This window comes from Phascolarctos cinereus, unplaced genomic scaffold, assembly GCF_003287225.1.
Source record: "Phascolarctos cinereus isolate Bilbo 61053 unplaced genomic scaffold, phaCin_HiC Scaffold_4;HRSCAF=312, whole genome shotgun sequence".
NCBI lineage: Eukaryota > Metazoa > Chordata > Mammalia > Diprotodontia > Phascolarctidae > Phascolarctos > Phascolarctos cinereus.
In genome coordinates, this window is record NW_027555847.1 from 545,107,312 (window position 1) to 545,179,400 (window position 72,089).

Here is a 72,089-nt window from a genome sequence, read left to right on the forward strand (position 1 = left end):
AAATAGCTTCTCATAGGAATTTTGGGAGACCTGAGGGCCTCAGTGCCAATGTCCATACCACTTGGAGAGAGGTGAATAAATAGGTTACTCCTGGGGCAGCTAGGTGGTGCAGTGGATAGAGCACTGGCCCCAAAGTCATGAGCATGTGAGTTCAAATCTGTTGTCAGACCAAACACTTGACACTAGCTATGTGACCCTGGGCAAGTCACCTAACCCCAATTGCCTAAAAAAAAAAAAAGCAGGGGGGAATAGGTTACTCCTTCAGACAAGGACAGAACTGTCATGAGGTGGGATCATTGGATCGCTAGGTCATAGAATTATCGACAGAAAGGAATTTGCACAGATGAGGCAACCAAAGCCAAGAAATGGGAAAGTTTTGGCCAAGGTCACATAGGTAGTGTCAAAAGTAATCTAACAGCCTGGGTATCTTCTGGGGAGTCAGTATTCAAATAGGAGAGGGGAAAATACTCCTTAAGTCTTCCCCAGAAAGGAAAGGGTCTCCCCCAGTCAGAATCATGTCTAATGTCATGAATTTCAGAATAGAGATGTCAATATTAGAAGGGAGAAAAGTAGTATATGTATGAATGCCAGACTCTTGAGTTGGTTTTCTTTGTTTTACCATGGGATCTGCACTTCATTCTTAGAACTTTAAGTCTTACTTCTCTAGCACTTGTACTAGTCAAGTCAAGTCAAAAAATTCAACACGCATTTATTAATATCTAATTTATGCCAGGCACTGTGTTCGTTGCTAGCCATACAAAGGCAAAAATAAAATAACCCCTGCACTTCCGGAGCTTACATTCTACTGGGAGGGAATGAAGTTTTTCTCACTCCCATTTACTAATCCCATCATTTCTTTAAGGCCTAGCTCAACTTCCACTTTTCTTCTGTGTAGTTTCCTACTAAGCTCACCTCTAAAAGTATTTCCTTAATCCAGATCCCTGTAGCTCTCACAATCTGAACTACACCACTTATCACTTGTTCATATGTTACCATGTATTTGTTAGCTGTTTCCTCATGTCTTCACAGTGTCTTCCAGTAGTTTCATAAAGATTCTATGGTCCAGGGCCCTGTCCTCTTCTTTAGTATCCCTAGAAGTACCAAGCACAGTAGTGAAAACATCTGTAGTACTCAATAAATATGATTAATTTGATGTTTAGGAGAGTCTGGGATGCGTGGTCCCTTGTTACATCTACATGACACTCCCTCCACATTTTCACTCAGCATATGTACTTTGAGGTCAAGTTGCTACATAGGGAGCCCCTGTTTATATTAAATTTGCCCTGTTGTTTCTTGATGGGCTCAAATTATTATTCTTCATTTAATCTATGTCATATAATCAGTTCCCAGACTGTGAATTGTACCTAAAGAATGCTACTGACTGAAAGGTGGGGGGGAAGGTTGTAAAATGTTTCCTATTTCATTTACAGAAACTCATTTCCCCTTTGCCAAGGACATCTGAGACCTTCATATTGGGCATCATATACACAAAAACCTGCCCTAAATCCCTCTCTCCAAGTGGTATGGACATTAGTACTGAAGCTCTAAGGTCCCCTAGAATTCCCATGAGAAGCTTGCCATTCATTGTCTAATTAAGAATGAGAACTCATCAATTATATGACAAAATACAATTTGGGGAGCATTTGCTCTGTAGGAGGAGCATAACCTATGATGCCAATGACTCCACCCTAAGAGATACTCTGCAGTAACAAAGTTCGATCTCCTTTAGTTACTCTATTTCAAAGAAAAAGCATTATCTTCCACAATTAGCCTTAGATATATAGATACAAGGAGCAAGGAGTCTATTTATTAAGCTTACAGACCTGCAATAGCTATGTTTGCCAGCTATCCAATTCACTTTAAGTGAGTTTGACAAGGCATCCCCTCTAGCTTTTTTACTGAAATAAATTCTTTCTTGTTGTCTACTCAATTCTTTCTAAAATAGGCTGAATCATAGCAGGTCCCTTGCATGGTGTTGGAAAAGACAAGAGGAGTATAATCTTTGGTGGTTTTTTTAAACTTTTATTGATGCTTTTTGTTTTTACAACAAAGTTCTTTCCCAATATGCCTCTTATATTGAACCTTCCTTGTAGCAAAGAAAAACAGTTAAGTAAAGTCAATTGACACAACTATCTGACAGTGTATACAACATTCCACACTCTTAGTTCCCCACCTCCCTAGAGAGAAGAAGGAAGTGAGTTTCCTTATCTGTTCTTTTGGACCAGGATTGGCCATTACAGTTAATGAGCGTTTGGCTACCTTTCAGAAATACAATTTTTAAAGACAGTATTTTCAAAGAATGAAAATGGAACTGCATGCATATTTATAACATCTAGGCTGCTAGACACATAACATCTGCACTCACAGTAGTCTGCAGCTCATAATGACATTTTGTGCAATACCAATGTTAAGAGGACAGATGTAAATGATATATTTATTTATTTGGGGTACAAGTTCAAAGTCATACTGCTAAAATGAGCAGAAAGGGTTTCATTTTAGAAGAATTATAAATGATTGGAAACACTCTCAATTTGTAATGTTTTGATTTTCATTTCCAATAATTGAATTATCAAAACTCTGGATTGTGAGCAAGGCTTGGTGGAGAGAATACTGGGCTTGGAATCAATAAGCTCTGAATTCAAATTCTGATACTTGCCAGATGTCTGACCCTCGGGGGGAAGGGGGTGTGCAAAGTTCCAACCTCACTGAGTCTCAGGCAAATCCTAGATCTTGTCTACCAAGTCATAGATTCTGGTGCTTCTGTGTTGGTGGAAGGAATTCCTTACCCTGACTAAATCATTAATTCTCTACATACTTGCTCAGGATTTGAGAGTTATTCAGAAATGGTTTTCTCATTTTAGAATTGTCTTTGGTGGTATGCTATAAAGTACATAGCTTAGCCCCATTCAGAGGCCTTCCCTAATTCTGACTCTGTACGTCAAAAACATTAAGTCAACTAACTATAGAATTCAAATTAAAGAGAAAAAAAATCAAACAAATAAAAATGCATGATTATGGAATGAGATAACTCACTGAAAACCAAACCTTCCCAAACCCACCTTGTCTGTCTCAAATCCACTGACACATAACTTAGTCAGATAACAAATACCCTCTTCTTTAAGAGAAAACTCTAAATTGGATTTATAGCTCACAATCCAAGTAAACACGAAAAAGCTGCCAAATCTGCTTTTAAAAATTCCAGTGACTTCATAAGTTTTCATCATATGCACCATTTACCACCGCCACTACTGCTTCCCTCCCCCTAGCCCCCCAAAAAAGGAAAAGTAGTCTACTCTAGGAAATTATTGCAGAAGTAAAAGGAACTAGGCTTTGAGCAGAATATATTTTTCAAAGTGAGGACTTCAAAAAATGAGTTACCAAGCCATAAGCAATACCTGGGATAAATTCAGCACATTGTGAAAAATTAAGAGAAGGAATCACAAAAGAGAAGTTAGAAGGGCAAAAAAATGCTTGAGAGGGGAAATGGTTAAAAGAAAAAGATGGATTTCAAGATAACTTTGGTTGGGCTATAGACAAGAGAATGAAGGGATTCTTCCAATTACGTGATGATGAGGATTGGGACATCAACATGTATAAACTGGGGCTGTGAACATAAGGTTAGTATAGGAAGGAAGCAATGACAACTGAAACAGATGGCCTCAATTTAAAAAGAGAGAGACAAATGACACATTTACAAGTTCTCTGAATAGAAGAATAGCTATAGTATTAATTTTTAATAAATGTAGATGACTTGGTAAATTATAAATGACATAATTTTGCTAAAAATTTAAACGTCCTTCATGTAAAAAGACTTGAACATTAAAGTGTTGTTTTTTTTTCTGATCTGATATTTGAGGTTTTGAAATTACACACTGTTTTTGCAGCACCTTATTTCTGCAGAACATCTAAGGGTCTTCCTGAGAGGTGCGGCAGCCCCTAAAACGTCTTAAGCACACTTTGAATGGCCCTTGCATGTTACCAGTGAAAGGCAGCTTACACAGACCATTCTTACTAGAGTTTCCAATTAGATTCCAGAAGCCAACACTAAAAAAATAGCCTATTCCTAGGGCTAAGCATCACTCCCTGAAGAGAAGTGATAGAAGAATTTGACATCTTAAATTTTCAAGGCAGCAGATAGATAAATTGTCCTGGAGTCAAACAAACCTGACTGGGTTGAAGTACAGTCTATGATACATACTGATTGTATGACCTGGACAGTCCCTTTACCTCTTTTAGTGCACTCCAAGCAATTCTCTAAGACCATAAATTGAACTGCACCTTTCAGTCTTTTTCTTTTAACAGTAAAATTGAACCCTTTCAAGAAGTGTTCTCCTTCTTTTACACAGCTTTTCTGCCATTCAATGGCTATTTGAATCATTACTAATGTCTAAGATGGCAAATCAGTAATACTGAAATAAGTCCCTCCCCACCCTCCACATTAAAAAAAAAATTTCTGGGTTCTACAAGGTAGCCTTAGTGTATATTTTCAGAGGAGACAGGAGGAGATACTGAAGTATTTCTACAACCCTTCCAATCCCCAGTGACCCTGAAAGCAAAGTTACAGTCAATGACTGGAATGCCAATCCTAGATATGAAGTTATTTCTTCTCCTTTCCCCTCTCTCCTATCCCATTCCTCTCTTTCCTCTCCCTTCTTCCCTCTTCCTTCTCCCCTCTCCCCTGTCTCTTATATTCCTTTTAAACCAAGTCTGCCTGAGTTCCAGATATCTGTGTAATGGGTCCCTATGGTGACACACTACATTGCTTCACATCCTGTTACATTAGTTTATGCACCAAATCCTGCAGTCTGGTCATAGAATAGCATCATCTTTGGAACCTCAAGCAATGCCAAGGATTGCCAAAAGTACCTGGGACTTCTTAGTCCCTGAGAGGAGGATGCTGAAGATGCTGAGCATTTGAGGAAAGAAACTTTCTATGGGTTGGTGAGGATTGAGATAACAGAAACACAAGAAGCTAGCTTATCTCACTGGATAGGTCAGGGCTGTGCCTCACAGTAGCATATAGCAAACCAATGGATCTGTATGGATTTCCAGTCCTCTTCTTCTGAAGACTCTGTTGCTTCTCAAGGGACTATATAATTGCTGCCTTATGCCTTAGAAGAAGACTTACTTGAAAGATCTCAGTATTTTCTCTTATATTCATCCCTGAGTTAACTGATTTAATCCTACTCTGAAAGTTTACTTGGCTGCAGAGTTTCAGGGAAATGCATTTGACAGTTTAGATTTGCATACAAAGTACATATTTACAGTTGGAGAGAAATTCGGGCCAGAGCTTCAAAAAAAAAAAAAAGGATCTCGGAGCCAAGCAGGAAGAGTGTGTTATTATAGACTGGGACCTGGAGTCCCGAGTGCTAGCACTGGTCCCTCTACTAACTTATTATGTTCCTTTAAAAAAGTCAGAATCAGAGGTTTTGGGTTTCTTTAGGATATAAGCTTATTGAATATTATGATTATTTCATTCTTTGTACTTAAATCTCCAACCCAGCCAAAGTGCACATGGTAGGTATTTAATAAATACTTGATTGACTGACTGACCTTGGACATGAAACTTTGGCTTTCTGGGCCTCACTGCTCTCATCTATAGAATAAGGGGATTAGAGTATTATGGCTTCTATGTCCCAATTCTAAACTTATGATACTACAATTTAACTTTCTTGATCTCAGTTTCCTTATCTGTAAAACTGGGACAGGGAGTAGATAACTTCTTAATAATTCCTTCTAAAATTATGGTTCTGTATAGCTATATCTGCATTTCTGAACACCTATGCCCTTATGCCCTCAGGCTGCTCTGGTAGCTAAGCCTAAGAAATGTTACTTACATCCTTCTGTTTTCTCATTCCTGTGATTGTTTGCAAACCAGCTGGACTGCAGCCTTTCTCTATCATCCCCTTTATATCCACTAGCTTCTCCTCCCCCAACTCAGATAGATTCCAGACTTCTTCCAGGGCTATAAGAACCTAAGGTAGGTGAGGTAACACAGCTGCATTTCATGATTGGGACCCAGGAGTTTTTCTCTGATTATGTCAAAATACTAAGACAACATTAGAGAGAAATAAAAAAAAACATTTTGAACGCATGCAAAGTAAAAGACCCACCCACCATATTTAATACATCTCAAATGAGTCACTGCCACAGCCACTGTGAGAAATCTGTGTAGGTGGGTTTTGTTTTGTTTTCCTCTCCTTTGCTATGTTATTGCCTCTATCCAATAATTGTCATTGTTTGCTAATAAGCTCAGGGAAACCAGCCTTCACAAAAACAGCCCAGTGGTCCTTCTCTATTGGCTATGCAAAGAACAAAAGTAGCTTAGATACTAAAGGCAACTATTTGGGAACAAATGTATATTTAGCAGCATGGAAGGAGCATTCTGGGAGTCAGAAGTCCTGGTTCTGATACTTGCTTGTGACACTAGGTACATCAGTTAACTACTCCAAATCTCAGTTTTTTCATCTTTAAAAAGGAGATAACAGGGGCAGCTAGGTGGCGCAGTGGATAGAGCACCGGCCCTGAAATCAGGAGGACCTGAGTTCAAATCCGGCCTCAGACCAAACACCTGACACTTATTAGCTGTGTGACCCTAGGCAAGTCATTTAACCCCAATTGCAAAAAAAAAAAAAGGAGATAACAATATTCACACTTCTACCTTACAGGGTTGGTGTGAGACGATTACCTTGTAAGTCTTACAGTACTAGATAACTGTGAGTCATTATTATTGCATATAGATAGATAACATATACAGATCAAGGTGGAGGTATATATTTCTACCTGTATGCTGTATGTAGATGTATACCTCTTTCACCATCCAGAGAGAGTATGCATGAGAAGAAGCCCCCCACATTTCCCCCACTCTCCACTCTGTAACTATTGGGTGGATGACTGGGGAGGGGTGTAATACAAAATAGTGAGAACTGTATCATAAAGTATTGAGAAGAGAATAAAAGTAAGAAGAAGAATGGAAAGGTAGGTGATGAAGGGTTTTAAAAGCCAAATGAGTCTTTATTTGATTCTGCAAATAATCCTGAGCCACTGGAATTTACTAAATATAGGGGAGGGGAGGTTACATGGTCAGACCTGTACATGAGGAAGAGCATTTTGGCAACTGAGTGGAGGATGAACTGGAGTGGGAGAGACATAGAGTGTCCCCGAATGCTTAAATAACTTTAAGCCATTTTAATAGTTCAATATTTAGTTTTAAGCTATAATAGCCTTTAAAGTCTAAAAAGCTATTAGACATTAAAACTGCATTAAGACTTTTGTGACGCTATTAGCACACTCTCTTACTGATTGATGATTCCCTCTGGTTTTATTCTGATATGACATGAATTCTATTCTCTCCCATGCTAACTCTCAACAGTCTTTTTATACCATGTGACACTGTAGAAACTTATAAAAGTTGAGGAAATTCTATAATACCACAAAAAGGCATAGATAAAATATCAAAAACTACTAACACATATGCCTACTTTCCCATCTCTATAAAATGTTCATAGAATAAGCAACACAGATATTTAAAGTCTTCTTGATAAAAGCAGGTAAATGGAACAGGAAGGCTTTTACAAACAGTATTCAGAAATGAACCACATCTTTATAGTCAAACGGTTGACTGAAAAGTGTGGCAAACACAAGATACCTCTGTGCTTATTGTAAATAAATCTGTAAATAATTTTTTTTAAAGAATTTGCTTTTGGAAAAGTATTTGATTTGCAAAGGAAAAAACATTAATTTCAACTCTCTTCTAGCGAAGTGTCTTCTAGGTATATGTTATGCTCATACAGGACTCCTTTAAAAACATAGCAACTAAGATAATTTTGATCCTCAGATCATTAATATCAAATGAAACATAAAACAGGATGAATTATGCTTGCCAAAAAGATTAAACATTGTCAGAGAATGTCCAGCCCAGAATTCAAATGCAAGAGTTCCTATAGATCAAGGGTTCTTAACCTAAGGTCCATGAACTTAAAAATAAAATATTTTAATAACTATATTTCAATTTAATTGAGTTCCTTTGTGATCTTATGTATTTTATTTGGTTTAAAATTATTCTAAGAAGGGGTCCATAGTTTTCATCAGACTTCCAAAGGAGTCCATAACATAAAAAATGGTCAAGAACTTCTCCAAAAACAGTTAGATCCTTCATATACTCCTGTTGACAATTGATGGTGAGCCAATTACACAAAGTTTTGGAATATTGTAAATCCCCCTAAATGATATCAATAATAATGCAGTTTGGTGCAATTATCCACAAGTGAAAAACCAAATGGATAAATAATGTCCATCGTCCAGATTATGATATGCAATCATTTGGACAACTAATAGTTGGTCTATTGATGCAAACATCTTGGAGAGATTCTGCAGAAGGATAATTAATTGAGTTAAGAATAGAATAGAAGAGTGGAATTAATAGTTTTTATAATGACCTGCATGGCCCAGAGATCCCACAAAGGGGCTCCAGCTCTCAGGTCACATGGACCAAGTTCAGTCCCAAGGGAGCCTGGTCCCATGAAAAGGAGTCAGGCTCTTCTTGTACTCTGTGGGATCATTATGCCCCAACCCCAGAGCCTTGGGGAAAATCTCTTAAAGCCTAAGTTTGGTTCAGTACAGTCTTACTGAAAGAGATTAACAGGGTCCTTTCTGGAAAAGTATTTGATACACAAGTAGATAAGGTATAGGACAGCTATTTATTTCCTCCACTTCCCACCAACAATTGTTTAAAACATAAAAGACTTATAAGCTTATATTGACAAATACTTAAAATATGAAGCACTAATTCATTATTCCTGCTTATATACTCTTAAGAGTTTGATAACTTAGAATTTGAAACACTTTGTGGGATTTTGTGGAACAAGCATTTCACAAGTGAAGAAGCCTTCACTTCTGTTCATGCAGCTCAATCAAGGTCCATATCTTCTGGCAAGTCTGAACATGGCTAGGGCTTATGCTCCTGGAGGTGGTCATCTCTTTCGAGAAGTTGTCATGGAAAAGGAAAAGGAAAAGAACCTATTTGTGCAAAAATATTTATAGCAACTCTTTTTATGGTGGCAAAGAATTAGGAAATTGGAGGGATGCCCATCAATTGGGAAATGGCTATACAAGTTGTGGTATATGATTGTGACGGAATATATTGTGCTATAAGAAATGTTAAGGACGATTTTAGAAAAACCCAGAAAGACTTGTATGAACTGATGTACAAAACCAGGAAAGCACTGTACACAGTAACAGCAATGTTGTACAATGATCCACTATGAATGACTTAGCTGTTCTTAGGAATACAGTGATCTAAGACAATTCTGAAGGACTTATGATGAAAAATGCTATCCATTGCCAGAGAAATACTTGATGGAGTCTGAATGCAGCTGGAAGCACACTTTTGTTAAACTTTATTTTTCTTGGAGTTTTTTTGGTCTGTGTTTTCTTTCACAACATGACTAATATGGAAATATGTTTTGCATGACTTCACATGTATAACCTATATCAAATTGCTTGCTGTCTCTGAGAGCAGGAAGGAAAAGGAGAGAGGGAGAGGATTTGGAACTTTAAAAATAAAATGAATGCAAAATGTAATTGGGAATTTAATTGGGAAAAAAATTAAATATTTTTAAAAAGAAGTTGTTACAGAGAGTGCCTTCCACTAGACAACCAGAATCTGGATCTCAGTTCAGAATCTTCTGATCTTCTGAATTCGTAAAGTTGCCCCCAAGGATAGAAATACCCATCTTGGGATCACTGTTTGGTCATCTATGGTCAGAAAAAGGAGCACAAAGCATAAGAGGCAGCCAAGGACTTAATGTCCAAATACAGGCAAGCATGTGTCCTCACTGCCCCGTGCTCATAGGCAACATAGCTACTGGTAGGGAAGGGAGAGAGAATCCGCCTTTTATTCCTGGTTAGAACACTGAAAGCACTCAGAGGCTTCCTACACACTCAACAGACTAGAAGAGAGAATACGAAAGAACAGAGTCACTCCTTTTAAATTGCAGTTCAATTTAAGTAGTGACCAATCTTCTTTGGCACAGCTCCTCCACCACTGGGACCTAGGGACCAAACAAGAACCTCTGTTCAAGGATTCCTTTCAACAAGAGGCTTATATACCATTGGAAATTGCCTGATCATAGGACCACCAAAAGGCCATTAATGTGCCTTCACCTTTCCCCTTTGTTACACATATGCAAAAGTATACACTGCTTTAAATGATCCTAAGATTCTCCTTATAGCAAAGGCCCATCATTTTTACATTCAATATCCTTTAGGTGAAGGCTAACCTTCCATTAGTTCCTGTGCTTGGTTTTAAACTCCAGGAACATCATGGCACTCCCAGGAACTTATCACCTGAAATCTCATTATTGTGCAGACTGATTCAGCTTTGACACTGAATACCTACTTAGCACCCTTAGCTGTCTCTCCCCTTTGATTGGAGGGCTGGAAGGTGGAGCAATAAACTCCACCTAAACTTTCCTTTACAGAGGTCTCAGAACTTTCCAACTAAACACTTCACTTTCGACCAGCTACTCTGCTTGGTTTTGCCTCCACAAACATCATGACCCTGCATTAGATACCCTCTGGTGGCTGCTTCCTTCCTTTCCAGCTTCTTTTTGTGTATTGACTTCTCCCGTTAGATTGTAAGTTCCTTAAAATTGGAATTTTCTTCCTATTATGTCTATTTCCAGAATTTAGCACAATGCTGGCACATAGTAGGGGCTTAATAAAATGGGAAAATATGCTTAATATGAATGCATATGTAGAACCTATATCAGATTGTATGCTGTCTTGGGGGGGTAAGAAGTGAGAAGGGGAGAAAATTTAAAACTAAAAATCTTATGGAAATGAATGTTGAAAACCAAATATAAATAAATTAATTATTAAAAAATAAAATAAAATAAATGGGGCTATTAAGATAATGTCACGGAGCAATATTGTTCTCAAAGAATTAAAGGTACTAGTCACCTAATGGGTGACAGATAAGATATGGTAAGTGTAAGTATGCTACTCATCAACAAAGAACTGAACAGAAAAAAAAAGCCATGTAAAGGATATCACCAGAGATGTATGAACAGAAAAGGACGTGAGCCAGTCATTAGTGAGAGAAAAGGATGTCCATTGGATAGCAGACATGCTCCATTGACACTCACAGTGTCAAAAAATCTAGACAAAAACCCCATAAAGATGGATGAAAGCCCTGGCGATGAGTTATGGGATCCCACTAAGACTAATTACCAGTAAGATATAGACATTTGGTGAATGAATTTCTGTAGATCACAGACAAAGTGTGGCTGTTGATTTGGACTTTACATTCCACTAAACTCTCCTAGGGATAAGGCTACTGCCAGTAAAACAAACAGTAAGACTGTTTTAGGGCAGCTAGATGGTGTAGTAGATAGACCACTGGGTTTAGATCCAGGAAGATTCATCTTCCTGAGTTCAAATCTGGCCTCAAACACATACTAGCTGTGTGACCCTGGGAAAGTCATTTATCCCTATTTGCCTCAGTTTCTTCTTCTGTAATATGATCTGGAGAAGGAAATAGCAAACTACTCCAGTATATTTGCCAAGAAAACCCCAGATAGGATCATAAGAGTCAGACACAACTGTAACAACTGAACATCAACGTCAGCCTCACTCAGTGGTGCTAGGGGAGAGCTGTAGCCAGAGAAGAGGAACAAAGGGCTGGGAGTGCAGCAGTGCTGTGCTATGTTGGCAGTACAGGGCTATGAGGCAGTCCTTTCTTTATCCAAACCCCAGCATTGCTCCAGCTCTATGATGTCCCTGGGTACCAGAAGCTAGACTGTGACTGCATATGTTGTTAAAGTCCCCCAGAGCACCCTTAAGAAGTATAATATCATGCTTTCAACACAGTTGACAAAATCAACTTCACCAGCTGGCTCCAAGCCAAGATGGAATGTGATCTGAGCAATAAGAAACTCTGTCTGTAAAAGGGGTTGACGAAGGGGTCTCTTGCTGTCAGGGAGTCGGATCAGATGTTTGGGAATGAGTCAAGAAGGAGTAACTATGATATCATCCTCATGGCATACAAGGCTGATCATGAGCCCTGGCTATTTGAAATCATTGGCAAAACATTCAGAAGATTCAAGGGCTTGCAAAAGGTGGTGTGACTCAGAAGACCTCCTCCTAGGTAGATACAAATTGATAGAGTGCTGGATCTGGAGTCTGCAAGGCCAGAATTCAAATATAGCTTGAGACACTTACTAGCTGTATGACTCTGGGTAAGTCATGTAACCTCTGTCTTAGTTTCCTTGCTGTAAAATGGGTATCATAATAGCATCTACCTCCCAGGATTGTTGTGCGTATCAAATCAGATAAGATTTGTAAAGTGCTTAGCACAGTGCCTGGTACATAGAAGGTACTTAATAAATGCTTATTTCTTCCTTCCCTTCTATTCTCATTTTTACCCAGGGCCCAGATGAGGCCTTTGAAGCCTACTCTGGACACAACTGGTACAACTTAACTCCTTTGACATGGCAGGAACATTCACCTTAGAGGAGGCAGAGGTAAAATGGGAAAGGAGGAACAAGGTGCTGAACTACTTCAGCATCATGTAGTAGTGACAGCTGAAGGACTAGGACCAGGACCATATCCAGGATAGAAGGAAAGAAAGAAAAAGAGAAGGAAAAACCAATGAGCTCAGGTCCATGACTGGGGGATGGTCTGGAGATGAGTTTGGACGATAGAAATGTCAGTGGGAAGGAGGAAGAGAGAGCTTCCAAGATCAAGAGGAAAGCAGCCCCTCCAAGGGGAAGGGGTAGAAGAAATAAGTTAAAGGAGGAAGGAAAAAGGAGAAGGAGGAAAGAAAAGAAGGAAGCAAGCAAGGAAGGAAAGACCTAATATGAAGAGATGACTCCAAAAGCATAGATGAAGAAAGTAGGAGCAGTAAAAAGAATGAGGAGAAAAAACCCTCAGAGGAAGAAAAAGAAGGAATAGAAGACATCTACCCCACAAGAGATGTGGAAGAAAGAAGACAGCAGTGGTGAGTCAGAAAGAGTAATATTGACAGGGAAGCATACTCAGACCTCCTACTAATGAAAGAGATGCCCTCTCTAAGAAGCAGACAGCTTCAGGAAACAGCTCCAGGGGAGCCAGTTACCCAGGGACACGCAGTGTAGACAAAGGCAACTCCTCCTCCTTGCTTCAAGCAGCAACAAACTGGAGCAAAAGAAGTGCCAAACAGGAGCTAGTGATGCATCAGCTGGCAAACACATTTGAATAGATACTTGTCCCCAGAGCATCTCAGAGAAGCCTATTCTCCAGTTCAAGTCCAGCAAACCCATGCCTAGCAGTGTTAATGTACAAATGATAGAGAATGCAGTGAGTACCTGACCCAAAAGCCACAATCACAAAAGAACTGCTAAGAAGTTGCAGATAGGGGCAGCTAGGTGGTGCAGTGGATAGAGCACTGCACCTGAAATCAGGAGGACCTGAGTTCAAATCTGGCCTCAGACCAAACACTTGACATTTACTAGCTAGCTGTGTGACCCTGGGCAAGTCATTTAACCCCAATTACCTAAAAAGAAAAAAAAAGAAGTTGCAGATGAAGAAGACAGAGATGAGCACTAACCAAATAATCATGTCAGCCCAGATTCTGAACAACCTCAACCCTGAGCAAAATACAATCAAGGACTAAATGCATTTCTTCCTTGAGGAGTGGGTGTCCCAAACCCTGGTGCCAAGTTGTCAGAGTCTTGGCCCTACTAAGTCCTAGAAGACAGAGGCACCCAAAGGTATCTGGGACTAGAGACAGGAGTTCCTCCTACCATGTCCTCTCATACCCCTCCTCCCTTCTCACCTGATCTAGAAAAAAAGGTGTTGTATTTTTTTTAAAGCAAATAGTAAGCCTTTAACAGACTTATGACTGAAAAGCCCTCAATCTCTTGTAGTTCCATTTGGTTTTCTAACAGTCATTGCTCAGAAAGACCCTTAGAGACCCAGACCTCCACTCTCCAGGCCTCTAATCACCTCTATCTACAAGAGACAGGAAGAATCTGTATTCAAAGAAGTGCCAAACTGCCAGCAATAGTGGGACCATCTGTGGTAATTAGTAAATCGGGAGTACAGTGAACTCAGCAAACACTCTGGAGGATTTGCCTACAACCTACATACTCCTAATCCCGTACATGCTTTTCAACTATAACATATGAATGAGTTCTGCCCCTTAAGGTCAGGGAGGGTCCATAGTTAGTGACATGGTATAGAGACCCTGGAGTTAAAACATATGTGGGGCAATTCTAAAAATACAGGTGGGCTCAAAAAGTAAATAAGCATAAGAGAAACCTTCTGTCTGTATAGATCCCATTGAGCAAACCATTACCTCACACTGGCCATAGCAAGCTCCCTTTGCATCTTATTTCTCCTTGTCATTGATTCCCCCCTCTCCTAAATCCCACATGTTTCCTTGGTAATGAGTCTTAGTCCTCCCTTGTCCATAACTGCGCCCCAAATTCCCCCTGGTTCTACCTACATGGAACTCCAAGTTAATTACGCAGTTCTCAACTTGGCCCAACATGGTCACTTTGTTTTACACTCTCAGCTGCAGCACTGCCACCTCAACCCCCCTCCCCCGCCATCATACGCAATGATAGAAGCACTGATGAAGGCAAGTGCTGTGAACATCCTACTACTGCGTGGATTCAAAAGGGAGTTTGTTCTATCATTAGCAGGCAAAAGATAAGCATGTTTTCAACATGGCAGTGCCAATTATTGCTACAAAAACTACTCCAGGCAAACTTCACGGCCAATTACAGTTTTTCAAAGGGACACAAACAACAGAAACTCAAGGGAATAAAGACCACTATAATTTCATCTAAGTACCTCCCAACACTCATTCATAACATTTCTTCCTTTGTCAGGTGTGAATGAATGAGTAAATAAAAAAAGCATCTATGAAGAGCTTACTACATGCAAAGTGCCAGTGATAGAAAAAGAAAAACAAAACAGTCATGGCTCCCAGGAAACTGAAATTCTAAAAGAGGAAGACTAGACATATAGAAGGTACCAGTGACAAGTCAGATGGAAAAGCCTTATGGGGCCTGCTTGGGTCCATAGGACAAGAGATTGACTGGGTGCGCATCTTTGCAGAAAGCTTCCTCTCTTCCCTTCCCTCCCCTCATCTACATTAAAAGTACCTACCCATTATCACATATCGTTCCTTGCTAGGAGCTCAATAAATGTTCATAGACAAGCAAACAAACAAAACAACCCCAAAACAAAAACAAAGTGGTCTTTAGAGTAGGAGCAAAGCAGATGGTAATGCATCTTCTTTAATGTTATTCCTATATGTTTTGCATGACTGCATGTGCATAACCTACATCAAATTGTTTGCCTTCTCAAGGTGGGGGAGGGGAGGGAGAGAGATAATTTGAAATTCAAAATTTAAAAAAGTTAAAAATTGTTTTTACATGTAATTGTGAAAAATTAAATATTAAATATCTTAAAGACACAACAAGGATTCTAGGAAGATGGAAAAATAAAGCAGGAAATTACCTGGATCTCCCAAATTCCCCACAAATAATTTAAAATAATGCCTTAAAGTGAACTTTAAAGTGGTGGAAATAATTAAAAGTTGGGGTAAAGCAGTTGTCCAGCCTAAGACAACTTGGGAGGACATTAGGAAAGATATCACTTCCCCAAGTGGTGGTCTGGCCTGATTGAAGTCCAGATACCTCCAGGCAGCAGAATCAACAAACAACAGGCCCTAGAAGCAGCTATGCAGGCAGCAGCCACAGCTTCAGGAATTTTTGTGGCAGGGACAGATTGGGGCTTGGGCTGATGGGGGAGGGGTGCAGGGCCTTCCATTGGCTGGTGCTGGACCTGAGGCCCAGGTATGCTTACTAGGCTGTTCCAGGTGGTGGCTGTGGGTGAAGAGGAACTAGTACATGTTAGTCAGTGCAATAGCAGCATGGTGGGTGTCCTACTGCCTATGGTCACTTGCAGGAGAGCAGAATTCCTGGTTTTTCTTCTAGGGCTGAAGCTTATGTCTGCTGGAGGTACTGCAGAGAATAAGAAGGTTTGTGGTAATTGCATTGGTGGGGGCCCTAGTCATGGCTCAGGGGCTGAGAGGAGTACCTAAGGTCAAGTCCCTAGATACAGCTCAGAAAACAACACCATAAAAAACCTGAAACTTGAGAAATTATCCCTCATACCTCAGTACTAGAGCCCAACTCACAACATAAAGTTAACAGCCAAGAAATAGGAAGCTAAAAAATGAATAAGCCAAAGAGAAAGAACCCAACCATAGATAGCTACTATGGTGATAGAGAAGATCAGGATTCAAATTCAGAAGACAGTGAAATCAAAACAGCCACTTCTAAAGCTTCAAAGAAAAATGTAAACTAGTCACAACTCCAAAAAGAATTCTTAGATGAGCTTTAAAAGGACTTTAAAAATCAAAGAAGAGAAACTGAGGAAAAATTAGGGGGAAAAAATAAGATCAATGCAAGAAAATCAAGAAAATTGTGAAAAGAAAGGCAAGCAATTGGAAAGAGATCCAAAAACTTAGAGAAGAAAAGAATTCCTTAAAAATTAGAATTGGACAAGGGGAAGCTAATGACTTCATAAGACAACAAGAAATAGTAATCAAAAGAATCAAATAGAATCAAAAGAATGAAAATAGAAGAGAGTTCAATTCATCTCATTAGGAAAAAAATAACTGACCTGGAAAATAAAGTGAGGAGAGACAATTTAAGAATTGTGCATTAAGGACCATAGTAACTTAGTGTTTGATAAACCCAAAGACCCCAGCTTTTGGGATAAGAACTCACTATTTGACAAAAAACTGCTGGAAAAACTGGAAAACAATAGGACACAAACTAGGTACATAACCATATACCCAGATAAGATCAAAATGGGTGCAAGATTTAGACATAAAGGGTGACACCACAAGCAAATTAGAAGAGCAAAGAATAGTCTACCTATCAGATCTATGGTGAAGGGAAGAATTCATGACCAAACAAGAGATAGAGAACATTACAAAATGTAAAATAGATTATTTTGATTATATTAAATTAAAAAGCTTGTGTTCAAACAAAACCAATACAACCAATATTAGAAGAAAAGCAGAAAGATGAGAAACAATCTTTACAGAAAGTGTCTCTGATAAAGACCTCACTTCTCAAATATATAGGGAACTGAGTCAAATTTATAAGAATACAAGCTATTCCTCAACTGATACATGATTAAAGGATATAAACAAGCCATTTTCAGATGAAGAAATCAAATCTATCTATAGGTATATGAAGAAATATTCTAAATCACCTTTGATTAGAGAAATACAAATTAAAACAACTCTGAGGTACCACCTCATACCTATCAGATGGGCTAATATGACAAAAAGAGGAAAATGATAAATGTTGGAGAGGATATTAGAAAATTGGGGCACTAATGCACTGTTGGTGGAGTTGTGAACTGATCCAACCATTCTGGAGAAGAGTTCGGAATTATGCCCAAAGGGCAACCTAACTGTGCGTATCCTCTGATCCAGTAATACCACTATGTCTATATCCCTAAGAGATCTTTAAAAAAAAGGAAGAGGGACCTAAAGTTGCAAAAATATTCATAGCAGCCCTTTTAGTGGCAACAAAATATTAGAAATTGAGGGGATATCCATCAATTGGGGAATGGTTGAGGCGTATAAATGTAATGGAATACTATCATGCAAGAAGAAATGATGAACAGGCAAATTTCAGAAAAATCTGCAAAGACTTGTACAAACTGATGCAAAATGAAATGAGCAGAACCAGGAAAACATTGTATACAGTATCAGCAACATTGTATGATGATCAACTATGAATGACTCAGCTCTTCTCAGCAAAACAATTATCAAAGGACTCAACACAAGTACAAAGGCCTCATGAAGGAAAATGTTATCTGTATCCAGATAAGGAATTGATGGACTCTGAATGCAGATGAAAGTATATTTTTTCATTTACTTTATTCTTTTTTGTGATTTTTTTCCTTTTGATCTGCTTCTTCTTCCACAGCTATGACTAATATGGAAATATGTTTTGCATGACTTTGCATGTATAACCTATTTCAAATTGCCTACCTTTTTCAGAAGAGGGGAGGAGAGGGAGAGAGGTAGAAAAACTTGGAATTCAAAATCTTGTAAAAATGAATGAAAAAAATTGTTGACATGTAATTGGGAAAAAATAAAATACAATTTTAAAAAATTTTAGACTACTTGAAAGTTATGATAAAAAATATAGGCACCATATTTAAGCAATTATTAAGGAAAATTGCCTTGAAGTTTTAGAGCTAGAGAGTAAAAGAGAAATTGAAAAATCCAGTGATCACTACCTGAAAGATCCCCAGATGAAAACTCACAGGAACATTATAGGTAAGTTTTGAAGCTCCCAGGTCAGGGAGAAAATACTACAACTAACTAGAAAAAAAAACAATTTAAATATTGTGGAGCTACAGTCAGGATAACACAAGATTTAGCACTTCTACGTTAAAAGACCAAAGGACATGGAACACGATGTTCTGAAGAACAAAGGAGTTGAGTTTGCAACTAAGAATTGATTATATTAAAAACAAAATTAACAAAAGTCATATGTTTATATCAATAGATAGAGAAAAAACTTTTGACAAAATACACCACTTATTCCTATTAAGAACACTTGAAAGCATAGGTATAAGTGGATTTTTCCTTAAAATGATAAGAAACATCTACCTAAAACCACCAGCAAGCATTATTTATAACAGGGATAAACTAGAAGCCTTCCCATTAAGGTCAGGAGTGAAACAAGGGTGCCCATTATCACAAATACTATTCAATGTTGTATTAGAAATGTTAGCAATAGACGTAAGAGAAGAAAAAAAATGAAAGCATTAGAATAGGTATTATAAAGGCAATAAAACTGCCTCTTTTTTGCAGGCAATGTGGTGATACACTCAGAAAATTCTCAGTTCAACTAAAAAGCTAGCTGAAATAATAATTTGAGCAAGGTATCAAGATATATAGTAAACCATATGAAGCATAAGTATTTTTATATGTATCACAAACAGAACCCTGCAAGAAAAAATAATGAGATCCTTTTAAAATAACTGTAGACAGCATAAAATTACCTAGTACTGTGCCTACCAAGACAAACCTAGGAACTACATGAACATGATTATAAAATACTTTTTACACAAATAAAGTTAGATTTAAATAATTGAAGAAATATTCATTGAACATGGCTAGGCAGAGCCAATATAATAAAAATGACAATTCTACTTAAACTAATCTACTTATTCAATGCCATCCTAATTAGATTACCAAAAAAAAATATTGAGCTAGAAAAAATCACATCAAAAATTATTTGGAAGAATAATTGGTCAAGAATATCAAAGGAATTAATGAAAAAATGTAAAGAAAGGAGGCTTAGCAGTACCTGGTCTTAAATTATGCTATAAGGCAGTAATTATCAAAGCTATCTGGTATTGATTAAGAAATAGAAAGATAGATTGATGGAACAGAGCAGACATACAATATAGACAGTAGCAAATGATTATAGTGATCTTGTGTTTGATAAGTATAAAGATTTAAGCTTGTAAGATTCATTATTTGGTTAAAAAAATGTTGGGAAAGCAGTCTGACAGAAATTGAGGATAGACCAATATCTTACCCACGAGTGGGGAACCTGTGGCCTTGAGGCCATATGTGGCCTTCTAGGTCCTTGGATGTGGCCTTTTGATTGAGTCCAAGTTTTATAGAACAAATCCTTTTATTAAGGAGATTTGTTCTGTGAAGTTTGGATTCATTCAAAGGGCCCCACTTGAGGACCTAGAGGGCCACATGTGTCCTGGAGGCTACAACTTCCCCACTCCTGTACACCATTTAACAAGATGAGGTCAAAATGGATACATGACTTGGTCATGAAAGAAGATAATATAATTAAATTAGAAGGACATGAAACACATTAGCTATCAGATTTATGGACAGGAAAAAATTATGAATAAACAAATGATAGAGAGCATTATGAGATGTAAAAAGGATAATTTTGATTACATTAAATTAAAAAGGAGTTGTACAAATAAAACCAATACAGCCAAAATCAGAAGGAAAGCAGAAAATTACGAGAAAATTTTTATAGAGTTTCTCAGATAAAGATCATGTATCTCAACTATATAGGGAACTTTGTCAAATTTATAAGAATATGTCATTCCCCAATTGATAAACGGTCAAAGATTATTAATAGTTAGTTTTTCAATGAAAAAATCAAAGCCATATATAGTCATATGAAAAAGATGTTCTAAATCATTATTGATTAGAGAAATGAAAATCAAAACAGCTTTGTAATATCTCACATCTATCAGATTGGCTAAAATGATAGTAAAAATGACAAATGTTGGAGGGGAGGTGGAAAAATTGGGACACTCATACACTGTTGGTGGAACTATGAACTGATCTATAACCATTTTGGAGCACAATCTGGAATTATGCCCAAAGAGTTATAAAACTGTGTACAGCGTTTGACCCGTCAATACCCCTACTGAGGTCTGTTTCCAAAGGTGATCAGGGAAAAAGGAAAAGAACTTATATATTCTAGAATATTTATAGCGGCTCTCTTTGTGGTTGCCACAAGAACTGGAAATTGAAGGGATGCCCATCAATTGGGAAATGGCTAAACAAGTCGTGGCATATGATTATGATGGAATACTACAGTGCTGTAAAAAATGATGAGCAGGTTGATTTTCAGAAACGTGGAAAGACTCACATGAAATAATGAAGAGTGAAATGAGCAGAATCAAAAGAACACTGTATATCCTAACAATATTATTCAAAGAGTAACTGTGAATGGCTAAGCTATTCTGAGTATTATAAATATTCAGATCAACTACAGATGACTCATGAAGGAAGATGCTATCCACCTCCAGAGAAAGAATTGTTAATTAGAACTATGTATAATATGGTTTGTGTGTGTGTGTGTGTGTGTGTGTGTGTGTGTGTGTGTGTAAAATAGTGCCTTTCTCTAGTGTGGGGTGGGGAGGGAGGGAGAGAATTTGGAACTTAAAATGTAACAAAAAATAAATGAAATAAAATTTTAAAATACTATTATAATGTTATTCCTACTGAATCAAAACCATATCTCTCTTATGGTGAACAACTTGACAATGCCAAAGATTTTGTTGGAAAGAACTGCCCCTTCCCAGGTCTTAAGCAGTCAAGGATGCTGAGGAAGCAAAGGCTGTATCACCTGCAGAGAAAGTCACCAGGTCACATCTCTACAGAGGCTGAATTCTGGGTGATGGTTACAGGAAGGAGGCACATTGTGCTAGGCACCCCTTTTCCCAGGGCTCTTGGGCTCAGTGTCTTGGGATGTATATCCACGTCTGAGGGAAGTGATAGTGGTGGTTTGACTTCCCTGGCATCCTGTCCCTTTCTCAGCATGCCTCGATGCTTCAGCTAAGCTGGATTGCCCACCCCACTGGTCATACTTGGTCAGCAGTTGGTGGTGGTGGTGAAGATACTGGGACCATTCTCCACAGGACTTACTACCTTTAGATGATAGCTTTGGAGGCCACACTATAAAGCAAGGCAAGTAGACTTGTGTGAGGGTAGGGTTTTTTTTGGAAGGGTGAGGGGTATTGTATAGCCACTCCTTGTACTAGTGGGCTCTCTCTATCCAAGGCTAAGAAGAGGTGGTGTTTCAGGTGGCAGTTGTGGTTTGACTAGCCTGGCACTTGCTGCCTCCTTTTGCTTCATTATGGCAGCCTGCTGAATCACCTAAACTTTCTTGCCTGCTCTGGGAGTGGCAGATAGTAGGCAGTTCCTAGGGATGTTCATTTTCCACAGACAGGGTTTGCTGAGATTATGGCTGTGAAGGCTGAGCTAGAAGAGGGTTTGTTAGCCTGAGGGATGAGAGAGAAGGGAGAGGGCTGCTATTCTTATGGCTCTTGGCTTTGCCTGCTTCTTATGGCAGCTGGTCAGTGGCTGGTATTAGTGGTGGTGAGGTTGACAGATCCATTCTCCAATGAATCAACCAACTGTATCAATCAACAAATAAGCATTCGTTAGGGATTTAATATGTGCCAGACATTGCATTAATTGCTGGGGATATAAAAAAACAGTAAAAACAGTTCTTTACCTCAAGTAATCTACATTCTTAAAGGGGATACGATATGTAAATAACTAGATATGAACACAATAGATATGCCATAGAAGGCAATCTGACAGTAGAAGATATCAACAAATGAGGGGACAAGGAAAGGCCTCCTATAGAAGGGGGGAGTTGAGGCTAGAAATAGGTATAGTAATCAAAGAGAGAGAGGTAAAGAGAATGAGCATTTCAAGTTTTCTCCATCAAGGTCTGAAAGGAGGCAGCATAATTAGTGAGTTTGTACTCTTGATCAGGCTATTTCTTTGTTATGGTTGTAGATGTAGGAAGACCAGGAGATTCTACTTTAAAAGCTACGATGGATAAAGAAGGATTGTTGCTTCTTTTAGGCGATTTCTCCATTTTGTTCTCATCTGTTCTCTGGTGAAGTTAAAATCTTGTGTTCCTTTGCCTAAGACAAAAATCTGTGACTCAAGCCTCATAAAAACAAAACAAAACAAAAAAACCTGGTCAGAGGTTTTCCTAAACCCCTACAGAACAGCTGCTCCAGACAGCCAATGCAGACCAATGGGATTTCACAATAGGGTCACATCCTCTAGGAAATGCAGTCAAAAAGATGTCTGTATCATGAAGCCTCTCCTCAGAGTGGAGGAATATCTCCCTTGCTCCTATCAAATATTACTGGGAAGGGAATAAGTATTTATTTTTTTAATTTCTCAAATCTTTATTGGGTAAGTGGGAAAGGTTGACAGGGTCCAGCTTAGTCCTTCTTGGCAGCAGCCTTCCTCATGGCAGCTAGGACATTGCTGAGCTCTTCTCTCTTTCTCTTGGCCTGGATGTGAGTTCCCACCCTTTTTTTGATGAACTTAAGGGTCACTTATCCTTGGAGACCTTTAACAATTCCATGGCCCACCTCTCATGAGGGGCAAATCTACACACCTCCCGGATCATATCTCTCACAAACTTGGTGTGTTTGGTCAAGGCCCCACGGTGGCGGCAGTGCCACTGCTTCAAAATGTTTTTGGTAACTTTGTGGCCCTTTTTGAGGCCTACAGCCGTGGGGTATCGGATGGCCATGGCTGCAGCGCTACTGTAGGCCCAAAGGCAGCCACCAGAAGAGGAATAAGTATTTATTAAGCACCTACTGTGTGCCAGGTACTGTGCTAAGTGTTTTATAAATATTAATTCATTTGATCCTCACAACAACCCTAGAAGATAAGTGCTATTATTCTCCTCATTTTACAGATAAAGAAACTGAGGCAGACTTGCACAGTCACTCAGCTGTCTGATGCCAGACAAGTCTTTCTAACTTCAAGCTCAGCCTTCTATCCATCTAGTTTACCTTGTATTATGTCTTTGCATCTCTATCACCTAATTTAATGGGTATTTAATTGAAGCTTTAAAAAATTTAATTTCATTGAATTGAAAAAGGAGCAGATCACTCCAGTTGCAGGGGTGATATTCTTTGGAGTCTATGAACCTTTGAAAGAATCATACTGCAAATTTAGAACAGGCTAAGTACCAATGTATTAGATAACTCAATAAAATATGGTAACCAGATATGTGCAGATGAGAACCCATCATAGAGATTATGCTGACCCATTTGTGGGGTGTTCAGAGAGGACTACCACCTCTGGTGGAAGAACTGCTGATGCCTTTCCAGGGCTGCTTATCCACCTTTGGTGTCCACCCATCATCTGACTCTCACTTGTGACTCCAAGAAGCTGTAGCATTCCCAACAGTCACACCCCGGTAAAACCATATTGGCAGACATGCTAACCCAGGTTGAGGGTAACTAAAAAGCTTCAGACTCATTGGTGAGTTAGCATGTGAAGACCTCCCCCTGAGAAATGGACAAATGAGAACAATTTGTTCCAACGTCAATGAAGCTGGCTGAAGCAGGCATTGTGGAGTGCTTAGAGCTTGGTCAGACGTTGAAGCAAAGTCATTCACTGCATCCTGGGCCGTTGATGGTCATCTTGACTCTTGTCATAACACTGGATTTGGATGATTCTGGAAGATAGAGTGAGGCTGACAACTCTGCTCAACTTGCCTCACTTAAGTCCAGTTCAGGCACAAGTCAAGTCATCATCCCAAGATGTCATTGGTCCTCTTCAAAAACAAGGGACAAACAATTTTGTACCTTATGTGGCACAAGTCCTTTGACCTTACCTAAATTTTGTTGTTGTTGTTCAGTTGTTTTAGTCATATCCAAATCTTTGTGAGCCCATTTGAGGTTTTGGGGTTTTTTTTGTGATTTCCTTCTCTAGCTCATTTGACAGATGAGGAAACTAAAGCAAACAGGGTGAAGTGACTTGCCCAGGGCCACACAGCTAGTAAGTGTCTGAATTTGAACTTAGGTTTTCCTGACTTCAGCCCCAACACTTGACATACTGCACCCCTTAGCTGCCTGGTAAAAGATTTAGTCTTGTGGTAAAAATAAATAAAACAAAACAAAGTAAATGACAATATCCAATGTAAGTTCCTTTTAAATATATGTATGTATGTATGTATGTATATATGTATATTTTATATATATATATATATGTTTTGTTTTTATGTTACAAACATTTAAAGATTACTCCCCCCCGACACACATACACTCCTGAGAGCTCTCTTGTAGCAAAGTTAAGCAGTTAAATAAAACTAACAATACACTAACCTCATCTGGAAGTGCATGCAGTATTCCATATCTACAGCAACTCCTTAACTCTCTATTTTAAGAAAAATGTTTTTAGGGGGAAGCTAGGTAGCACAGTGGGTAGAGCACTGGCCCTGGATTCAGGAGAACCTGAGTTCAAATCTGGCCTCAGACATATAACACTTACTAGCTGTGTGACCCTGGGCAAGTCACTTAACCCCATTGCCTAGCCAAAAATAGAAAAATGTTTTTAGTCACCAGAACTCTATTTTTCTCCCTTTTATCCCCTACCCCATTAAAATAAAGAAGGGAAAATAAAACCAATTCCTTTCAATAAATATTCAGTCAAGCAAAACAAATTCCCTCATTGATTTTTATATATACACACATATATACATATGTATACATATACGCATATATGTATACATACATATATATGTCTCATTCTGCACTCTAAACCCCAATACTTCTCTAGAAGAATGTGGAAAGCATGTTTCATCATCAGTCCTTTGGAAGTGTGGATGGTTATTGCATTGATTATAGTTCTTACAGCCTTCAAAGTTGTTTGTCTTTACAATGTTGTTATTATTGTATAAATTGTTCTCCTGGTTCTCCTCATTTCATTCCTTAGCAGTTTATAAAAGTTTCAAAATTATTTTTATAATATTGGTATTATAGTATAAGTTGTTCTTACTTCATATGTCTTTTTATATCTCTTTAAAATCATCTGATCTCTGTCACATTCATTCAACTTAATCAGTAATTCCTCAACTGATGGGCAATCCTTTAGTTTTCAGTTTTTTGCTACCAAAAAAAAAAGAGCTATTGTAAATGTTTTTGTACATATAAGACTTGTTTATCTTTTTTTTATCTTTTGTGTTTATGGTTGTGGTATATCTGATACAGAGGACATGCCTTGTTTAGTAGCTAAGTATAACTATTTAAGTTTAGTTTAGTAACTAGGTATAATAAACTGCTTTCCAGAATGGTCTTACCCATTCACAGGTTCACCAGTGTTCATTGGTGTGTCTGTTTTCACACAGTCCCTCCAACATTTGTCATTTTCCTTTTTTGTCATCTTTGCCATTCTGAAGGTTATAAGGTAGAACTCAGAGTTGCTTTAATTTGTACTTCTCTATTTAGTAGCCACTTGAAGTTGTTTTTTTTTCTTCACATGACTATAGATAGCCTGGATTTCTTCCCTTGAGCATTGCCTGTTTATATCTTTAGACCATTTATCAACTGGGGAAATGGTTCTTATTCTCAAAAATTTGAATCAGTTCCTTTTAATCACTGAAAGTAAAGTCGTCTTATTAGTAATTCAACAGTGACAATATTGAATGATGGAGATACCTGGCAACTCATATATATCATTATCCTACAATTAATAAATATGTCTTAAGCACTGACTACATACTGGGCACTAAGTACCTACTCTCAAGGGACTTACAATCTAATGGGGGAAAACAGTACAGAAAAGTAAGATGAAAAGTTGTGAGCACTGAGGAAATAGGGGAAGTACCCAATGATGGGACATGACGGAGAAGTCAGCCAGAGAAGTCTCAAAGTAGTGTAGTGAGGTGACAAATGAGGAAATGTCTGAGATGAGGTCTCTCAGAATTTCTAATCGTCCTTTGTAGTCAACGTCACATTTCCCACACAACCATTTGCTTGATGATGGTGGGTGAAGATGAGTGGCATAAGATTCCTATTTATGAATTCTTTAAAGAGTGAAATAAATGAAGACCCACTGTCAGATATGAGTGTCTGGCAATCTGTTTTTGCAAATAACAGTTTAAAAAGCTATGATCATTGTGGCAGAAATTTTGAGATACAACTAAGAAATTTTCAAGCCATTTTAAGAAATTTATCGCTGCCACCTCTATATGTGGCAATCTGCGATGTCATCTAGGGAATCCCAAAACTGAAATGTTAAAACATATGAAACAGATCTGCAATTTAAGTCTTCATCTCATTGCTGATTCTATCTCCTAAATTTAAATCTCTGAGCAATGACTGGCGATACTGGTGCAATGTTTTCTTTCAATAATCCCTTAAATCCATCAAATGTCTTAGCCTTAAGTAAAGCATAAGTGCTGAAGAATCTTATTATGGAAATAATTGAATCTCAATTGGAGGCCACAGACATTCAGTAGCATAGAATGCTTCTGTTCAGGGTTCTCTATTTTGTTTGCTTTAAGACAGAAGTTGTCTTCCTCTATAATAATCTTAGGAAATTGGATGACTAACACATATTTTTTTTTACTTTCCCAAAGTAGCAATTTTAAGTAAAAGGTCCATTCAGATTGCAGGGTGGAGGCCATAAGCTGATACGCAACAGTAGCACTTGAGAAGGAAGTTACACTATCTACGCTTGTCCATCTTGACAGAATCCCATCACTAGAAAGAGCATTGTTCAGTTAACAACGAAGTAGGCAAAGGACAAGCAGACCTTCTATATTATAACTTTATTTCAGTAAAAACTACTCTTGGCAGACTCTATGACAGAATCCTTGTAGCAACCAACCATAAGAATAATTCAAAAGGAAAAAAGAGGAAGCTAAAGAGAATTGAAATGTTCTTATTTCACTCTCTTTTTCTTTCTCCCCACACTCCCACATATATATGTATGTATGCATGTACATGCATGTATATGCATGTATATATGTATATGTATATGTATATATGTGTACATGTACACACGCATAGGCACATGTGTATATATAAGCATGTACATATGCACATGTGTATGTGTGTGCATGTGTACATACATATATACATATACATGCATATATATGTGTGCGTGTGTGTGTGTATATACATATATATACACACACATACACACACACACACACACACATATATATATATATATATATATATATATATATATATATATATATATATACTAGAGCACATGTTTTGAAAGTCTGTGCTCCAAACACAGGCAATAACTACCACACCACTCTGCACCTGTTCTTACAGTTCATAGTAACTCTAATGTAGCAGACTAGGACAGGCGAGCAAGAAAGTTGCCATTAAATGAACAAATAAATAAATTGTTTATTAATAATTTACTACGTGCAAAGCAGCATGCTAAGCACTGGCTATACAAATAGAAAAGTAAGACAATCCTTGCTCTCAAGTTCACATTCTAAGGGGAGAGAAAATACATCAATAAGGTTTCAGTTTTGAGTCATATGGAAAAATTTCATAGTCCTTAGTCACAATGACAAAGCAGACAGTAATGCCTCTCCCTTAATATCATTTTTGTTGACAAAATGACATTAGATTCTGGTGTTAAATCATTTGACAGTGCCAAAGGCTTTGATGTCAAGAACTTTCTTTTTTGGGTCTTCAATAGATATGGCTGTAGTACCTTCAGGAGCACTTGAAGCTATATCTGCACAGGGGTTGCTGCCCAGAATAGTGTCTAAGGAGACTTGACTGAAACTGGAATCATTGCTATTCCCAAGGCTCTTGAGTTATCTTCATTAAGATCTGAAGGGAGATGGTGGTTAAGGCTGTGGTGTTAGTTTGATGCACCTTGCACGTACTGCCCCTTGTCTCTGCCTGAGGGTGCCTTGCTCCTTTCTTCAGCCAGGTTGGCTTGCCCTCTTTGTGTATGGCAGTTGGTTGGCAGTTGGTGAGGAAGACTGGACCCTTCTCAACGGAGTTGCTTCTCCAAATGATGGCTATAATAGCTGGGCCAGAAGAAGGAAGGGTGGAGTGTTACCACTCCCAGGGCTCCTATGCCTGATTATCGGGAGCAGTTGGTCATCAGCTGTTGCTGATGGTGAGGACGAAGGTAGACTCCCTCTCTACAGCGATTTCTCCCCTCAATATGGCTTCAGGTGCTGGGCTGGAAGCAGGACCAGTAATCTGAAAGAAGCTGCCGCTGCAGGGGCTATTGTGCCTATCTGACTGTACCACTGAAACTAGACAAAGGGGATACAGGACATCAGTTACTTCAATGAATCAGAATCCAAGTAATAGGTGGAACTTGAGAGGTCATGTATTCTAGCCTTTACTTAAAATATGCATTTCCAACATCAAGGAATTTTCTTTTCTGCTCAGTAAGGATTCTGTGAAGTCAGTCCATGATGTCACTTCCATTTTACTGAAATAAAAAATTGAGTAAATTGCTCCATGTGCTTTGACAGGCACTTGGACGATGCCACTAAAGTTGGCAGGTGATGGAGAGGGGGAGAACCAGAGATTGAGTGGTTATACTGGCAAGAATCAGCACACATTTTTCAAGCTCTAGCCAGAGATGTTTTACATTCCTCCTTCCAGATCAGTGCAGGTGTGTCCCTTCATGGCCAACTTGAAAAGACCAAGGCCAAGAATATGTTGGTATCTTTAATTCCCATCTGCTCCTTGAACTATCTGACCCAGCTGACAAATCTAACGAAATGTGTATGGGCTTTGATTTTGAGACAGACTTTGTATCAGAGGCAGCTAGCTAGGTGGCATAGTGGGTGGAGTGCTTTTAGACACTAATTAACTGTGTGACTGTGGTCAAGCCCTTTAATTTCTCTGTCAGTCTCCTCATCTGTAAAATGGGAATACCAATCCATTAGGGTTGTTGTGAGAATCAAATGAGATAACACAAGTAAAATGCTTTACAAACCTTAAAGCAACAAACCCTAAATGCTAGCTACTATTATTATTACATTAAGGGTTGCAGGCTACCTCTATGGCAAATGATATTGCTTACATTGTCAGCAAACAAGAATTTAATCCAGCTGCCCTTTAGAATCTGGTATCTTAACTTTGAACATGGAAATCTCAACTATTTCATTCAAATACATATTAGAACCTCAGACAACAGGGAGCTTGTATATGCATGCTATACAAACACTAACTGGCACCAGGGACAGTAGCTGATAAACATTGTCTAGGATTAAAAATAGGTTTGAAAAATGGGGTATGCAAAATCAAGGAAAATCATTTTTATTATTATTACTAGTAGCAACAGTCAGCATCTGTTCTATTGACTTGTGGAATTTCTTTTTTTCGATTTTACTCCCATCCTATTTGACTAACCTGTGGGAGGCTGAGTTTGAACTTCTCACCTGATGGAAATAGTCTACAAATGGTAGGAGATTCAGTAGCATGTTTTTGTAGACAAGAGTTACTTTCAGCTGTAATCTGTACAGTTTTAGAGAGAACTGTGGGAAGCTGGAGAAGGAGATGGGGAGAAGTCTCAGTCATTTGTTTCACTTTTTTTTTCTTCTTAACCCTATTGTTTTTTCTTTTTTTAAAGAAGGGAAGGGACAGCTAGGTGATACGGTGGATAGAGCACCGGCCCTGGATTCAGGAGGACCTGAGTTCAAATCCAGCCTCAGACACATAACACTTACTAGCTGTGTGACTCTGGGCAAGTCACTTAACCCCATTGCCTAGCCCCCCCCCAAAACAAAAGTTCACAAAAATCTATAAAGCCAAATATATTGGTCAGTAATACTTTGATTTCCAATTAGAAGATAGGTAAATGTTTCTCTCTTGTGGGAACAAAAGGAATCACTTTTATTTGTGCCCCAAATAAGTTACTCTGGCCTCCTTTAGCTTCTACAATACTAAACTTTAATGGTTCTCCTCCTACATATTTGTCAGTTCCATAAACGACATTATCTTCTGAGGTTCTGTCCTAGCTGCTACTTTTCTCTCTATCTATACACCACCTTCCTTCCTTGGCAATTTAATCTACATCTATGGTCTTATTTATCATCTCTCTGCTGATGACTCTAATTCCTCTGCACTTGGGACAGCTTCTACCTTGCCCCAGCTGTTCATTATGAAGCCTGATTCCAATCCTGGAATTTTCACATTGGAATTCACATACTCTGTGTCCTTGCAGCCTCTCTCTCTGATTGGATAGGTCCTCCCAGAACCTCCTTTTAAGGATGGTGCCCAGGATAGTTATACCTGATTCCTTTCCAGGCTATACTCTGAGCTTCCTCTACCATGCCCCATTATGTACCTTTGTCTCCCCCATCTTTTCCCTTCTTTTAGCTTCCTTTTAAGTGTTACCTTCCTCCTGTTAGAATGTAAGCTCTTTGAAGGCAGGGACTGTCTTTCTACTTGTATTTGCATTCCCAGCACTTAGTACATTGCCTGGCACATAAAAAATACTTAAATAATTGATTAATATATGTCCAGCCCTCTCTCCTAAGCTCCGGTCTTGCATTTCTAAATGCTACCAAAAGATCTACAATCAGATGTCTTGTTATCACCTAAAACTCAAAATGTCCAAAACTGATGTTTGTCATTTTCCTCAAAAACCTGCCCCTCTCCCTAATTTCCCTATTTCTGTTGATGTTCACTATCACCCCAAATCACTAGGCATCACAAATCTTTTGTTAACATCTATTCTTCCTTCTCTGACTCCTTACATCTGGTCAATTAGCTAATCTTGTTGATTTTACCTCCAATATATCTCTTCAATCTGTCTCTTCCTTTCCACCCCCACTACCTACACATTTGTTCAAGTTATCAGTTTTCACTTGGATTATTGTAATAGCCTCATCCACTCTGGATGTAATCCACTCTCCGGCTTTTCCCCTCTTCAATTCATCTTTCTCATCATTGTCAAAGGAATATTCCTATTGCATGGGTTTCATTCGTCCCAAGATGTTCAGTGGGTCCCTCTCTACAAGATACAATACAGGCCTTGGCCTGGCATTCAAGTCCCTCAGTAACATGATTCCAACCTACATCTTGCTTTTATCTTACATGATTCCCCTTCAAGTATTCTGTACTCTAGCCAAACTAGACTACTCCCCATGCTCTGTTCCTGTCCTACCCTTTCCCATTTCCATGTTTTTGCTCACAGTGTTTCGAATGCCTGGAATAGATTTCTAAACCATTTCCACCTGTTGAAATTCCTCACTTTCTTCAAGGTTCAACTCAGTTACCATCTTTCCAAAGAAACATAGAAAAATAGAATCTTGAAGTTGAAAAGGCCCTCAGAGGTCATCTAGCCTAACCAGCACTCCCCCACCTCAAATTTCTTGTTGTACTTTGTCTAAAACTCTTTGGGGCATTTTACATATTTTACCTTATATTACGGTAACTAAATAACACCCCTCCCCCCCCGTATACTCACATACATTAGATTATAAAGCATTTGAGAGCAAAGGCTGTCTTTTTTCACTTTTATATTCATGGTACAGAGGTATTTAATAAATGTTCATTGAATTTATTTAATTCTTCAGTGGGCTATGGGGAACCAAAGGACTTATGGCATCTTTCTCCCTTTCTAAGCCTTGACAAATCATTGTCTGTTATTTCTCTTACTATTGAGCTTTTGTGCTAAGGCTAGACATGAATTACCATCATTCATTTTGTTTGTTCCTTTGAGTAACAATTCACTAATGGGAATAAGAAATCTATCTTAAATTTCTATAAATAATATTCACTGACGAATGGAAGTTTGTAGTGGAAAATACCAACATACAAGACAATAAAGTGGCTGACATGAGAATAGAATATCCAAAGATTAATTTTCTCCTTTGTAGTTCTCAACCCAAGGAGCAATCCATTACACCATTAAAATTAGTACTCTGGGGAAGAACTCATTATTTGACAAGAGCTTCCGGGATTACTGAAAAGGAATCTGGTAGAAATTAGGTTTAGATAAACATCTTACACCTTATACCATAATAAATTCAAAATGGACACATGACTTGAATATTAAAGGTCACATCATTTTAAAAAAATGGTAAAAGAAAGAGACCAGGGACCTTTTGCACCCATGACTAGAGGATGAATTTATTTTAACATTTTATTTTATCATTTATTTATTTTCAACATTCTTTTCTTTTTAAATTTTGATTTTCTGAATTTAATTATACATGTAAAATCATGCAAAGCATATTTTCATATTAGCCATATTTAACAAAAACAAGAAAAAATAAAGTGAGAAACTTATACTTGATTTGCATTCAGAGTTCATCAGTTCTCTCTCTGGAGGCAAATAGCATTTTCTCATTATGAGTCCTTTGAAACATCTTGGATCATTGTATTGATCAACATAGCCAAGTCTTTCACAGTTAATCATTACAACATTGCTGTTACTGTACACACAGTACTTGAGAAATGAAGCCTTTGCTAGAAAAAAAAAACTTGCTGCAAGAAGGTTTTTATATTACTTCGTTGTCTATTGGATCTTTTACCACAATATAGTTTTCCTGATTATCTTTTACTTAGGTCTATTTTTGCTTTTGCTTTGTCTAAGATCATGGTTGCTAACCCTGCCTTTTTTACTTCAACTGAAACATATTAGATACTGTTCCAACCCTTTGTTTTAACTCTATGTGTGTCTTTATGTTTCAAGTGTATTGCTTGAAAATAACATACTGTTGGATTCCATTTTCTCATCCAGTCTGCTTTCTGCTTCCATTTTATGGGTGAGCTCATTCCATTCACATTTACAGTTATGAATTACTAACTGTGAATTTCCCTAGAGAATGAATTCTTAACAAAACAAGGGCTAAAAATATAAATATGTAATTTCAGTTATATGAAATTGAAATCTTTAATAAGAACAAAATTAATGGAGTAGAAGGGCAGTGGTTTTTCTGGGGAAAAATCTTTATAGGTGGTACAGAGGATAAAGCATTGGGCCTGGAGTCAGGAAGACCTGAGTTCGGATATGGCTTCAAAAACTTGCTAGCTGTATGACTCTGAACAAGTCACCTCTGCCTCAATTTCTTCATCTGTAAAATGAGATCATAACAGCACCTATCTCCCAAGGTGGTTGTGAGGATCAAATGAAATAATAATAATTGTGAAGTGCTCAGCACAGTGACTGGCACATAGTAAATACTATATAAATGTTAACTATTCTCATTATTATTGTCATTATATCAAATATCTTTGAAGGGGTACAATATCTGGGATATATAGACAACTAACAGAATATGACCAGATGCCATTCCCCAATGGGTAAATGATCAAAGATTATGGTAGAGAGACACTGAAGGTTTTTAATCAGATGACTAACATCATGAGACCTATACTTTAAGGAGATTAATTTGGAGATTATGTGAAGGCTAGTTTGGAGACAGGAGAGACTGAAACAAGGGAGGCTTTTACAACAATCCAAACAAGAAGTAAATAGAAGCTTAAACTCATAGAGTGGCAATGGGAGTGGAGAACAGGAGCTGGATATAGGAAATGCTATATAAAAAAGTTCAAGATGACAATGAATTTGGGGAGGTGGGGATAAAGAAAAGTAAAAGATGTCTCTTAAGGGTTTGTACCTGGGTGTAAAATGAAGGCATTGTACCAGATGATTTTTAAGGTGTTCTTTAGCTCTGTAAGTGTATAATACTGTGATCTAAGCACTTAAGATTTGGGGAGACTTTTTGTTCTTAAAGATTTTTCACAACAAATGATAAATAGAAACACCCTAGAATGGTCAGGTGACGTTTCCAAACCTTGAATTGAAACGTTTTTCATGTTCCTTCTTAGTCAATTAGAGAATAATAATAATAATGATTTTTTAAAAAACCTCCCATTTATAGAATGCTTTAAGGTTTCTAATGCATTTTCCCAAACATTATCTCATTTGAACCTCAGTGAGAGATTGTAGAATCACTGAATTTCAGAGTTGGGAAGAAACACAAGTTTCACCTAATTCAACCCATACCTAAACAACAATCCCAACATTTCCAACAACTGGCCATCCCAGTCATTTCCTGGAGACTTCCAGTGAAGGCTGAACCCACTCATTTGTGAGACAATCTATTTAATTTTTCAATAGCTTTCAATGTTATGGAATTTTTCCTTATATAAAGACTGTTTGCTTCTTGGCAAATTCCATCCATTGCTCCCAGTTCTCCTGCAAGGAAGCTGAACAAGCCTAATTCTCTTTTTCTCTGTGACAGCACTTCAGATACTTGAAGATAGCTCACATTCTCTTCTCCTACCCTAAGTCATCTCTTCTCTATGAGAAACATCCTTTGATCTTTCAATAAGCATGAATTCAAGACGTTTTGCCTGCCTCCTCTCCTTTGTTATCGTTCAGTTGTTCAATCATTTCTAACTCTTCCTGAGACCATGGATAATAGCATGCCAGGCCCTTCTATCCTCCACCATCTCTCAAAATCTGTCCAAGTTCATGTTTGTTGTTTCCAAGATACTATCCATCCATCTCATCCTCTACCATCCACTTTTCTTTTTGCCTTCAGTCTTTCCCAACATCAGAGTCTTTCCTTTAAAAAAAAGCATTTTTGTTGATTTTTAATTTAAAGACAGAAAGGCAAAATAAAAGAGCATTTCCATGCACAAAGCACAACATAAAAAGAGGATTCAATGTGAAACTATGAATTTCCATTTCATATTGTTTACTTAAAAAATTGTAATAAATACTACACACCATTTTCAAAAATACTCTGCTTTCCTGTGCTTCCAAGTTTTCTGTTGCTGTGCACTTTTTATTTTTTTCCCCTCCCTCCCCACCCAACCCTAGAGAAGGCTACCATTAGACACAAATATACATATACATGTAAAACCATATTATACATTTTTCTATTTATCAGTTCTTTTTCTGGATGTGGATAGCATCTTCCTTCACAGGTCCTTTGTAGTTGATTTGAGTGTTTATAATATTCAAAATGACTTAGTTGTTCAAAGTTGTTCTTGGAACAATCTTGCTGTTGCCATATACATCATTCTCTTGGTTTTGCTTATTTTACTCTTCCTTATTTAATGCATCTTTCTATGTTTTTTCTAAAATCAATCTTCTCATCATTTCTTACAGCACAGTAGTATCCTCTCTCAATCATATACTGCAACTTGTTTAGCCATTCCTCAGTTGACAGGCATTCCCTCAACTTTCAGTTCTTTGCCACTACAAAGAGAGCTACTGTAGATATTTTAAAACATATAGGTTCTTTTCCTTTCTCCCTAATTATCTTCAGAAACAAAACTAATTGGGGTATTGCTGGGTCAAAGGATATTTACATTTTATAACTTTTGGGGCATAATTACAGAAAGCTCTCCAAAATGGCTGGATCAGTTCATAGTTTCACCAAAAATGAATTAGTGTCCCAATTTTTCCACACCCCCTCCAACATTTGTCATTTTCCCTTTCTCTCGTTTTAACCAATCGGGCAGGTGTAAGATGATATATCAAAGTTGTTTTAATTTGTATTTCTCTACTCAATAATGATTTAAAGCATTTTTATATGACATACATAGTTTTGATTTCTTCATTAAAAAACTGCCCGTTTATATCTTTTGAACATTTTTCAATTGGGGAATGACTCACATTCTTACAAATTTGACAAAATTTTTTATGTATTTCAGATATGAGACTTTTATCTAAGAAAATGTCTATAGGAATTTTCTCTCAATTTTCTGTTGTCCTAATCTTGGCTACATTGGTTTTATTTGTACAAAAAAACTTTTTAAATTTAATGTAATCAAAAGTATCTATTTTACACCTCACAATACTTTCTATCTCTTGCTTATTCACAAATTGTTCTCCAACACATAAGTCTGATAGGTGATATGTTCTACATTCTTCTAATTTTCTTATGATATTTTGACCTTATCTTGGTAAATGGTGCAAGATACTGATACATACACAATTTCTGCCAGAATGCTTTCCAGCTTTCCTAACATTTTTTTATCTAAATAATGAATGAATTCTTATCCCCAAAGCTTAAATCTTTACATTTGTCAAGCACAAGGTTATTATAATCATTTGCTACTGTGTATTATATGTTTCTCTGTTCCACTGATCTACTTTTCTATTTCTTAGCTGGTCCCAGATAGTTTTCATAATTACTGACTTATAGTATAGTTTAAGACCTGGTACTACCAAGCCTCCTTCCTTCATATTTTTTCACTAATTCCTTTGATATTCTTGACCTTTTGTTCTTTCAAATGAATTTTGTTATTATTTTTTCTGACTCAGTGAAATAAGTTTTTGGTAATTGGTATTAAATAAATGGATTAGTTTAGGTAAAATTGTAATTTTTAAGAGTCTTTTCCAATGAGTCCTATCTCATTATGTGGCCAAAGTATTTAAGCTTCAGCTCCAGTATTTGACCTTCTAATGAACAATCTGAAATAACTTTTTAAAGTATTGACTGATTTGACTTCCTTGCTGTCAAAGGGACTCTCAAAAGTTTTCTTCAGCAGCACAATTTGAAGGTGTTGATTCTGTGGTGCTCAGTTTTCCTTATAGTCCAACTCTCACAGCCATACATTGCTCTTGGAAAAACCATAGCTTTGACTGTACAGACCTTTGTCAGCAATGTGATGTCTCTGCTTTTTAGTATGCTGTCCAGATTTGCCATAGCTTTCCTTCCAAGGAGGAAATATCTCTTGATTTCATAGCTGTGGTTCGCCATCTACAGTGATCTTTGAGCCCAATGATATAAAATCTGACACTGCTTCCATTTCATCTCTTTCTATTTGCAAGGAAGTGATGGGACCAGTTGCTAAGATCTTAGTTTTTTGATGTTAAGCTTCAAGCCAGCTTTTATAGTCTCCTTTCTCACCTTCATCAAGAAGCTTCTTAATTCCTCTTCACTTTCTTCCATCAGCATGGTATCATCTGCATATTTGAGATTGTTGATATTTCTCCCAGCAACCTTAATTCTGGCTTTTGATTCAGTCAGCCCAGCATCTTGTGTGATATATTCTTCATATAAGTAAATAAGATTACAATATATAGCCTTTTCATACTGCCTTTCCAATCTTAAACCAATCAGTTATTCCATGTTTGATTCTAACTGTTGCTTCTTGGACTGCATACAGGCTCCTGAGAAGACAAGTAAGCTGATTTAAGAATTTGCCACATTATATTGTGATTCACATAGTCAAAGACTTTAGTGTAGTCAATCATGCAAAAGTAGATTTTTTCTGGAACGCCATTGCTTTCTCCATAATCCTGTCAATGCTGGCAATTTGGTCTCTAGTTGCTCTGCTTCCTTGAAAACTAGCCTTCTGGTAATTTTTGGTTCACATATTGCTGAAGCCTAGCTTGCAGGCATGTGAAATAAGTACAATTGTTCAGTAATTTGAGCATTCTTTGGCATTGACCTTCTTCAGTTTTGGAATATAAACTTATCTTTTCCAATCCAGTGGCTACTTTTGTGTTTTCCAAACTTACTGGCACATTGACTGCAGCACTTTAACAGCATCATCTTTTAGGGTTTTAAATAGCTCAGATGGAATTCCATCATTTCCACTAGTCTTATTGTTAGCAATGCTTCCTAAGACCCACTTGACTTCATTTCCTGGATATCTGGCTCTAGATCAGTAACCACACCATTGTGTTATCCATCATGTTAAGATCTTTCTTGTATAGTTCTTTTGGATATTCTTGCCACCTTTTCAGTATCTCTTCTGCTTTCCCAGCCATTGTCTTTTATCATACTCAATTTTACATGAAACTTTCCCTTAATATCTCTAATTTTCTTGAAGAGATCTCATATTTCCCATTCTATTGCTTTCTTCTATTTCTTTGCCTTGCTCATTTAAGAAAATCTTATCTCTCCTTGCTGTTTTCTGGAATTCTACATTCAATTGGCTACCTTTTGCTTTCCTTTTTTCGTCAGCTATTTTGAAAGCCTCATCAGTCGTTTTGCTTTTTTGATCTTCTTTTTCTTTGGAATGTTTTTTATTGTTGCCTCCTGTACAATATTGCAAACCTCTGTCCATAGTTCTTGAGGCACTCTATCTACCAGATCAAGTCCCTTGAATCTATTCATCACCTCCACTTCATAATCATAAGGTATGTTGTTTAGCTCATACCTATTTGGTCTGATGGTTTTCTTTACTTTCTTCAATTTAAGTGTGAATTTTTCAATAAAAAGCTCATGATCTGATCCGCAGTCAGCTCCAGGTCTTGTTTTAGCTGATTGTATAAAGTTTCTCTGCCTTTGGCTACAAAGTAATAATCAATCTGATTTCTTTATTGACCATCTGGTGATGTCCATGTGTAGAGTCACCTTTGGGATTGTTGAAAAAGAGTATTTGCTATGAATAGCAAGTTATCTTGACAAAATTCTATTAGTCTCTGCCCTGCTTCATTTTGTATTCCAATGTCAAACTTGCGTGTTATTCCAATTGTCTTTTGATTTCCTACTTTAGCATATTCTCACTTATTTCATGTTTCCTAAAATATGGTGCCCAGAGTTTTAACACAATACTCCAGATGTGATTAGAACAGAGCAAAGTACAGTGTCCTTAGTTCAAATTTGATTTTGGAATGAAATGAGGAACTCATGAGTCATTGAACAAAGGAGATTTATTTTGTCCAAACACAGCAAGGATACAATGGCACTTGGCTTTCCTGGATCCAGTCTCCATCTGGAAATGCATCTGGTCAGTACATCATCAGGGTATGGTGAATCTTGATGTCTCAGGCACCCGCTAAGTCTCTGGGGTGCTGGACAGTGAATAAGTTCCCTACTATACACACTCTTCATTTTTTGAAGGCAAAGAATTTAAGTAACACATAAGTGGACATAGAGGTGTTGTGGTTACATTTTCTTTCCCCAAAACACACCACTTTTCTAAACTTCCTTATTATCTGTTGCAAGTAATGCCATCCTTCAGTCTCACAGGTTTTCAGTCTTGATGAATCCTCATATTCCCTAACCCTATGCAATCAGTTGTAAAATCTTGCCTTTTCTACCTTTACACATCCTCTTATATCAAGTCTCTTCTCTCGTCATAGAGCCACTGCCCCATTCAGTCCTTAACCAGCTCTAGTCTAGACTATTGCAATAACCTCTTAGTTGATCTCCCTGCCTCAAGCTGTGTCTAATCTATCCTCCATATAGTTGTTGAAGTGATTTTCCTAAAAACACAGATATAATCTTGTCACACCACTCTACACTCAATAAACTCTGGTGGCTCCTTATTCACTCTAAGACTAAACATTATTTCATCATTATCTCTTAAATTTTTTAATCTCTTTGAATTTCTATATTTGTTTAAATTTTAGTGTCTATAATCATTAGTATAGTAGTACATGCATGTAATTTATAAATAAGCAAACATACACAATCTCACAAATATAAACACACAACTTTTTTTTTCTAATAGGAGTACACAATCGAAAAAGTTTGGAGACCACTTTTCTAAAGTTTGTAATTTGTGGATTTATGTAAGTAGTTCTCTCCAGCCCCACCCCCAACCCCCCACCCATGGCTCCTTTTCTTTTTCAGTTTAAAGTTCTGATCAGATTTTCAAGATGCTAAACAAGTGGGGCAACTAGGTGGTGCAGTGGATAGAGCACCAGCCCTGAAGTCAGGAGGACCTGAGTTCAAATCTGGCCTCAGACCAAACACTTGACACTTACTAGCTGTGTGACCCTGGGCAAGTCACTGAACCCCAACTGCCTAAAAATTTTTTAAAAAATGATGCCAAACAAACACATTCCAATCAGTCTTGTTAAGACTGCTATTTAAGTCAAGCCTTCCCCAAGTCCAAAGATTCCCATTCTCAAATACTGTCCTTTTAACTGACTCTTCACTACCCAAATCTGCCCTACCCTTCTAAAGCCCTTGCCTTCAGTAGGCAACAGAAATGAAAATACTATCCATATCTCTAGGACCTTCAGTTTCTTGCCCAAGACCTTATAATTTCTGGCAAATATTCCTAGGTTCTGTTTGCAGTATTATTTGTGACCAAATGAATTTTGACTTCCCTCCACATCAGGAAGTGCCTCATATTTGTTTCTTAGCCACAGGTATCACTGGTTTTCCTTCTTCCCTCCCAAGCAACGTTCTTTCACCCTCCAAACTCCTAATGTAGCTCAAGATTCTTATCTGCCTCTTCAGTTCCTTTGTCTTGCTTGCTTTCACATTGAAGCCCTACTTTCCCCCTTGGAACACCTCGTTCTTCTTGATAACCTGAACAATATAGAGATGCTCCTGCAATTATTTTACTTTCCTTTCTTTTTTCTTTTTTTCTTTTTATTTACATTTCCTCCCTTGCTCCACCCCTCCCCCACCCAATGAGAAGGCAAGAAATAACCTACCCATTATAGATAGATAGATAGATAGATAGATAGATAGATAGATAGATAGGCAGATAGACAGACAGACAGATAGGTAGATATAGATATGAAATGATGACCTACCCATTATAGATAGATAGATAGATAGATAGATAGATAGATAGATAGATAGATAGATAGACAGACAGACAGACAGATAGGTAGATATAGATATGAAATGATGTAAAACATTTCCAGATTAGTGACATTGAAAAAAAAAGCAAGAAAAATAAAGGGAAAAATATGCTTCAATCTGTGCTCAGAGTCCATCTGTTCTCCCCCTAGAGACGGATAGCATTTTTTATCATGAGTCCTTTGAAGCTGTCGTAGATCACTGTATTGACCAGAATAGCTAAGTCTTTCACAGTTGATTATTGTGCTGTAAGAAATGATGAAGGAGATGGCTACTTTCCCTTCTAAAGGGGAAACTTGCCTGAAAGTCAGACATAGAAGTCACTTGGCCATGGCAGCAATAAAAATATTAAAGTCCCTAACTCTATAAGACTAAGTTGAAGAGAAGGTAGAAGAATTTCTCCCTAACTGGGAGTTCTTGTTACCAATAAAATCCCAGGTCTGTTCCCTATCTCCATCTTTATCCCTACACAGTTCCCCATACTTGCTAAGTGAGCTCCTCAATCTTTGTCATTCTTGCTAGGAGTTCCTCTGGAGAACTAGCCCTACTTCCTCTGAGGAACCTGAAGTTCAGAAGTTGTTACTCTCCTCACCTCTTTAGCACCTGGACAGCCACACCTAACTTCCTTTTCCTTTTCATACCTTGTCTCATCAAGGTGCCATACTTACCTTTGAGGTGTGTTGGAGAGTATGCTGGAGGCTATAGTCATAGAACCAAAATTCTAAGCACAGCTTTGCCGTTTGTTTGTTTGTTTATTATTACCTGCCATGACCTCAGAAGAGACAATGTTTTGCCATGGCATTTGAAATCAGGAGACCTACAGCATGACCACTGGAAAATCACTAAAAATCTCTGAGCTTCATTTTTCCTCAGTTTCTCAGCCCTGGCCTAGTAGATAGATGGCAGGCTTTGCAGCCAGAAAGACCTGAGTTTAGTCTATCTCTGACATTTGCCATCTAAGTGAACAAGGGCAATTTACTCAGTCTTTCAGCACACTGGCAGTTCTCTTGGACTAAGTTACAGAGACTTGTTGATCTGCTTTGGTGAAGATGTTTTTTCTTTTTCTTTTCTTTTTAATTTATGGAATAAGGAAGCACTGTACATGAAACTGCAAATCTACTTGCTTTTCCTTTCAAATATACAACAAAATCACCATGTAATTTTTTTCTTCCTTCCCCTCCCCACTGCCCTAGAGGTGGCTGCCATTAGACACAGATACAGACACACACACACACACACATACACACACACACACACACAAGTGTGTGTATATATGTATTTATAATCATATTTATACTTCTATTTATCAGTTCTTTCTCTGGATGCAAATAGTAGTCCTTTATAGTTAATTTGTCCTTTATAGTTAATTTGGGTATTTATAATATTCAAAATAACTTATTTACTCAAAGTCATTCTTAAAACAATATTGCTGTTACTGTATACAGTGTTCTCTTGGTTCTGCTCATTTCACTCAGCACCAGTCCATACAAGTGTTTCTAGGTTTTTCAGAAATCTGCCTACTCTTCATTTCTTATAGCATAATAGTATTCCATCACAATAATATACCACAACTTGTTCAGCCATTCCCCAACCGATGGGCATCCCTGCAATTTCCAGTTCTTTCCCACCACAAAGAGAGCTGCTATAAACATTCTAGAACACATAGATTTTTTCATTAGGCGTTCCCTCCATTGATGAAGTCACAAATCTAGGCCAAAGTGGGGAGAAGGGAAGGTACTCCTCTCACCTTCCTACCTATCTCATAAGGTTATTGTAAAGAAAGTACAAATTTTAAATGTGATATAAGCGTGAATTGTTGTTATCTAGATTCAAATGGTATACTATTACCTCCAACTTAATATGTTTAAAACTGAACTCACCACACAGATTCCACTTCCCAATTCAACTACTTGTGCCCATGGTGCCATCATTTTCCTGCTCTTCTATATTTGCCACAATATCTTTCCTTTTTTTTTTTTTACTCCAATCCCTATGGCCAATCATTTTCTAAATCTTCCACAATGTCTCTCACATTTGGCCATTTCTCTACTTTTGTAGATCATAGTCTAGACCCACAAACACCTCTAACCTATATTATGGCAAAATACATTTAGCTCCTGGCTAAATTTGCCCCATTTTGATCTATTCTGCACGTGGCTACCAAGAATAACCTTTATAAAACATCATTTTAATCATGTTAGCTCAGGCTCAATGGATCTCTATTGCCTGTCGGATAAGATCTGAACTATTTCACCATTACTTTCTCAACCTGGGCCTCACGCTGCAATCAAGCTAATATCTTTCCAGTAATCCAAGTATACCCTGCTCATTTCTGTTTCTGTGCCTTCATTAATGCTGTGTCTTCCCAATTAAAACCCTCCTTTCTCTCTACTAAACCAAATTCCACACTTCTATCAAAGCCCTGCTCAAAACACTTGCTCCATGAAGCCAACCCAGGATAACTGCATTCCATACTCATCTTTCCTTTTTTTTAAATTTTTAACAGTATTTACAATACTATCTAATTGCTCCATGTGTATAGTTTTTATGTTCCCTTGAAGATTATAACTCCTTGAAACCAAAGATTTCTTATATTTCTTTTGTATCTTCCCTGGTTTTAGTGGAGAATGTAGGTTAGTGCATAGTATACTAACCTAGAAATCAGGAGACCTCAGTTCTTTTCCAAGTTGTACTACTGACTAGCTAAGAGAACCTGAACACGTCACTCAGAGCTTCAATTTCTTCATTTATAAAATAGGAAAGGGAGAATGATCAGGAAATTCTAATGAGTTGAGTTCCCCCAATTCACTTGATCAAATTTCTGGACTTTCAGACTTTTGAGTGATGAGGTTTGCAGGATGTCAGGAGCAGGTAACAGAGACTTATGACTCTGAAGTGGCCACATTTGCAGTTTATAAAGGTGTTAGCAAAAGGCCCTTTCAGATGTTCAGCTGCCACATTTGCATATGAAAAGGTCACAAAAGTGGCTGAACATTTGCCGAAGATTTGAAAAATGAACTTGCCCCTTAAGCACGGATTGATTATATTTTCTCTGTCCACTTAATTATGTGGATGCACAGAACAGAGTTTAAAAATGAAGAAATTGACCTTGGGTGAGGTATTCAAAAAGAAGGTAGCTATGAATCAGTAGAGTCAGAAAGAGAAGCTAGAGTCTGGTACTTGAAATGTGAATCCTATTTCTCAAGAGGCAAGCCCTAGGACTGAGACTCCTGCTGGTCCTAGGATATGGGCTCTGGTTCTTCCCAAAAAAGTGTGGCAATATCAGAGGCTAGGATTTCAGTTGAGCTAGAAGCTTAAGATGGTGGAAACTACAATCAAATATCCTCTGGTCCTAGGGTATGGGTTCCAGTTCCAATTCTTTCCAATTCTTTGCATTATTATACACCAGGAATTCATCTAAGTTGAAACCTGAGACCATGGCCAAATATTAGGCCAGAGTGACATGATCAATAGTGGCTCAAAGAGCATCAGGAAGACATCTCAAGAAGATATTCAGGAGGCCTGGCAGCACAGGACATATAAGTTTTATTCCCTAGATGTGTACCTCTCCATTTATGAACTCTGTGAATCTACTCTTCCCACTGATAATGTATGTATTTGTGGGACAGTATGCCCCAGGCTTATGAGATGGATGTTTTATTACTGTTTTTTCTTATTTCCATTTATAAAAATGTCTTTGCTTTGAGTTAATTGTATCCTCTTCACCTGATCCATCTTCCATGCTACCACCTGCTGCATCCTCCAAACCAAAATTTCTGCCCCACAGCCAGGCTTTTCACATAAGTGAGAGACCTCTATATCAAGCCCAACTCAAAACAAATCCAGACTTCTTAAAATCTTCTACTGTGCACTCCCCCTCCCCCTCATTGTTCTGGGAATTGCAATCTAATCAGTACTTCCAGTGCTTCTGGAAAGGGTGTGTCATTTGATTATCCTAGTTTTTTTTTAAACAATCCCTATGATTTCCCACACCAAAACATCATCCCAGGCCATCAGTCCCTTATGTGTATTGATATGATGACCATAACGCTGTCTTTGGAATCAAGATGTCCTGGGTTCAGATCTTAGTTCTGATACAACCTATGTAACCTTGAACAATTTACTTAATATTTCTATTGATAATAATATGATTTCCTCATCTGTAAAATGAGAGAATAACATTAGATGTCCTTTCAGGTCCCTACAATTCTAGATCTGTGATCTTCTAAACATTCCTTGAGAACAAGGACTTTCTTGATTTTTATATTTATATTGCCAGCACTTAGTACAGTGCTTGGAATAACAAACAACTTAATAATGAATAAATGCTTTAATAAAAGCATTAATAGATGCCTTTTTCTTTTCTTCCTTCATTCATTGGTCCATTCATTCATTCATTCATTCCTCTGGATGTCTATTCAAAAGTAAACACATTGGTCGGATAATATGAGCTATAGGTTTATGAGTAAAGACCCACTTCATCTCTTGAACCTGGGTAACAAACCCTTGAAGAATATAAGCTGAGAATAGCAGGTAGCCCAAAAGGATGTTACATTAACCATTGACCAAATCCTAAGGGTTCTGGAAGCAGCCCAGCCTCCAATGTTTGAGCTCTAGGAGGCAGCAGGCACCTAACTTTTTTTTCATCAGACAACTCAAACTAGAAGTCCAGTAGACATCTTAATCTTAATGTGTCCAAAACAACTCGCTTTCTTTCCCCCTAAACCCTCCTAACCTCCTACCTTCCCTAATACCATAGAGGACAACACCATCCTACTAGTCCCTCTGGCTCACAACCTAGGAGTGAGTCATCCTGGATTCTTCACTGTCTCTCACCCTTACCAAGGCTTGCTGATATCAACTTTGCGACATCTCTCAAATATGCCCTCCTCTCTCCTCTGATGCTGCTACCACTGTAGTGCAGGCTCTTATCACCTTATGCCTTGATTGTTGCAGAAGGCTTGCAGATTTGTTTTCCTGTAGACTTCTGAGAGTTTGGGGAGTTAATAAAAAGTGCCTCAAGTGCCTCCACTCTCCAATCCATCCTTCATTCAGCCACTAAAGTGATTTTCCTAAAACATAGGTCTGATCATGTCACCCTCTTAATCAATAACTCCAGTGGCTTCCAATTCCCTGAAGGATCAAATACAAAATGCTATTTAGCATTCAAAGCACTGCATAACATAGTCACCTTTTACCTTTCTAGTCTTCTTATACCTTATTCCCCAACATGTGCTCTTCAATCCAGTGACACTGGCCTCCTGGCTGTCCCATGAACAAGACATTCCATCTCTTGGTTCCAGGAATTTTCTCTGGCTGGCCCCCATACCCGGAACACATTTCCTTCTCAACTCTGATCACTAACCTCCTTCACTTCGTTTAAGTTCCAAAAAAATCCTACCTTCTGCAAGAAGCCTTCTCCAAGGGCAGCTAGGTGGCACAGTGGATAGAGCACTGGTCCTGGAGTCAGGAGGACCTGAATTCAAATCCAGCCTCAGACACATAACACTCACTAGCTGTGTGCCTCACCAAGAAAAAAAAAAAAGAATGCTTCTCCAAACCCTCTTAATTTGAATGCTTTTCCTTCTTTTGATTGTTTCCTATTTATCTTGCATATAGCTATATATTTATAAGTACTTGTTTGCATACTGTCTCCCACATTATACTGTGAACTCTTTCCAAGCATGAACTGTCTTTTGCCTCTTTGTATCCGTAGTGCTTTGTGCAGTACCTGGCACATATTAGGCACTTGATAAATGTTTGTTGATTGATTGATTTTGATTGAGCATTTATTACATAGAAAGCAAAGATAATCTCTACCCTCAAGGAGCTTACATGCGAACAGAGAAGAGAACAAACATGGTGTAATAATTTCCAAAGAAGGCCATTTTGGTTGGGAAAGTTATAGGGATGGTGAGTGATTGGTTCCAATGGGCATAAACCCTTCCAGGCTTGGGGATTCTGTGGCATTCATGATTGTATTACAAGTAATGCTGACTTTGTAATGAGTGATAAGGTAAAGGAGGGCATATTTATGTGCAACAAACACTCCATCCAGAGATTCAAGAGTCCCCAGAGCCAGAAGAGATGGCAAAGTGGAATGTTCTTGCACCATGGTTTCAATGAAGCAAACAAAGTCAAGCTCTCCTCCCTTCCCCATAGAATATAAACTCTTTGAGGGAAGGGAGTATTTTGTTTTTGTCTTGTATCTTCAGCACCTAGTAATGCCTTTGACACAGGCATGAATTAAATTGAGTTGAATAGGTTACATGCTCCTTCTATCATATTACCAGGTGACTATATGACTAGCCTACTGAGTTCTCCAATGGATTAAATCAGGTAGCATTGCCGTTATTGACACCTTCCTTTTGATCCAAATAAGGAAGTCTGGGTAAAAAAAAATAATGGAAAACATACAATTTCAATAATAGTTGGGATGGAAAAGTTGGAAAAGTAGCTGTTATTTTGTTATTTGAAAAAAATGGGGGAAAGCAACCTAATGAGGGGCAGAGGTACTTGTTGCAGTTTGGCTCTTTTTCTCTGACCAGGGCTTCAGGGAATAACAAATCAAAGATACCTTCTCAGCACTAACTCCTTCTTTTTAAAGAGCCCCACTGGCTTCTTAATTGGCTGGAATGTTTGGCTCCCTTGCCACAGAGTAACCATACTTCCTCCTGGTTAGAATCTGAATCAACTCATAGATACTTTCCAGAAATTTTGACAACTCATAATTTAGAATTCTGTTACACCTCATTCATTGAGTCTAGGCAAACTGGCCATCACTCAGTTTAGACTTGGACTTCTTTACATGGTGATTAAACGGGACTTTATGAAAGGTACCTTTAAATTCTGACTTCAGGTATTTTACCCCTTCGTCTGCCAAAATGTTAATGTGTCTAGTGACTATTGTTAAAGAAAAAAAATGTAGTGCAGGGAGAGAAAGGCAAAGCAAGGTAAGGCTGAAGAGGGGGATAGCTACTAAAAAGAAGTGTCAGGAAAGCTTATGTCATTTATGGAACTCTTTTGAACTATGACGGCCCTTCATCTGTAAGGTGTAAAAACCACATTTATTTTAGGTTTGGGATCTTTGGGGATTTAAGTGAGATATAAATGCAGGGGCCATGATCAATAGTCTTTGAACTGTTTTTGATATTTTTCTTTCTTATCCAAGACATTATGAGACCAATTGGGAAGAAAATGGACTTTGCAAATCAAGGACTGAAATAGCAAATGGTAGCTTATTTTATTGAGTAATTGGCTGCCAATAAACTTGCCTCATCCTATCAGTGTGCTTTCCAGGTGATCATACCGAGATATTTATCAAAGATTTTTTTCTGTAGATTACTAAGAGTGCGGGGAGTTAATAAAAAGTATAAAAATAACAACATACTATACACATTTTCTAAGATTTATTTGGTTCTGTTTGGAATCTCCTTTAAAGTTTTATTCCAATGCTACATCATAGTATAAAAATGACCCTGGGTTCTCAAAGGCTTTGGCAGCTTAGCCCAAGTTCTGGAAGATTTTAGAAAAGCTAGGAAGACTTTTAATGTTGGCCAAATAATAGACTGAATATATTGTCCAAAGACCAACATAAGTAAGTAGAAAGACTTATTACAAGAGTGCTAGTGCTGAGCATGCTCAGTTTGTCTATCATGGAGCACTCTCCTTCCCCTACCACATGGGCGAGGTAGCCTCCTTTGATTAGCTCCTGTTGTCTTTAAAAATGGTGAGTCCTGGAAATCACTCACTCTTTCTGCCATCTTTTAGGTCTCACTCTCCTCTGCTACTCCTATCTGCTATGCCCAATAGGTGGATGGATGCTAAGAGCTGAACCAGTGAGAGTATAGGGGCTTGTCTTCTCCTACTTACCTCTCATGTCTGTGGCTCCAAAAAATGAGTCTGGTGGTATTTCTTTATGTTCTATGTTGGTTGTCCTCAGTTTCAGGTGCCAGAGGTGATCCTTATGGGATCAGAAATTTGAGCCACAGTGACTTAGAAACCAGGATTGCAGGCCAGGTGGTATAGTTAGTCCAGCATAAATGACCTGAGACTCAAACCCAATGAGGGTCTTGAACTTGGAATTGGGACTCTATGGAGCCTGAGCTAAGCTATGAATCTATTCTTCTCCCCACCTCTAGAAACTGAGATTGTACAGGAGGTGGAGAGGAATTGTTGGAAGGAGTGTGTTTGCATTTTTGTGATCATACCTTTTGAAGTAAATATTCCCTTTGTAAAAGTTCCACTGTGTTATATTAGCAAATACGAAATAATTATTTTTGCCATGATAACTCTTGAAACAGGTGCAAATACAAAATGGCCTTTAATCCTGTGTGGTCTTTTTCTATTTCTGTCATAATGGTAAGAGAAAAGGGGGTGATGTGTGCTAAGAAACACACTTCTTAGACCTTAACTGCTTGCAAAAGTTAACATCAGCAGCAAATTATTTTTTAAAAAAGGAAAAAAGATGAGAAGCCACTTAGTGGAATTAGAGCAGTTGCAACTCAACATATTTAAATAAGCCTTTCACTCAAATGGGAAAAAAAGGAAATAGACAAAAATAAAGACATTGACTTGGGCCCAGAAAATGTGAGTGTCCCCAAAACCCCAGGTCTTCCTTCCAGCCTAAGTCCTTGTAGCCACCAACCAATTGCCATGTATAGGTAGACACACTCAAAAATACCAGGAATGGCAGTGGCCCCAAGACCACTAGCATTGTTTTCAACCTGGCTCTTGAAACCATCATTCAGGTAGCAAACCCCAAATCAAAGTACTGGGCCCCCAGAACCTTTCTAGTTCCTAAGTATACTTGACTCCCTGGGTTCTGAGGGGAGCTGAACCTGATCCCTCATTATATGCTACTATCCCAATGTGACTAAGCCTGACATTTGCTCCCCTTTTTCATTTATCTAACACACTCTAGAATTTTCTAAGGTTTACTTAAAAGGAAAAAGAGAATATATAAGATTCAGAAAATATGTGTGTGTGTGTGTGTGTGTGTGTGTGTGTGTGTGTGTGTGTGTGTGTGTACATACCAGGAAAAGCTAATTAGGAGTCCATATAAGAATAAACCATGATACCTAAACTTTCTGGCTTGCTCTTTGACAAAAGTTCCTCATGCCTATAACATTTCCTGGTGAATTTGAGATTTAACTTTGTAGACCCACCCATTCAAGTTCATTCAGCATTCTCTTATCCTAGACTCAATATAAGCTATTCAGAATATGTACTGATATCATGGCCAGATTGATGTGTTTTCCAGCCTTTATTTACTGGCTATCAAATTTTCTCTCTCCAATCACGGGAAAATAAAGAATTTAAACAGGTATGGTCTTTTCAGCTTCTCAAAAGAAAGAATATAGAACTACTTCAAAAGTGAATCAAAGCAAGCCTGGTGAGCTCTTGGTAAAGACCCTTTCTATGGCAGGCAACATGATGAAGATGTATTAAAGGCCTATTATTTCAAAGACTTAAAGTTAGGATGCCATAAGAACTCGGTATACACTTTCATAGGATTTAGAATTGGAAGAGGCCTTCAAGATTATTTTTTCATATTCAATTGATCTAGCTAGCCTGATCCTCAGACAACAACAAATTCTATTAGTTACCAAGTCCCTGAAGCCTTTCCAGCGTGATAGCCCTGTGCAAGTCTGTGTTCTACTTACCATTGTCTCCAAGGGTCAAGGGTCGCCTTCATCTCAGTAAGATATCACGGGTGTATTTTTGTGGAGAAAGAAACATTATTGTTGAAGAGTTGGAAATATCCATGGCCAATGGATACTGAAATGAACTAAATCTTTAATTTTAAGTAAAGATAAACTACACCGTATGTCTTGTTAAAGCCACCCCTAAAGCAAAGGGACAAATAGAAGTGCAGACAAAAGCTATAACTAATATACTCTGACAATTCCATCTGAAATCCTTAGGAAAAAAAAAATACACACAGCAGATCTAGTGCCACAACAGGATAGATTGTGAATACTCTAATCATGATTTTCCTTTTGATAAACATGAATTTACAGAATCTTAAAATATTCCATAATCTTCTTTATTAAAATAAAGCAAGTATGACGTTTTAATTTAAATTTATTCATTATTTTACTGATGCTTTTTTAAAAACATAAATGTTATTTCCCAATAATCTCCAGTCTCATTTAATCATCCTTTCTAATGAAGAAATTGCCAGGAGACCTAGTTAGCAGAGATCAGTGCTGATTCCATTCTAGAGCAGCAAGGACAGGCAACGACTGAAAATCCATGAGATGGATGAGAAGACATCCTTCTCAGATCATGACTTCCTTGCTTTCCTTTGTGTAGTCCCTGATGCTGGGACGGTCCCAGATACACAATCCCTTCCTTAATACTTTCCACAACTTTCAGGAGTAAGTGGTTTGGAATTATTTTCCAGGTACTAAGATCTGGGAGAATAAGTGGGAGAAGTTTCAGAAGCTGATTGAAGAAGGGCACTGTGGAACATTTTTCCTTTCCTTTTTGCTATGTTTAATAAGTGAAACAGTCGCAATATGTTGAGTAGCTAAGTCCTGGGAATGTTCTGAAAGAGAACCATAGATTTTCTATTTTTAACTTTGAACAATATTCCATATCACCCTCTCCCTAAAATCCAAACATAATCAGCATTGGTTTTAAACTGCTTAATGTACTGGTTGAAGTTATATGTTTCTGTGATGGAAGGAGCAATATATTCATTCTCAGGCTGAGCATACTCTGGTGGCCAATGGGTACATTGCAGCCACTGGGGAGGCTATATACCACAATCATATCAAAGAACTGAGCCACCCAGTGGACACCTCAGACTTTGGCAGAATAATTAATACAGCAACATTTCTGTCTGCTTAAGGGAGGTACCAAATTAGCTAGTTTGGGCTGCTGCTATTTCTACAATGTTCCAAGTGTCTCAAATTGTACACATAAAATGTCACTGGTGGCTACAAGTGTCACAATAGTATACCATAGTCTCTTCTTACTAGGTGGCCAATATTCTAGACCTTATTTGACCAACAAGGAGGAACTCATAAAATAGAAATCATAGGAACCTTAGGTGGAATTGGGCCTTCCATCTTAGACTTCACATTGAAGATCGAAAGGAAGGTTGGGTGTAATAGGCAGCTTAGATTTTAGGGGAATAAATTTCAAAGTGTTAAGAGAAAGAATTGGAGTGCTTTCATGCCCTAAAAAGTCTTTTGGAGAAGTCATCCCAGGTGGAACAGATTACCAAGATTACCAAGAATTAAATTCCAAAGAAACAAGCAATTCTGATGGGGAGAAAAAAAAAGAGGAGTTGTCAAAAGAGATATATAGATGCACAGGTCGCTCACTGACCAACATATTTTAAGCAGATATACAGAGAAAATTCCACAAAATTCTACTCTGATGCCCCATCATGGCATGAATCTTCTTGAATGTTACACTAGTAGAGCAAAAGCTTTCTAAAGTTCTATCACACTGGAAAGGCTTCAAGTATAGCTCCTGACACAGACTATTTGAGGATCAGCCTTATTAAGCCTAGAGAGGCTCACCACCAAGAGTTTGGCCAACTGGTAATGAATTATTTGGCTATGACAATTGATGGAAAAAGGAAAAAGACAAAATGGTCCTTAGAGTTGTGTAGTCCTCTTTTGCTTCCATGGAAAAGAGGAAAGGAGTGCAGGGAAGAGGGGAGGGGGGGAGATAGACCTGTCAGTAGCACTTACTCTTTGCCAGGCATTCAAAGATAGAAATGAAGCATTACCAGCCCTTACTGACCTTACGTTCTATTAAGGGAAACAACAAGAACCTACAAAATTAAAAGTAAAATATATGCCTAGTAATGTCTGGGATGAGGGCAAAGGTCTTACATTAAGGGCAGTTTGTTATCAATATAATCAAGAATAAAGAGGGAACAATGGAAAAGGAGGGTAGAGTGAAAGAACAACTGAGGGATACTGATAACCTCGGTGGATAGAGGCATATATAAGTATAAAAGTAAAGATATAAGGATATAAATAAATGCTTAACAACCAAGCTCTTCCCCTCCCCCCAAGAATGGAAGCACAAACTTCTAAATTTAATCTGCATTATTAACACAGTCTGTCTGTACAATCAACAAAACAATAAATTGAGCCTTGATTTTTAGCCATGCCCATTTCTGATGAGTAAATATTTGCACTGAAAATTTAACAATCTCCTCTGGCAAGGGGTTTAGAGTTGCCTGCAGGGTATTAGAGAAAAGGAGGGCAAGCTAGGGAAAGGAGGTTGAGAGAGAATGTGAGTGGATTATTTAGGCACACTAAGGTAACGTTATCTATTCCTGAGCAAGATGTCAAAAGCAGAATGGAATGGGAGAATATGGCAACTCTCTGGCTCTGTCTGATGGTCAAAGCAGTGGTCAGAAGAGTGCTGGCTTGGGGTTAGCCCTTTATAGAGTAATGAAACATGATTGATGTATTCACCCTCCAATCCTCAATAAGATCAGTTCTGCTCCAATGTTGAGCAGGTTTATCTCCTCCAGGGTTGAGAGTAAGATAAGAAAGCTCTGGAGAGCTTTGATCCTCAATTGGTGGCTAAGAATCACACAGTTCTTAGTGTACCTATAATCATCAGTTTAACTGTAGATATTCTAAGTCTGAAAGCCTTATTGGGTGACCATTTAGAAGAATTGAATCTTATTCATTTTGACAGTCTTATGTAAATGAAAGTGAAAGGGAAAAAGAAATTGCAGCTAATTGAAAGATGGTACATAGTTCTCTTTGGAGATAAAGGAAATGGCTGAGTTGCTTTCTCTCAGGCATCCAAAGGCAGAAAGAAAAATCATTTCCTGGGGCACTTGTTCATCTCATATTGCAATCAATCAATCAATATTTATTAAATACCTACTATGTGCCAGCCACTATGTTAAGCACTAGGGATATAAAAAGAGGCAAAAGACAGTCCTTGCCCTCAAGGAGCTTACAATCTAATGGGGAGAAAATGTGCAAACAAATATATACAAAATGAACTATATAGAGGATAAAGAGGGAAATAATTAGTAAAGGGAAAGCACTGGAATTAAGAAGGGTTGGGGAAAGTTTCCTGTAGAAGATAGGATTTTAGTTGAGACTTAAAGGAAGCCAGGGCAGTCAGTAGTCAGAGTAGAGGAGGGAGAGAATTCCAAGGGTGGGGGTATAGCCAGAGAGAATGCCTAAAGCTGAGAGATTTTGATGCTCATTGTAAGTATTTACAAAAAGATCATCATGAAAATAATTGTAACTTGTGCCAACATCTGTTTCAGAGGATTAGGAGGCAGAACAATTCTATGAAGTTCTTCCAAATTAAATCAACATACACTTTAATACTCAGTGAGTTCAATAAAATGATTCAGAAATTCATAGAATCATATACCTAGAGTTGACAGGGATCTCAGATGCTATCTAGTCCAATCTTCTTATTTTACAGATGGGGAAATTGAGTTTTATATAATTCAATTGATTTGTCTTAGCTCACACAGGTAGTAAGAGTCAGAGGTAGGATTTGAACCCACATCCTCCAACTTCAGAGACATCACTATTTCTACTACTTCCAAAGGTAGAATGGTAAAATGCAATGACAGAAACACTTCATGATTAAGAAATGAAAGAATCCTAGGGCTACACAGAAATCTTGTACATATAAATCATAAATGCTCTGAGAAGTCAAGAGGACAAAATACTATCACAAAAGATAAAGTTAATTATATTCTAAAAGGCAAGAAATGATTGGTTACAGACACAGAACTTATTTTTGTGTCGACTCTGTACAGTGAGACTATTGACTTGAGAGAGCAGAAATAAAAATCAATTGTAGTACAATGGAAAGTAAGATGGATTGGGAGTCAGAAGTACTGAGTTTAAATCCTGCCATTTACATATTGTGACTTTGGGAAAGTCACTAAACTTCTCTGGCCCTCATTTCTCTCATCTGAAAGATGAGGGGGTTGGACTTAATGGCTTCAAAGGTCTTTTCTACCTCTAAATCTATGGTCCTGTGATCCCAAGTATATGGCTTACGATTGAGGCAAATCTAACACATATCCTACTTAAACACACTTATCAGTAATGTTTAAACTATTAAAAATTGGAAATGGATAAAAGAACAAACATCATCATTGACCATGACCATTTCTGAAGCAAATTTAAGCAAAATAAATCAATTGCCACAAAAAAGCCTAGAAGACTGGTCCTATAGCTAGAGGACCTGGATTCAATTCCTACCTATTACGATCACCATGATCTTGGCCAAATCACTTAACTTTTCTAGATTCTGTTTCCTCATCTATAAAAAGAAAGGGTTGGACTAGATAGATTGTGAGGTCCCTTGAAGTTGTAGAGTTATTGTGCTATTATCCTAAGATCTCCTTGGCAAGGATGCCCATTTTTTAACTGTATAAACTTTTGATAAGTATAATTGTTGAAAGTTGAAATTTCTACTTGATCCTGTCCATAAAAAATTAAATTCAATTCTTACAAACACATGGTCATGTGTTAAAACTATTTTTCTCTACTGCATAATAAAACATACTGTATTCACAATAGAAATCTTTAAATGATACATATTCCAGTTGGATCTTAAAGTAATAATAGGAGTGAGAGGAACAATATTAACATTTTATAACACAATTATAAGAGTGAAACAGAAAGAAATATAATACAACTAAAACTGTTCAAAGAATATCTCTTCTTATTTTCTTTCCTCTGAATATCCAATGTCTGTAAACTTGATTAATTTTGGTTAAGACTTTTAACTAAAGAAAACCCAAAATGCTAATTAGCTGAGTACTAGAACACACCAGAAAGCTGCAAAATGTGGTAATCTCTTTGCTAGAACTGACATAAGCATTGCTATCAGTTATTTCAAAAGGGTTAATTTGCAAAATCTTACAAAGAAGGATGGTGGATGATTTTAAGCTATATAGCCTCATAAAATATCAAGAAACAGTAGAAGGAAAATCTAGTTTACAGAAAGTTTGGCAAGACATCCAACTAGCTAAATCAACCTGGGGGTATTTAAGGATGGAATTGGAAGGAGTTCAATGAACAGATAAAAATGGAAAAAATCTGTAAAATTTCTATAACAAATTCTTTTCTCCATCAATCACAGTGGAGCCAACATATTTGGACTCTAACATCACAATTCCTAATGTATTGCACAAGGAAGCAGAAATGGCATCAAAGAAAACAAAGATATGAAGAGCAACTGGACTAATTTTTCTTTACTTGCAGAGGAAGTCCATACTGAAGGTAACACAATTTTGAGAGTATTAAGGGATTGGTTCTCAAAATATCCAAAAGAGGGATGAATAACAAATGTTTTTAAAAAATCATAACCCTGTTATTATTACTAGCCACAGAAGGCTACTGAAAGAATATTAATAATTTTCAACCACTACTGCCTACTTTCTAATCTCTTTAAGATATTGATGGTGTTGATACCTAAACCAGGAAGAGCAAAAACAGAGAAAGAAAAATATAGACCAATTTCCCTAATGAATATTGATGCAAAATTTTTAAATCTAGCAAGGAGATTACAACAATATATTACAAAGATCAAATACTATGACCAGGTGGGATTTATAAATTCAGGGCTGGTTCAATATTAGGAAAACTAACAGCATAACTGACCATATCAATAACAAAACCAACAAAAATTAGATGATTATCTCAATAGATGCAGAAAAAGCTTTTGGCAAAATGCAACACTCATTCCTATTAAAAACACTAGAAAAGGGGCAGCTAGGTGGCACAATGGATAGAGCACTGGCCTTGGAGTCAGGAGGAGCTGAGTTCAAATTCGGTCTCAGACACTTGACACTTACTAGCTGTGTGACCTTGAGCAAATCACTTAACCCCAATTGCCTCACAAAAACAAAGAAACAAACAAAAGCCAATAGAAAGGAATAAATCCTTAAAATGATAAGTACTACAATTTCAAACCATCAGCAAGTATTATCTCTAAAGAGAATAAGCTAAAACCCTTCCCAATAAGATCAGGGATAGAACAAGGATGCCTATGTGAACCACTATTGTTCAATATTGCACTAGAAATGCTAGCTATAGCAATAAAAGAAGAAAAAGAAATTGAAGGAATTAGAATAGGAAATGAGAAAACAGAACTATCACTCTTTGCAGATGATTTGATAGTATATTTAGAGAATCTTAGAGAATTAACTAAAATTTGGTTGAAATAATTAACAACTTCAGGAAAGTTGCAGGATATAAAATAAACTCACACAAATCATTAGCACACCTATATATTACCAACAAAGTCTAGCAGGAAGAGATAGAAGGAGAAATTCCATTTAAAATAACTGCAGACAATATAAAATACTTGGGAGTCTACCTACCAAGATAAAGCAAGGGACTATATGAAAACAGTTACAAAACACTTTTCACACAAATAAAATCAGATTTAAACAATTGGAGAAATAGTAACTACTCATGGATAAGCCAAGCCAATATAATAAAAATGACAATTCTACTTAAATTAATTTATTTATTTGATGCCGTACCAATCAAATTACCAAAAAATGCATAGAGGTAGAAAAATAATAACAAAATTTATCTGGAAAAACAAAAGATCAAGAATTATCAAAGGAATCAATGAAAAAATGTGAAGGAAGGTGGCTTAGCAGTATCAGATCTCAAACTGAATTACAAAATAGTAATCATCAAAACAACCTGGTACTAGCTAAGAAATAGAGTGGTGAATAAAAGGAATAGATTAGATACACAATGTGCAGTAGAAAATGACCATAATAATCTAGTGTTTGACAATAATAATAAAAATAATAATAATAATGATTAATAATCTGATGTTTAACAAAAATCCAAGGTTTTGAGACAAGAAATCACTATTTCAGAAAAATTGCTGAGAAAATTGGAAAGCAGTTTGCCAGAAACTAGGTAAGAGACCAATATCTTATATTGTATACCTAGATAAGGTGAAAATGAATACATGACTTAGGCATAGGTGATGTCAAAAGCAAATTAGGGAAGCATGGGGTATTTTACCTCTTGGATTTATGGATAAGGGGAAAAATTATGACCAAACAAGTAATAAAGAGCATTACAGGATAGAAAATGGACAGTTTTGATTATGTTAAATTAAAAAAGGTTTTGCACAAACAAAACCAGTGCAGACAAGAGTAGAAGGAAAGCAGAAAACTGAAGGGAGAGAGGGGGTTTACATCAAATTTCTCTGATAAAAGTCTCATTTCTCAAATCCATAGAGAACTGAGTCAAATTTATAATACTGCAAGTCATTCCCCAGTTAATAAATGGTCAAAGGATATGAACAAGAAGTTTTCAGATGAAGAAATCAAAGCCATCTATAGTCATATGAAAAAAATGCACTGTCATTATTGATAAGAGAAATGTAAATTAAACAATTCTAAGATACCACTTCACAACTATCAGATTGGCTACTATGACAGAAAAGGAAAAAGATAAATGTTGGAGGAGACATGGGAAAATTCAGATGCTAATGCACTGTTGGCAGAGTTGTGAACTGATCCAAGCATTCTGAAGAGCAATTTGGAACTATGCCCAAAGAACCATAAAATTATGCATATCCTTTGACCACTACTAGGTCTGTGGGGATCCAGGAAAAAGAAAATGACCTATGCATATAAAAATATGTATAGTAGCTCTTTTTGTGGTGGCAAAGAATTGGAAATTGAGAGGATACTCCTCAGTTGAGGAATGGCTGAACAAGTTGTGGTATATGATTGTGAAGGGGTACTATTGTACTATAAGAACTGACGAACAAGATGGTTTAAGAAAAACCTGGGAAGAATTACATGAACTGATGCAAAGTGAAGAGAGCAAAACCAAGAGAACATTGTACACAGTAATAGCAATATTGTACAATGATCAACTATGAATGACTTAGCTATTCTCATCAATACAATGATCCAAGATAATTTCAAATGGCATATAAGGAAAAAATGCTATTTACCTCCAGAGAAAAAACTGATGGAGTCTGAATGCAGATTGAAGTATACTTTTTTTAAACCTTCTTTATTATTTTTGGGTTTTTTGGTCTGTGTTTTCTTTTGCAACATGGCTGATACGGAAATGTATTGCATGACTGCACATGTACAATCTGTATCAAATTGTTACCTTCTCATTGTGACAAGAGGGAAAGGAGGGAGGGAGAGCATTTGGAATTCAAATTTTTTTTTACATGTAATTGAGAAAAATAAAATAAAAATTAATTGACTCAAAAAAGATATTTAGGAGAATTTTGTATTTGTACATATATAATATGTATTATAGCTACACACAAATATGTATGTGTGAATATATGTATATCAACACATACACATGTGTGTATATGTATATAGGTATATATGTGTATGCATATGTGTAAACATATGGTATACTTGACCAAAATTTGATGAGAAGAGTCAGGGTTTCACCAATGACATTCCACAGCAGATCACCTCTTTATAATCCTACAGTTCAGTCTCTACCTGACAAAAATTTTGAGGGGAAATCAGATTCCATCATGATCATTTTAATTGACTATTAAAAAAGCATTTTATCTAGGAGGGCAAAATTCCACTTCAAATATTCTCCTTCAAAAAGATGTCTCCCATATTTTAAAATGTTATGTATGAAAATATTTTAAATATACATGTTAAAATCATATAAGATTCCTTGAAGGTTATGACAATTAAGAAACCTTAATTTTAAAGACCTATAATTACTAACATCAGCAAAGTATAAAACTAAGAAATATCACTTGCCAAAAGTGTTAGCTGCTGTTATGGAGAGTGTCGGAGTTCAAATGAAAAGATTCCCTAAAAAGGGCGAGGCCCTACCTGAAAGTGACAATGAACTGATTCTAACAGGGCCAAATTGTTACAGAGGCTCCTAAATGAGTTCTGTAATGATCCCACTATACACTCAGGAAAAATCAAGTGCATCAGAAATGTCTAATTTCTGGACTGTAGCATACAATTGGATGAACAGCTCAAAGAACTAGGTGATCAGTGCACATATTCAGAACAAAATGAATATAAAGACATTTCTTAAGTGACTACTATTTTCCAAGCACTACAATCAAAGCTGAGAATACAAATAGAAAAGCAAAACAAGTCCATTTCTGGTCACACATATCCTCTATATCCCTTTATCCACTTCTGGAGCACAGATATCATTGAAAATATGCCCCAGCCTTATCACCCTTATCACGACTCTCTCTGCTGCTCTTTGGATCATCCACAACTTTGATCCCTGAAATATCAGAGGGGTTTCAAGGTTCACAGCTCTGCAGTATTTCCAGGAGAACACCTGTATCTATGTTGAAAAGATTGCTCTTTTCACAAAAGAACAGCTTGGGATCAATAAAAGCATCACAAAATTTCCCAAAAACACTTTAGCTTGCTCTCTTCTCCCTGGGTCCAATTCATCAACCACTTGCAGTACTGGTCTCAACTACGCATATGTTGGCCACTAAGTGATGAATTCTTTGGCCAAGGCAATCCATGAAGCAAAGAAAAGCACAAAATGGTCCTCAAGCTTGGACACCCCCTTCCACTTCCATAGCAAGGAGAAGTGTAGGGTGATAAGACTCATGGAGCTTTTTACAATAAGACTGGAACGGACCAGGGCTAGTGGTTTCACTGGTACACAGAACTCCTTGTTGGCTCTTTCTCTAGTTGTCTGGAGAGCTCAGTAAGTGACTTCCCAAAGGTCACAAAGACAGTAGGTATCAGAGACCAGACTTAAAGCCAGGTCTCCCTAACTCTAAGATAAGTTCTCTAGCTACCACACCACATTCCCTCTTATATGTATGTATTTGTATATGCATACACATGTTTATAAATATACATGTCTATATAAACATTCATATAGAGAGTGTGTATTGTAAATAACTGGATATATATTTATGAGACCTAGATGTAAGTTCCAGCCCCAACATTTTTCTCTGTGTGGTCGATGGCAAGCCACATAACTGCCCTGGACCTAGTTTCTTCATCTGTTAAATTGGAATAATAATTCTTCCTGGTTTTTTTGTTTATTTTTTTGCTAGTCAATGGGGTTAAGTGACTTGCCCAGGGTCACACAGATAGTAAGTGTTATGTGTCTGAGGTCAGATTTGAACTCAGGTATTCCTGAATCCAGGGCCAGGGCTCTATCTGCTGTGCCACCTAGCTGCCCCTGGAATAATAATTCATTATCCTCCCCTTAATACTATATTCATTTATCTGTTCACATGTCATATTATTTTCATAATGTAAACTCCCTGAGGGAAAAGGACTGGTTAGTTGTTGTTGTTGTTGTTGTTGTTGTTTGGTAGTACATTACACACAGAAGGTGCTTAATAAATGCTTATGGAGTTGAGGGGGGAATTTCTACCTTGCAGCATCATTCTGAGGAAAGTGCTTTATAAACCTTTCAGTGCTATAAGTGTGACTTATTATTTGTGCAGAGAATGGGGGGGGAGGAACAGGGAGGAAAGAGAGATCAAGTAAGGTTAGTCCTAGGCCAATGAGATTCAATTCCATTTAGCAAACATTTGGTAATTGCTAACTGTAGGCAAAGCATGACATTGGAAGTAGAAGAGATATAATGCTTATTTAGATAGCTAGTCATCATCTTGAAATCATGGAGGTCATTTTGTCTATACAGAACTTTCACTGATCTTAATACTGGCTGTCTCAGATCACAACAATAACAACAATGATGATCATAATAAACAGGTAACATTTATATAATACTTACTATATTCCAGGCACTGTGCTAAATACTCTACAATTATTATCTCATTTGATTCTCACAACATCCTTGAGAGGTAGGTGTTATTACTATCCACATTTTACAATTGAAGAAACTGAGATAAACAGCAATTAAGTGACTTGTTTAGGGTCATATAGCTCGTAAGTGTTTAAGGTAAAATTTAATTCAGGTCTTCTTTGGTCAGGACGGGAGTTCTATCCCCTACAGCACCCAGATGCCCCAATGCTTTTCATAAGCAAAGAGGACATTTCAAGTCATCTGTAATGAAATGCTGTGTGATGGGTTGTTCTTTAATCAACATTCTTGGTTTGGGTCTCACCCTTTTTTTCATAAAGCTTTCTCTGCCAGTAATGACCTTCCCTCAAGACTTCATATAGTAAACTCATATGAATTAGGATTGGAAACAATCTTAGAGATCATCTAACACAACTTCAACCTTTTGCAGATCAGGAAACTGAGGTTCAAGGAGCATTGTTCACTGGTCCACAAAGTTGAGACTTGAACCCAACTCTTCTATGCCAAATCCAGTGCTCCTTCCATTATACTGATCTGTTCCATAGCTTTCTTACATCATACTTATTTCATGTATTATAGTTATCTATGATATCTATAGTTAGTTATGCTACCTACCTATGTTATCCCCATTAAACTACAAATTACATGAAGGCAGGAACAGTATTAACACAAACTAAGTATTTTAATAGCTCCTTATTTTATTTGTTATGAAATTCAATTTCTTTGCTGCCTCTATTTTAATGAACAAATCTCATTCATTTTTATCTTTAAAAAGTGTAGTAATGTATACAAAGGACCACATTGTAGATCAGATTTGCTCAAAATGCTATTGTGAGGAAATACAAATGCATTCCAGATTCCAGGAAGATGGCCTTTCTGATTTAAGACCCAACACTCTTTCATCTCTCATTTCAAGGATGCTGTGATAGACTTCCCCCATCTAGCATGCTTTAGGCTGCCTATTAAGCTTATTGATGAAAATCCCTAAAGCTCTTTTTGCTTTGCTTGGTTTAGGTAACAAAGTGCAGTGCCAGGTTTCATGTGCTAATTGCTAGTCGATGTTCTCTTTGGGTGTAGAATAAAACATGAGGCAAATGGAGTTTATTCAGTATGCTCAGGAGCCATGGTCCTGAGTGCCTGCATGTACCTTGCTTAAACGGTAAATGGAGCCATTTAAGTGAGTGATGCTAGAATGTTTCTGAAATATTATGCCAAATAAAATATTTTGAATTACCAATACAGAGACCATAAAAGGCATTTTTTCCTGTATGTGCTATTGCATAATCAGCCAGGTGTTCTGGGGTGGGGGTGGATGGGATAACTTTTAAAATATCAAGAACAGGCTGAGCTTGGGGCTGAGCCTAAAGACGGTGTATTAAACAACTAGGCAATAAGTTACTGTAATAAAATGAAAACCTCTCAGTATGTAAACCAGTTATTCATAAGAGGAACTCATGTTTTTTTCATACTTGGTAGATAATGCTTGTGGTACAACTGAATACTGTTCTTCAGATGTCCCAGAGACTCTTAAAGTAAATGCAAGAAGAGATAACATGTAAAAAAGGTAAATTGTTAAAGCACAGATGTATATATGAACACACACACACACACACACACACACACACACACACGGATTAGAACTGGAATTTCCATCACATAGGGAGTTCCAGGTGAGGAAATTATCTCTACCAACGTATGTTGACAGTCATTCATTCTGTAATTTATAGTCTCAGAGAATTGTCTGAGTGTTGAAGGATTAAATGATTTGCCCCATGGTCACAAAGCCAGTATGTGTCAGGTCTTCATGACTCAAAGGCTAACATTTTATCAACTTTAAGTCAATAACTCTTTCTACGTATCTAATATATAGTTCAACACAAATATAGTATCAGGACAATTTCTGAATAACAGACTACAAACCATATATGGAGAACCATCCTCATGCTGGAAGGAACATTTGAAAATATTTGATTAAAACCAATTTATGAAGCACTTACTATGTCAAAGGTACTGTACTAGATTGCTTTATCTAACTGAGTCTCCCAATCCCCAGTCAGGTACTCATTCTATCGCATTATGCTGCCTCATTTTTAAAACTCAGACTCAGAGTTCTGCTATGTCATTTCAATTCAGCAACTTCATTTACTTCAATTCAGTTCATTAAGTACCTGTTAAATACAAACCAGTCTCTGTAATCTTAAGCCCAAACCTTTTTCCAAAGTGCTGTAGAAGCTCCCAGGTAGAGTGTACAGACATTCCTCTAGAGCCAAGATCAGTTGATTTATTAATCAACAGTATTTATTAAAGCCCTACTGTGTGCCAGACACCATGCTAGGCTTTGGGGAATCAAAGGTAAAACTGAAATAGTCCCTGCCCCTCAAGGAGCCTACATGACTATGGAGAGAAAGAAGTTGATATAGATAGACAGACATACAGATAGATATAGATAGACTGATATGCATAACAATTGTGTATGTGTGTATATAGATATATATGTAATATGTGTGTGCGTGTGTGTGTGTGTGTGTTTTTCAGTTGTTTTTCTCAATCACGTCTGACAATTCATAACCTCATTTGGGATTTTCTTGGCAAAGATACTAGAGTAGTTTGCCATTTCCTTCTCCAGCTCATTTTACAGATGAGGAAACAGAGGCAAATAGGATTACGTGACGACCAGAGTCATACAGCTATTAAGCGTCTGAGGCCAAATTTGAACTTAAGTCTTCCCAAACTCTAGGCCCAGTGCTTTATCCTCTGAGACACCTAAATAATGTGTGTCTATGTGTGTCATATAAATATATGTGTTTGTGTGTATACATATGTGTATACATACATACATGTATATATGTGTACATATATCCAACAGCATATATAATAGGCAACATTTACATAGTGCTTACTATGTGCCAACACTAAGCTAACTGCTTTCAATTATTATCTCATTTGATCTCTACAATAACTCTGGAGGTTAGGTGCTATTATTATCCCCATTTCAAAGACGAAGAAACTGAGGAAAATAGAGGTTAAGTGACTTGACATGGATCACCCAACTAGTAAGTATTTGAGGTTAGATTTTAACTTAGGTCTTCCTGACTCTAGGCCAGGCACTCTATTCACTGTACTATCTAGTTGCCTTGATTTCTACATATATAGTAAGGATTTTAGAGGGTGATACCCTCACATGTAGCTTAGGTGGGGCTGATCACCTCTCTTTCTACCTGCTACTAGCTTATTTTTCTTATTCCTTCTCATTCAAGGCTATAAGGAAATCAAGGAACATGTTTTGATATTTTCTTATTAATTGTTAAAATTGCATCATCTCTCTCATTTAATTAACTAACTGACTCTGAGCCCTTGCCCCAGTTTATGTTTTCCCATAAGCTCACTCCTCTCTAAATCAAATCCTCTAATCGTGTGGATTTAAGTAAGCATCTGGGTTATGGATTACATTATTAATTAACCATTTTTTCTCTCCAATATGTCCTATATGTAGTTTGCTTGTACACAGTTGTTTGCATATTGTCTCCCCATCAGTCTATGAGTTCTTTGAGAACAGAGATTGTCTTTTGCCTTTCTTTGTACCTGCAGGGCTTAGCACAATGCCTGGTACATGGTAGGAGCTTTATAAATGTTTGTCGACTGACTGACTCACAGTGTAACCAACAATAAAACAAAGACATAAATATTTCTTTACAACATATCAGCTATAAGAAAGATTGTAACCATGTAACTAGCAATAAAACAAAGACATAAATATTTCTTTACAACATATCAGCTATAAAAAAGAGTGCAGCCAAATTCACTTTTAAGTATCATTACAACTGCCAAATATTCAATTTCATAAATATATGGCTGTTCAGGGAGGGGACCATTTATTTTAGGGGGATATCTTTCATTCAGTTCACTTAGAGTACTAAAGTCTTTTCTCAAGAATTCTCTTATGTTTCTTCCCATGATAAAGATCACACCTAGTGCTTTCAGGAAATAAGTTTGTTTAGTTCCTTTTCTCTGTCCTCTTTTCAGCCATCACAGTTAATAGTACCACCAAAGCAGCAGTTAAATTCACAGTCTCCTCACAGATTCCCCAGAGAAATATAGCTAAACAGTAACTCAAAGATTCCATTGCCTCTTAAAAATACAGTAACAATACTCATAGTTTGTGGGGGAGGTTATTAATGCTGGTGTTACATTGAAAAATACATACAAAGGTAATTTTGGCAGAAAGATGGGGCTGGGGTGAGGGTGAGGGGTGGGGAGTGGGTCAGAAAAGCCTTCATGTAGGACTTGAGCTGAGCTTGAAGAAAATTAGGGATTGCAAGAGTTAGAAGTGAGGAAGAAGTGCATTTCAGGCATAAGGGACAGCCAGTGCAAAATTACGGAGATAGGAAATGGAATGTAGAGTATGAGAAACACTAAAAAAAAAAGTCTACGTGGCTGGTGTTCGTAAAGAGGAATCCACTGTAGACTTCATGGCTTTGCCTGTCTTCTCTCTAGAGCAGGAAATCCCTTCTCACTCTATCACTCCAGGGGTTATACCCACCAAAGCACACAGAGGGAAGAACCAACCAGCCATATTCAAGGAGAAAGGAGAGAGAAAGAGTAAGCTAATCATGTTATGTTACACTTAAATTTCTTTCTAAAAAAAACTAGATTATCATTATAGTGCTATACTTTTAATAAAGATGATATCATTCTAGGGCAGTAGATCCTTTATTTCGCACTAATGGAGATCCAAAAATAGTTGTGGGATATATAAAAAACGAAAGTAAGAAGAGGGCTCTTCCAGATGGTTTCCAGGCATCTCCAAATGCTCTGGTTTGATCATACTCTGGGATATGATCTTTCATCATGGGACAAGAAAGAGATGAGAGCAGGAAGAAAGGTTGTTCTAGTATTTGACTTCATATAACCCTAGGTGTTTAATTTGTCAACCAAATTTAATGAGCAACCACCATCAGCCAAGCCTGCTGCTAAGCCCAGTTTGGCTATGGAGACGCAATGCTTCTAGTTTGGGCTTAGGCAAATCTTTATAGGTGGAGATTTACACACACAAAAATAGTAGAACAACTTAGCCATGATGCTTATCTATAAACCTAGGAAATAATGAGTACATCTGCTATCTGAATTGATCATAGTAGTATAAAGGGAACCATGAAAGATAACCCCCTAAAATAAATCCTCCCCTCTCTGAACAATCTTTTAAAAAAAATAAGCAGGCTATGATAGTACTTTTGCAAAGTTTTGTTAGATTTTCCCCTTTCCTGAGAACTCCTCAAAGTGATAGGAGGGAGCACTATTCGTAGGTCCCACTTACACCATCAAAAAAATCCAGTTATCTAAAGCTAAATTATTGTCATGTTCTAAATTATTCTCTTCATTTTGTTCCTCTAAATCATGTACTTCTTCAGATGTGTGCTGCCTGCTAGGTGGAAAACAAAATAACATGATATCAAAGGAAGAAAGCTATTTATTAGGATCGTAAAATCTATCTAGAATTGGAAACATTATTAGAGATTATCTAATTGAGCCCCCTCATTTTATAGAGGAGGAAACTCGGGTCTAGGTGGGATAAGTGGATTTCCTAAGGTCATATATGTATTGGAATAGCAGAAATGGATAAGTATTCATAGAATTAGAGAATCATAGAATTAGAAGAGAACTCAGAGGTCATTAAGTACAGTTCTTGTCTGAAACACAAATATCTTCCACAAAATCTCTAACAAATGACCATTCTATCTATACTGGAAGACTTCCATTGATATAAAGTTTACCACCTTCCTTGTCACCTCAATTCACTCTTGGACAGCTCTGAAAAGAAAGTTCATTCTTTTGGAGCAAGGGTTTGAATTGGCCTATAAGAGTCAAGATCTCAACCTGGCTCAGATCTTCCCTACCTGCTTCCAGTAAGCCATGTGGGAGTCTGGGGGCCAGCTTCCACCCACATATTACTCAATTCACTTTGAGATAATGCCCTGTTACTTGCTAATAAGGAAGAGTTGATGACTCAGTAGATACTTAAAAGACAGTACCTCCATCCTTGGGGCTCATATCCCTGCCAAATTTCTACCTTTCACTATGCCTTATGACCACTAGTTATGTTCTTTGTTTTCTTTATGACTACCATTCCCCCCATCCCTCAGTTCTTTCCTAGGCCAAGTAGGCATGACATGAACAGAAAACCAGCAGAAGAGAATGAGAAAAATGGTCAGATAGGAGGAGAACCAGGAGAGAGCAGTGTCATGAAAACTTAGAGAGGAGAGAGATCCCAGAAAGAGAAGGTGACCAGCAGTGTCAAATGCTGCAGAGAGGTCAAGGAGGAGGGAGGAATAAGCATTGATATAGGTACCTATTATGTCCTAGGGAGTCTATGGGATGTTCAGGGAAGACTAGCACCTCTGAGCCCTTTCAGGGCTGCTTATGCACGTTTGGTGTCCACCTATCACCCAGCTCTCAAAAAGCTGTAGCATGCACAGCAGCCACATCTGGCTAAAACCAACTCAGCAAATGGGCTAAACAAGATTGCGGGTAACTAACAGGCCTTAAACTCATCACTGAGTCAGGGGTTTGTCTGCTCCAAGCATGTGAATACTTCCCTCAGTGAATGGGCAAATAAGAACAATTTGTTCCAACAGCCATGAAGGCAGCTAAAGCAGGCTGTAAAGTGCTAAGAGCTTGTGCAGGGATCAAATATGCCAAGGTCATCCATTGCATCCCAGGCCATGGCCAGTCATCTTGACTTTTGTCCTGTCACTGGATTTCAACGATTCTGGAAGAGACAATGAAGTTGCCAACTTTGCTCAACTCTCCCTTACTTCAATTCATGTACAAGTCAAGATATTACCCCATGTCATTGGTTCTCTTCAAAAGTGAAGGTTGAGCACCCAGTATTACTATGTGCCAAGCATTGTGCTAAGCATTTTTACAAATGTTATCTCATTTGATAAAAAGAACATTTGATTTGTCAGTTTAAAGATGATTGGTGACTTTGGAGAGAGCAGTTTCACTTAAATAATGAGGTCAGAAGCCAGATTGCAGAAGGTTTAGAAAGGAAAGAAAGGAAGTGGACACACCAATTATAGTTGGCTTTCTCAAGGAATTCAGCCAAAAAGGGAAAGAAAGATCTAGGCTAATAGGTAGCAAGGATGGTCAGATCAAATGAAGGGAGTTTTTGGTTTGTTTTTTAAGAGTGGGGGAGACATAGACATGCAACAGGGAAGAAGCCAATAGATAAAGAGAGGTTGATGATGAAAGAAAGAGTAAGGATGATAGTGGGGGCAATTTGCTGGACAAGTTCAGAGGGAAAGAGATCAAAGGTGTACATAGAGGGGCTTGCCATGGTAAAGAGAAAAGCTATTCCTTGACCTGAAATGGGATAAAGGAGGAGAGAGTTAAGGAAGAAGTCTGGATGATGGAGATCAGGATTTGAGAGATGAGAGGGAGCACTTATCAAATAGTCTCAAATTTTTTTGTGGCAATATAAGATGAGGTCCTCAGCTGAGAAGGTTGTGGGAAGGTGCTTCCATGGGAAGCTTGAAGAAACACAAGAATGTTTAGAAAAGCTATTGTGGAAAAGAGGAATTGTGAATCAATCAGAGAAGCATAGATCTTTTGCCTTGATGTAGTGAGGGACTAGGAGAGATTAGATAACACATTTGTAGCAGGCCTATTCAGGATGCTTTTTTGAATAGAAACTCAGGAAGCATATGGTGAGAATAATCCAAGGTTGGGGCTTGGCAAGGTTTAATTGGTGATATGACAAGAAGAAGGGAATTGAGAGTGGAAATAAGTGAGATTTGAGTTAGTTCACAAAGGGACTAAAATTAGAAAGGGATGAAAGTATATCCAGTACAAGCTTATACTTCACTTCTCTCCATATACTCCATGATCCAGAAATACTGGCCTCCTTACTGTTCCTCACAGAAGACACTTTACTTCCCAGTTCCATGCCTTATCACTGGCTGACCCTCATATCTAGAATTCTCTCCTTCTTCATCTCTATCTCCTGGCTTCCTTGTTTTCCTTCAAGTCTGTGCTAAAACACTCTTTCTAAAAAGAAGCTTTTTCCAATTTCCCTTAATTATAGTATCTTACCTCTACTGATTATCTCCAATTTATTCTGTTCATAGCTTGCTTATGTATAGCATTTGCTTGTTGTCTCCCCCATTAGACTGTGAACTCCTTGAGAATGTGAATGCTCTTTTCTCTTTCTTTTTATCTTTACCATTTAGCAGAGCACTTAATAAATGCTTGTTGACTGACTAACTACAGGATCAGTGATCATTTCTATTAGAGTGATTCTTAGAGCAAAATATTCATCCCTAGACTCTGTGCTGAGCTGCAAGTGTGCCTTTCAAACTGTATCTTGAACAAACTAGATGCCCTCTGTTCCAACACAGAACTCATTTACCGCTCCCACCCCCAAATCCTTTCACTCTTCAGAATTTCCCTATTACTATCAAGAATTTCACCATCCTTCCAATCACCAAGGCCCATAATCTCAGTGTCACCCAGGCCCATAACTTTAATGTCATCCCTGACTCGTCAGTCTCACTTGCCCCATAATCCATAGCCAAATCTTGTTTCTACCTTCACAATGTCTCTCATATATAGATTCCCTTCTCTCCACTCACAAGCTACAACCCTAATTCAGACACCATGACTTGTCACCTAGACTACTGCAATAGCTTTCTGATTGGTCTCAAGTATATCCCCTCTCCAATACATCCCCCACTGAACTGCCAAGGTGTTATCTCCCCTGCTCAATGGACTCCAGTGGTTCCCTATAACCTCCAGGATCAAAGATAAAGTCCTCTGGCATTTAAAGCCCTTTATAACTGGGCCCCTTCTTATCTCTTCAACCTTCTTATATCTTTCTCCCCTCACTACAATCCAGATACATCGGCCTACTGGTAGTTCCTCAAATACTACATGCTTTTATTCTTTCATTCCTCTATCTGGAATTCTCTTCCCTCTCATCTCTGCTTCTGAGTTTCTCTGGCTTCCTTCAAGACTCAGTTCAAATTCCATCTTCTGAAGAAGGGCTTTCTGGTCCTCCCCTCCCCCCAGCTGCTAATGACTTCCTCTTTCAGATTACCTTCAGGAATTCTGTAAATATCCTATGAAATGGGAACCTAATAAGAGGGCACAAGCACCATTGTGCATGGCTGATGCAATCCCTCCTATGGGGAGGGGAAGCGTATTTCCAAAAGACATGATGACATATAATGGAATTGCCTTGGAAAGAATAGAAACATGGGCAGACATTCTGTAACTGGTTCTAATCTGCTAGCCATAACAGAGGAAGCCCGTTGAATTGGCTATGGAGCTGGCTTTCAAAAAGGCACTAAGCTCTTAGTGAGGATTTTCCCCAAAAAAAATTCTGGCCTTGAAAAAGGAGAATGATCTGTTTTGAGGGGAGGGGGTAGAATAATAGGGAGTGCCTCTGGCCCTCTCTAACGTGAACCAAGCATAAAACTGATTGTGCATGGCCTTACTGTTGCTTCTGTTGTCTGTTTTGCCCATTCCCCTCCACCTGCTGCCAACACACACACACATACACACACATTTCTCTTTCCTCCAGAGTCATCAAAGTACAGTTGCAAGATAAAGTCAAATTGTTGCTGACTCAGAGTGCTTCTAGGAGAGAGATTGGAGATAGAGATGGCCTTGGGAGCTTTGACAGTTCAGTTCACTCTCTGGGAGTGGAGTCCACACCTGATTTTCCAGCCACCCAGTTCAAAATTGAGGAAAAATCTTTGCAACCCAGCCCAGCATTAGCTGAGACTCAAGCCAAGTCAAGAAGCATTTATTAAGTTTGCTATGTGCCAGAAACTGGACTAAATATTAGGGATATAAAGAAGTGGACAGGCGAAATAATCCCTGCTCTCAAGTTCACTCTTCCAAGGACTGAGTGGATTCCCAGTTTTTGGGGTAAATGTTCTGTACCATCAAAATAACTATTCCTTTGTAAAAAATAAATAAATAAATGTTAATTGATTGAATGGAATTGTGGAGTTAATCGCTGCCAGTCAACCACACTGGAATGGAAGCTCAAACCAACCACATTAGAGAAATGTACAAGAAATGTATGAAAGAGTACAGCCTTTTGACTGAGTCTAAGTTTTACAGAACAAATCCTTTTAATAAGGAAATTTGTCCTGTGAAGTTTGAATTCAGTCAAAGGTCTACACTTGAGGACCTAGAGGGCCACATGTGTCTAGGAGGCTGCAGATTCCTCATCCCTGCCCCAACCCTTCAGGGGTACCCCTAGAATCCTAAGAGGGAATTATAGCCAACCAGAGTCATTCACTGTACCTTTATGTACCTAGTTACTCACATGTTGTCTTTCCCAATAGAATGTATGCTTCTTGAGGGTAGGAACATTTTTTTGGCCTTTCTCTGTGTCTCTAACATTTAGCATAGTGCCTGCCCCATAGTGAACAGT